This window comes from Gossypium arboreum, chromosome 7 (genome assembly GCF_025698485.1).
Source record: "Gossypium arboreum isolate Shixiya-1 chromosome 7, ASM2569848v2, whole genome shotgun sequence".
Classification (NCBI taxonomy): domain Eukaryota; kingdom Viridiplantae; phylum Streptophyta; class Magnoliopsida; order Malvales; family Malvaceae; genus Gossypium; species Gossypium arboreum.
Window position 1 is genome coordinate 80,651,669 of NC_069076.1, and position 72,089 is coordinate 80,723,757.

A 72,089-nucleotide genomic window follows, 5' to 3' on the forward strand; every position below is an offset into this window, starting at 1 on the left:
ATTCAATTCATCATACTCAATTTTTAATTTCTTTGCGATTTAATCCATATATCACCTTTTTGTACCAAATTGCAACAATTCAAATTAGAAAAGATGTAAACAATAAAAGTCTCTGAAAGGTATGTGCTAACAAGTGTTTAACTCTTTCAATAAATTGAAATGAGAATGATAAAAAAGATCTAACAATGAGTACTTAAAAGATATGTACAAAAGAAAATGAAGAATAAATAATTTGATGCTTTTCTCTTGATTTCTATGTTTGGATATTCTTCTTTTCTATCTTCAAGTGTTCTTGACTTGAATATATACCCTTTAATTGATTTTTGGATGTTTGGAGTCATTGGAGGGAATTTTTAGCCGTTGAGAGCATTTATTTCGAGCATTTAATGAATCCCTGCAACAGTGTGTTTCGAGATATAAATCCCTTATCTTGAGATAAGAAGAACAAAATATGACCGTTGGAGTTAGACTGTAACGCCCCCACGCCCGAAACCGTCACCGGAGTCAAGCTTGAGGTGTTACTAAACTTATCTTACCTTTTAAACAACTCTAAATCACTTATTTTAATTTTCGGAATAAACTGTTTTTCTGCATCATGGTTACTTAAAAATTCATTTCTCGAGTTTCAAAACTCAAATTAAGATCCGTAAATTTTTCATGAAACTAGACTCATATATATATCTACTAATTTTTTCTAGAATTTTGACTTAGCCAATTAGTACAGTTTATTAGTTAAATTTTTCCCTGTTTCAAAACTCGACTGCACTGACCTCTTCTTATTACGAACCATTTTTCTTCCTGTACAAAATTCATATGACTAAGTCGTTTGTTTCTCTCAAAACTAGATTCAACAAGCATTCTAACCATATAAATTATACCTTCTAATTAGTTTTGTACAATTTATGGTGAATTTCCAAAGTTGAAACAGGGATCCAGAAATCGCTCTGACCCTATTTCACTAAAACTCGATATATCATAAAATATAATACTTTTACCTGTTTTTCTTATTCCATAAGAAAATATACATAATAAGCTTTAATTTCTTATATTATTCATCTTCAAACTATGTTTTTACAATTTTAGTGATTTTTCAAAGTTACATCATTTCATTACTTGAATCTGCTTTTAGGTTACTTTCACATTTTTCATAATTTTCATGTGATAATCATCATTCAATCATACATATTAATAAACATGTATATCATCAGCTATTTTCTTAGCTAATCACTAGCAAGTATTTACACATCATTCATTATTCATATTATACCAAAAGTAGCTAAGTTTCTATACATGCCATACCCAAAACAAAACGACTAGTTATACCGAGTTATTTCTTTGATAGTGTGATCGGCCTCCGACATTTCCTTCGATCCCGAGTGACTAGATAAGTACTATAAGAAGAAGAAAATAAAGAGATTAAGCACTAGGCTTAGTAAGCTTACAAGCAAATAAATCACAACATTCAACATAATGGATAATTATGCATAATATCATCTAACATCATAAATTTCTTTACTTCTCAATTTCTATCTTATTCTTTATTCCCTTACCTTCTTTCTTACCCGACCTTTCCTTTTCATAAGTATAATCTACTTTTCCTTTGCTGTTAATTCACTGTAATTTAACTCGTATCCCAATTCGTTGAACCACTCGGAATACTAAGGATACTAGGTCGCTCCTCGCTCTATCAATATCTCGCCAATGCCATGTCTTTGACATGGACTTACATGAATTATTCCTGTCTCCAATGCCATATATAATATGGACTTACATGGCTCAATCTCGTCTCCAAAGCCATATTTCTAATATGGACTTACATGGCTTATTTCGTTTCGTCTCACAACCCTAATATCTTAACATTCCTAGGGTTCAACCGGCTTTCTAACACTTTTCCTCTGTCACTTCACCTTAAATTCGACTTTAAATATTTTCATAACATAATATATAAATGCTGAAATTGACAATAATAATGTAAAATAAAAGAATATTGCATTTATTTATCAGTAAACTTACCTTGATACAAAATGTGACTAAACCTTACACTTTAGTCCTTTACTTTTTCTTTTCCTCGTTCTTCTTGGATTCTTGATCTATAATATAAAATATTTCTACCCATTAGCATTTATTTGATTTCTATTTCACTTCACAATTTATGCTGTTCAAAATTTGAAATTGCACTTTTACCCCAAAATTTACAGCTTTTACATCCCTACTCAATTCACCCATCAATTAAACTAATTTTTCTAAATTAACACTTTTATTTTATCATTATAAACTATTTCACAGCCTTTGATATTCTGAATTTCAACACCAACATCTAATTCACAATTTTGCTCACAATTAGGTCCTAAATACCATTTTCTATCAAAATGACTTAATAAAACAATCTTAATATGAAATTAGAACTTCAATTTCATAATAATTCATCATAAACTACCCTTACTCAGCCAGGGTAACTTCCAATTTCACCCACCAAATCAAAAACTAATGAATTAGATGATTGGACCTAATTGTAAAAGTCACAAAACATAAAATTACTAAGAAATAGTAAAAATTGAACTTACATGGTGCAAAAATATGAAAAACCAGCATAGGAGACCTATTACGGTGTTTCTGGCTGAGAAAGATGAAGAAATGTCTAGATTTTCAATCACATCATTTTTTTAACTATTAACTTTTATGCTAATTCCAATTTTGTCCCTTGTTCACATTGTTTTCTTGCTTATTTCATACCCAAACCGTCCAGCCATTAACCTTTGGGTCTAATTGCTCTTTAAATCCATCTTTTTAAATACTTAAGCTATTTACTCACAATTTAATAAATTTTGAGTTATTTTCATTTAGTCCTTTTAATTAATTAGCTATCCAAACATCAAAATTTTCTAACTAAACTTTAATACTAACTCAATGACACTTCATAAATATTTATAAAAATATTTATAGCTCGATTTTCAAATTCGAGGTCTCGATACCTCGCTTTTTGACCCGTCGACCTAATAAATTATTTTAATTCACTAATTTCACCATTTCACAAATTCTTCTAAATTCTTACTTGACTCATAAATATTAAGTTACTATCTTGTTCAATCTTATTTGTCCGATTTAGTGATCTGAAATCACCATTTTTGACACCACTGAAAATTAGGCCGTTACATTCTACCTCGGATTTGTGGTTTCGCAACCACTGTTCCATTTAGGCCCTATTTCGGGATGTTACATAGACGTCTCAAGACAATCTATCGTATGTCTTGAGACAAGGCTCCCTTGAAGCTTACCTTTGCTTCAATGTTGGTAGGTCTTCAAGAAACAAGATTAATTCGAAGCATTTTTAGCTTTGATGTTAGTTTGTCTCGAGTTAGACATGCTTATGTCTCGAGACAAGATTGAAAATCTTAAAAAATGTGGCTTAAAAACATTTTAAAGTATTTGGGGGTTCTAAATTTTTTTTGTAGAAAAATTAAGTCATTTAAGAACTTTATTTTGAGTTTGTAACACTTAAAATATATCTGGATAAGATTAAAATAATTTATGCAAATTTAAATAAAATATTTTATAATAAAATTTGTTACATCAAAACAATTGAAAATAAAAGCTAACAATAATTAATATAAATCAAGGACAAAATTATAATAGACACCCAAATTGGTTTTCGAAAAGTCAAAATTTTTAGTTTAATTTAAAAAGATAATTTGACAAAAATATTTAAATACTCGATAATAATAATAATTGAGACTTAAATCTTAAATTAAATTTTTTAAAAATATTCTTTACAATATTTTTAATAAATTAGGCGTAGAATAAAATGAGATAATAGTTAGAATAGAGGCGCAAAGCTGAATGAGGATAAGGGAATTCCAATTCACAACACTTGCCTTAAATTAATTGAGTTGTAGCCCACAATGTAGGAAGTCATCATTTATTGGAAATCAAGGCTGTAGGCTTTTGGCTGCCTGTAATGGGCTCTTTCTAGCCACTCAGAATTGGAAAATTTCCCTTCTTCTCACTCTATTTCTTATTTCCTTCAAATTCCAGATTTTGACCATCAAGTTTTTCTCCAAGTTTCTCCCAGGTTTATGAGAAAGCATTTAAATTACTTGTCATAAATATTTTTATTTTCAAAAATTTAATTATTTTACTTTATAAAATTTAAAATTTAGATTCAGTTATTAAAATTATTAAAATTCTTTTGTTAAATTTATTAATGTGATAATTTAAAATAAAAAATGACCTAATAATCATATAATTAAAAATAATATTATAATAAATATGAATTTAATAAAATAATTTTAACAATTTTAACCGTTAAACTTAAATAAATAGAAGGATTAATTTCTAAAAATAAAATACAACATATCTTAACAGAATAAAAATTACAGACAATTTGATATAAGTTTGTAAGAATATTAACTATTTCTAAATGTTTTTGGGTAAAAGATTAGAAAAAAAAGAGGTTATTTTTTGTAGGCCGGGAAAAACGCTTGCTTTTACTGCGGCCAATAAAATTAGTATATGACTGTAAATGTGTAGTAACCCATTTCACACTAAAATCTTCTTTGCTTAGCGTATAGCACTACTCTCAGAACACACAAAAAGAGAGAAGACAAAAAGAAAAATCGTAAATCATTGAGTGGGAGTGGGAGTGGGAATGGCGAAGAGGAAGCAAGGGTTGGGTTGGATCGAATGGTTGAGAGGATGGATGTACGTGATCTACGAGATGCTTTTCCAGAGAATAACGGCGAGTCACCTGCACAACCCATTAGAGTTGCCGCCCTTGAGCGACCTCACCTGCATCGTAACTGGCTCCACAAGCGGCATCGGGAGGGAAATTGCTAGGCAATTGGCTGAAGCTGGGGCACATATTGTAATGGCTGTCAGGAATCCTAAGGCAGCTCATGAGTTGATTAATCAATGGTCTGCCTCTTGGCATGGGCTCCCTTTGAACATTGAGGTCATGCAACTTGATCTTCTATCCTTGGATTCTGTAGTCACTTTTGCTAATGCCTGGAATGCTCGTCTCGCACCATTACATGTTCTTATTAATAATGCCGGAATTTTTTCAATCGGAGGTTCGTCATTTTTTTTGGATTTCATTAGCTTTTGGAACCCAAAAAATGGAGATTTATATTTCAACTTGCTATATGCAGAACCCCAGAAGTTTTCAAAGGATGGGTTTGAGGAACATATGCAAGTCAATCATCTGGCTCCTGCACTGCTCTCAATATTGCTTTTGCCATCCCTTATTAGAGGATCTCCAAGTCGAATCATTAATGTCAATTCTGTTGTAAGTTCCACTCAGCTCATAACCCTTACTAGACTTTTACTCCCTCTTCTAGAAGAGGGAAAATGAGGAGACTGGCGGCAAAGATTCCGCTGCCCTGCTATCTTGATGCTAACCATTGCTTTCTTGTATCACTTCATGTGCAATTACTTTTGCTGGTGAAATGCACTCCCCATTTTGTTGGCTTATTGGAATGGGTATGTAGGAGGTGGTAAGTGATGCAGTAGTATTAGGGAATTCACTAAACATTATGCACTTTGTTCATTGCATTTGGTATGAGAAGAATCAAAGATGAAACTTCTGTAAGGGTCTGCAATTACATATGCGGTTGCTAAACCTCATGTTTTTTAGATTGGTTTTGTAACTTTGTTCCAATGACTGTGATTTTGTTGAGCATTGTGTTCTTGAAATTGTGTTTTGTTTTGGTCAATGCTTGATTTGGCTCTTGCTGGAAGTTTGAATTTGACCATTTCTGTTGCTTTTATTTTCATGTGCAGTTTTCTTCTAAGCTTTCTTTGTATGGTAGAGTGCCTTATACTAATAATACTACTGATAGTTATCATAATCTTCATCGCCAGTATTGTGTGGAAGTTATTTCTTTCATGAAGTATTTGATGTTTCTCTTCTGTAGATGCATTATGTTGGCTTCGTTGATACAGAAGACATGAATGCTGTTTCTGGGAAAAGAAAATACTCAAGCCTGTTGGGATATACTAGCAGCAAGCTAGCACAGGTATAATCAGAAGTCACTTCAATTCCTTCTAACAGCCAGCTGGCTTTAAATTTTCATTGAATTATGATTTTTAACATCACATCTTCGGCTTCACCTGTGGACACAAAATAGGCAGCTTACCTTGTAGTGCTTTTCACATGATTAAACTTGGGTTACATGGGTAAGTTTAGCTGTCAAGCTAACCCCTTTCCTTCATTCTTTAGCAGGCTTTAAGTATACTTATTTTACAGCTTTGGCCCTTAACAATAAAATATCTAGAATTGTACATTCTTAAAACTGAAATTGCATAGAAAGAGTAAATAAGTCTTCAATGATTTCCTTGTCAAACATGTTCTTGTTCCCTGCCCTTGGTTCTTGCATCCCAGTCCCTCTTTCTGTAAACCTCATTCAGCTTTCCACTAGTTGAAATTGAGACCCCCGAATAAATGTTTCAATAGCAAATGATTGGGATGTTTCTTGGGGACAAAATCATTACAGTTAGGTCTGTAAATGATCCAATCCCAGCTGAGTTGAGTATAACTTGCTTACACTCAGCTCGACTAAATTTAGACAGGCCTGAACATGAATGAGCTCAAGCCAAATTGTTTGGACTGAGCTTGGTTGAGTTAACTGAGCATTTAACTAAACATTAGCTCATATCAAGCTCTCAATTGAAGCCACATTATAAAAACTTTTAACTCAAAAACAGACTCCAAAAATGTCATTTGCTAAAGATAGCTTCTAAAAAATAATATGGTTCCTATATGTGAAGCCATTTATGATTCCCTTGGAATAAAGGTGAGTGCATTAAGTCTAAGGATGGATTTATATCGCAGCACCACTTGCTCCTTCACGTTGCCAGTTGAATTTGACAACTCCATTTAAGGAGTGGATTTCTTCTCTTGCTCATGTTTCCAGATTTATCTTTTGTGTGTGTGTTTTTTGTGCCTAAAAAAAATAACTCTGCAATAATGTTTCACAAAATTTACAAATGAATTTCAATCTTTTTTATCCTACTTTCCAATAACATAAATGTTAAATCATAATTTGTTTGTGAAGAAGATATGGAATGATGAATGATAAGTTATTGTCAGACCTTTTACTTTGCTTGTTCACAAACACTTTATCAAGCTTGTTCGTGAACATAAACCAGTTAAGCTTACCCATGTTCACGTGTTGTCTTTCAAGCATGCCTAAAAAGGTTTTTTTGAACTTGTTTGTTAAGCTTTATAAATGAACATAAACAAGCTCTAACTGATCATGATCATGATCTGTTTTGTCAAGGTAATGGTACACTTACACTCCTTATTACAATTTTATTCTTAACTTCAATTCAGCGTAAAATTAAATTGGGAGGTCACTTTGTATAACAAATCCAAGGAGAGGTAATCCTCTCTCATTCGCAAACCCCTTTCTTCTTCTATTGAATTTGAGACCTCCTAGTTAAAATTTTCAATTGCTAACAATTGGGATGTCTCCTTGCAACAATACAATTACAATTTTTTTCTCCCTTCTAAATTTAAATATGGAGAGAGATCACTTAGTTTAACAAGTAAGTTGGTCTTTCAACTCAATGCAACCTCTAGTGTTTTCTACAGCATACATTATTTTTCATCCTGTTGTAGTAACTGATCATCTAGAAATAAAAAGTTGGATATAAGCAAGATGTAAAGTAAAATATATTACATCGACAATGGCTTATGAAAGTGGTGCCTCTGCTTGCAGGTCATGTTTAGCAGTGTCCTCCACAAACGGCTACCTGTTGAAGCTGGTGTTAACGTTGTGTGTGTATCACCTGGAATTGTGCACACAAATGTTGTAAGTCTATTAGAGCATTTCAGTCATTAGAAAGGTCATCACTTGAATGTTTGTTATATTTAATTTATTTACCAACATGTCATCTATGTAGACCACATGGTATATGTCATTCTCTGTGAGTTTTCCTGTGGTTTGGAAAGTCGAACTATTCATTGTGTTAAGGTAAATTGAAGGGTACATGCAACAGAGCCATAAAATACTGGGAGAGTACTATCTGCTTTCGGAAAGATTGATTGGACAACATCTTGATGGCTGCAGACCATGGTTATTGTTAACAACATGACCCTTGTCCTGTATAAAGTTGGACATGGAATCTTTTACTGATGTGCACTCAATTAGCTATTAGGCTCGAAGTATGAATGTGTTATTCTCATGGTTCCTCATGCATTTACATGCCCTATTTTTCTAACAAAAACCATTCTTGGAGAGAATATGTGTAAAGACAACAGGCTTTCTTGTCTATGTCTTGTAATAATAAAAGTGAAAAATTTATTATTCAAAACTTATGTTTTTGAACTACGGTAACCTATGTTGCTCGAACTCGGTGGCGATTGTCGGATATATGTAGTGTCCCACACGAATATGTTCAATGTTTTCAAAGTTTCTCCTTATATTTTGAGTATCTTACCCCTATACACATGTTTGAGTTAGGGAAAATGAAAAGTCCTTACATAGATGGTAACTATTTTATTTATTTATTTTTGAAAAATTTGTTTGCTAAGGTAATCTAAATTATTTGATGCATGTGCCTCCATTTATTACAAACAATCTTTTGTTTTTCGTCATATCTCACTCAGCTGTGAGTTCTTATTTTCTGATTAATCATCCTTATCACATAATTGACAGTCTTTATGTTTCTGTCATTGACAATGTTGAACTTATTTTACTGTATCTTCTGTGTTTGAATGCAGGCTCGGGATCTTCCCAGAATTGTTCAAGCTGCATATCATTTAATACCCTATTTTATCTTCAGTGCTCAAGAGGGTAAGTATTCACCAATGTTAGTTCAGTTGTGTTTTCTTAATTTTTTTCTGTTAATGCATGTAGCACATTTCTTTTGGGAAGCATATCTATCGTTTGCCATATCTATCATCATCATATAAATAATTGTCACATCAAGGTAATATTTTAGGGTCGTTTTCAGAACTTTTTCCTTTCCTTTTTATTTTGTTAAAAATTTAAACTTTGTAAAACCTTTTTGCAATTTATATTCTTTTTGGCATGCCAAATGAATTCTTGGTCTATGATGTCATGCATCTTTAAGAAACTAAGATGAATCGTCATGTGCTAGTGGATTTACAGATCATCTAGAGAGGGATTGGTTAAGTTTTCTCCTTATCCGTACAAGCCTTTACTCCTAGCTACAAGTTTCATCCATGAAATCAATACCAACTGTTTAAGCAAGTTAATAGAAGGGAACCGACTCCACACACAAGAAATTGAAAATTTTCCCCATCAATAAATTCAGCTGAAGTAATCCATTCACTTTCCAAAAGCTATTTACAGTCAAAACCACTTTCAACACAAAATAATACAAGAAAGCTGTATCTCAAGCTTGCTAATCACATGCTTGTTACCCATCTTCAAGAAATTTTTTTATGATCGCATATGCTACTATGAACATACCAAGAACTTTCCTTTCCCTAGAAACATTTTGGAAGGACCCATACTCCCATAGTGGTGCCTGGTTTTTTAATCTCTTTGCTTAAAGAATACACATTAAATTTATGCACATTACTGACTAGGTTGACTGCTTTAAACTATTTTATATAGACAGTCCTAGACATTTTAGGAATAAAGGCTATTGGATAAATTGAAAATTCAACACTAAATAATTAATAATCATTTTCTTTTACAGCAGTATTGAAATAGTGCTCTACTAAAATAAAATATGAAACAGTTTTTTTTGTTGAGGTTTTTGAAGTATTGTACAGTTAAAAGTTAAAAGTTAAAAATGTAAAATAAATAGTTAAAAATAGAGTATAATGTTAATGTAATTAGATCACAAATTTTCCTTAAATAAGAATGATTAAATTTATTACATTACATATGACTTTCAACACTTTTTTCTATATATGATTATCTCAAAAGTATATTATATTTTTAATGACGCTTGTTTCTTAGTTTACATAGCATATGTATGTGTGAGTCTTTGGATAATAATAGCTGGTGCATAGACTTCTTGGTATTCATATTACTATTTAGCATGTTTTAAACCATACTTAATGTTATGATTGAGTTTAAATCTTCAAAGTTATATATCTCAATCTTAAAAAGGTTGAAAAATACATTTATAATTGTATAATGAATGAGAAATACCTTTCCAAAATTTAACTTCCGAATAAAGAGGAAAAACAAGTTTATCATTGGAATTTTTTCTTACACAAGTCATTTAATTACAAGTCTTATTTTTTAAGTTTCAGTTCAGGCCTTTATGAGTGTGTATCAGATGGTCGTGGGTTGGCTTGTTTTAGATTCAGGTTATTTTGGGTTTGAGATACTCAAGTGTAGGTTCTCTCTAGTTCGGTTAGTTTCAAGTATAGGTTTATTTTGGTTTGACTGTTTAACTTTTCTGGTAATTTGGTATAGATCAAGTTGGATATCATCATTCCAGTTTTTAGGTTCAGGTATAATTTGCCACCTTTAGAAAGGAGACATTCTCTCCTTTTGGCTCCACAAGCTATTCATAGAAACTACAAATAGCCTCTTCCAAATGCAACATTGTAGATCACCTTGCTTTGAATAGCATTTAGATATCTATGAGCATGAGCCATCAAACAATGTGTTTTTCTATCCCTATGAGCCAAATTCCTTCTAACTCGTGTCTTTAAATGAGTTCTCTCCTACAGTCACATTTAAGATATCATTTGCAAGTGTCAGTATTTTGTTTCGTTCTTTGAAAGATAAGTCCCCTCATTATATGCTATCACATTCATTTTGCTTTAATGTCTTCTACCTTCGTTTTACACCTGTAAAATTCTGTTATTTTTGAGCCACAATAAGACTAGTGAAGCCAAACAACTTCCTTGAGAAGATCCATGTTAACCATTCTTAATTCGTTGGAACAGTTTTTCTTGATTGTGAGTGAGCGGAGGAGCTTTTGAAAATTTCTGAGTACTTTAGTTCATTCTTGCTCTAAATTTTTAGTGAGTGGGTGGAAGGTAAGGCTCCAAAAGGGAAGAGAGAAGTTTTTTTTTCTTCAAAAGATCAATAAAAGTACGACTAATAAACTCAAATAACGATTTGGCCAAAAACACTCAAATAATGAAAAGAAAGAGAAGAAAAGGAAAGAAATGACGGGAGAAAGAGAAGAAATTTTAATTATGACGGGATAAAAGAGAAGAAATTTTAATTATTTTTAATAATGGTAAAAATAAGACATGATTTTAGTTGAAATGATAAAGTTAAGGTTTTGAAGACTAATTTCTTATGTTCACATCTTGTCATACGTGGTATTTTTCTAGATATATTTTAGGTTTTACTTAAATTTATAGGTTTTATATAAAATATAAAAAGACAAAACTACCTTCATAGTAATATTTTTTTCTTTGTAAAAAGAATATGTTTTTAGTCATTTACCTACTAAATTGGTGTCTTGTTGACTTGCGAAAGAAAAAGTTAATACAAACTAGATTGTCACTCCCACAATATGGGTGAAAGAAAAAGTTAATATTAAAATTATATTTGTAAAAGGATTTTCAATAATTAAATCATAGGTGTAGTGATAAAGTAATTGCATATATGTATTCTTCAAGCATGGATTCAATCCTTAGAAATTGCGTTTTAGATTGTTTTATTTAAGCATTTCATATAAAAAGAAGAAGATGAAAACACGATTATAATAATATTCGATCCTTTACTAAAAATGGCTTTTAAGTAATTTTCCGACATTATTTAAGTATAAATTATATAACTATACTAAAAGGCATTAGGACCCTTATAAGAATTCTTTTTAATTGTTTTAAAATTTAACTTTTTAATCTTTTTTTTAATTGAGCTGGTGTCACTTGACTCTGACATCAAACTTAGTCGAGAGATATATTAGAAAATTACCAAAATAGGAGTTGATCTTCAAGGCAATTGAACTTCTAATCCATTGTGCCAAAAGAATTTACTACTAAACTGTTATGGCTTTTTCTCTTTCCGTCTTAAATGTTCGCTTGATTTTCACTTTTCATCTTGAAGGTTTAATAGATTTTAGTTATTATGAAATTGATGAATAAATATAAAAAAGTTAATATTTATGAATGAAAGAGATTTGAGCATAATTTAACGGGTTTACATTAGCAATATTTATTTGAATTAATCTTTTAATTTTTAGTTGGTTCATTTATGATCTTTTTATTTATAATAATTGAATCATATTTAATGTGTTTGTTAAACAGTTTTTTAAAATTAAATTTCTTTAACAGCCATTTTGTATATTTTGGTTATACCCTGTTGTTAAATTAATTTCGCAACTTGAGGATTGCTAGAAATTAACATTCACGTGAAATATAATTACTTTTTTTTTTTTTGTGGAAGAAATATAAATACTTCTAAGTATCATAAAATATGTATAATTTTCGATGCTTTGATACTAACATGCAAAATATAAAAAACTGTAACATTAATATTGAAATATATGAAATCTTCTTATTAAAGAAGAAAACCGTTTACTTTAGCATTGCTAGGTAATTTTCTTGCATGTTCTTAAAACAAAATGGTACGAGGCTTGACCTTGTACCAGCCACGACAAGCAAAATATGTTGGTGAATTGCTGGTGGACATGACAAAATACTTTAAATGACTTTTGAAAAATGCTCCTTCCTATCTATTGGCACAATGTCAAATTGACCCTTATGGAGGGGTGTTTGATGTCTAAGGGTGGACATGGAAAAATACTTTGAATAACTTTCGGAAAATTCTCCTTCCAATCTATTGACACAATATCTATTGATCCCTATAAAAAGGTGTTTGATGTAAGACCTATGTTACTTGAATTCGGGTACAAATGTCATACAAATATGTCTATCGTGGGTATATTTAATTTTTTTTCTAATTCTTTTTTAACTATTTAGAGGGTCTATAAAGGGTCATATTCCCGCATCCCTATCTAGATATGCATCTGACATTGGTGTCAAACAGAGGCATTTCTAGTAATGAAGAGTTGGAGCAACATATTGTAAGACAGCATTGAGGTTAGGGTTGATGGTGATTTTCTGCTATGATTTCTTGAGAAAACAAGGAGAAAGTTTGATAAGTTAAGAGAAAAGCTTCAAAGCTTTTTTAAGATTCATACCTAAGTTTGATTGCATAAGATAGATTACGGAAACAACAACACTAGAAATTTTCTGTGAATATTTTCTCATTAGAAAGAGTGCATTTATTTATAGAAAATCTGAACCTAAAAGAAATTCAAACTTGATTAGAAGTAGTATTTTTATTAAGCTTCTAATAAATAATTAGATTCTATAAAGAAAGTTCACAACTTAATATTATAACCCAATAAGATAATGAAAAACCTAAGTAAGATTCTAAAAATAAAATCTGCAATCTCCATTAAACCAGGAAATTATGACCATACTATTGACACTTAAACATCAAGAAGAAGAAGAAAAAAAAAAAAAGATTTTAGCTTTCATTTTAGGGGTACAAGAACAACCTATGACTTTATTTTATTATTTCCATATACCTACTGATTAGTCCCTTGATTAGCTTAGGTTATAAAAGGTTCTACCATTGTGAAGAAAATAACCTAGGGTGTTACTTTAGCAAAGTTCAAAGCATTGTTCATACTTACATTCTCCGTGTCTGTGGAACTCTTTCATTGTATACACACTAGAGCATTTGGCTCAACAGTAAGTGCATTAGTTCCTTTCTTAAGCCTGGGTTCAAAGCTCCTTTCCCTCTCTAGAAAAAAAGCTCTTTTCGTATAGAGAATCCGGGGAACTAAATCTCCTCTTAACGACATAGAATTCAAGGACCCTCCCATAAAGTCTTCTAATAGATTAGCTAAAGGGGTACCTCTCTTTTCTCTTATCTATAAACTCTAATAAAAAACCATTCAAGGTCCTCCATGAAAAGAGCCTCCCATGAATGTCTAATTATCCATCTATCACCATCTATCAATTTCTTCCATCTTCCTCCCTTGCAGACAAATTACTGTTGCTTAAAAAAAGTCTATTATAATCTTTTGGAAGGATCATTCAAACTCCCAAACATTCTATTTCTAACTCAAAACTAAGAATGTAACCACTTATTGTAAACTGAAAAGGCTGAAAAGAAGTGCTAGAAATTGAAAAGAGAATTTCTGAATTTTTGTCTTATATTTTATGAGAAAAGTATGTACATTATAGTACATAATCTAGGTTACTTAGGAAATAAATTAAATACATAATCAATAAAATATATTTAAAAAATTTGCTATATCTCCTAAAAATATGCTTCTAATCTCTCCTAAATCCAATCCATGATTACAAGGAATAAATTAGAGAGTAAATCCTTGAATTAAATCCTTGCTTTTAAATCGATTCAAGTTGTCAAGTAATAATCGGATACCAATTTCGGATTCGATTAATAATATGGTGGACAATATCTATTCTCAACTTGGAAATGAAGGTGGTACAAGCGGTCTTAGTTCAGTTGATAGGAAATTGGAAGCTAATATTGCTGGTCGACAGTGAAGGTCGGTAAACCTTGGCCTTTTATTTATTTATGGATCTGAATTTATCTGTTTTTTCTTGGAACTGTTAGGGGTCCGCGAGCAAAAAATTTCATCGTATTTTTCGGGAATATAATTCAGAATTTAGACCGGACATTGTTAGTCTTTTGGAGACGAGGGTTAGTGGTTTTAAAGCAGATGCTATTATTGATAATCTAGGGTTTCAATAGTCTTATCGGGTAGAAGCAGATGGTTTTTATGGTGTTATTTGGGTTGGTTGGAAAGAATCGGTTAGGGTGGAGGTAGTCTGTAACCATCCATAGGTTATTTTGGTTCAAGTTTGTAGCAGCTCTCAAGATCACTATATTTTTATAACTTTTGTTTATGCCAGTCCGGATAGAATGAAAAGGAAAATGCTTTGGAGAGAATTGAAGTCTGTCGTCCCTTTTGAGCCACATTCATGGATGGCAATTGAGGACTTTTATGCAATCCTTTCCACTAGCGAAAAACAAGGGGGGAGGGCACAAGGTAGGAGATGTCTCTCTTTTGGTGAGTTTGTTGAGTCAATTGCTTTGCAAGATTTGGGATTTAGAGGACCATCTTTTACTTGGCACAGAGGAGGAATTTTTGAAAGACTTATAGAGCTCTTGGAAATGATGCTTGGGTAAAAGCATTTCCGAACTGTTTGGTTACTAATCTTCCAAGACTTAAATCGGATCATAGGCCTCTTTGTCTTTCTTTAAGGCCAAAGATTAATTTTCCAAGAGGTCGGTCTTTTCTTTTCCTTGCTGGGTGGACTGAACATTCAAATTTTTTTGAGTTTGTCAAAGAGAAGTGAAAATTTAATGGTAGTATGTTTGATTCCCTTGCTCAGTTCTCTGCCAATATCAAATATTGGAACAAATCGATCTATGAGCACATTGGCACTCATAAAAGAAAATTGATTAGTACTTTATTTAGTATTAAAAAAAAGATGGAATATTTGGATTCTGATCACTTACTTTAATAGGAGATGGAGTTAAGAGAGGAATTAGAGTTTGTACTCATCAAGAAGAATTATTGTTGTAACAAGATGAAAGATTTCAAGAGAGCTTTGAATAAAATTGTACTTCTCTTATTAACTAAAGAATTGAACTTAAATAGAGAAAAAAGTCCTAATCCTAATTGGGAAAATAGTTCCTTATTCTAATAAACTACTAAAACATAAAAAGAAAATAGTTCCTTATTCTAGTAAACTACTAAAAGATAAAATAAAAATATTTCTAGAATATGAATAAAACTTTTCTATCCAAATAAGATTTATCTGCCTAATTAAATTTAAAATATATACATATTTCAACACCTTCCCTCAAGTTGGTGCATATATATCAATCATGCCCAACTTGCTTACAAGAAAATCAAAGCTTGTCTTAGAGAGTCCTTTGGTGAGTATGTCGTTAATCTGTTGTTTTGAAGGAACAAACGGCATGCACACTTGGCCTTCTTCAATCTTTTCCTTGATAAAGTGTCTATCAATCTCAACATGTTTAGTTCTCACATGTTAGATGGGTTGTGAGCAATGCTAATGGCGCTTTGCTATCACAAAGACAACTTCATTGGTGAAGTTATTGGTTTCTTCACTCTTCCATAATTCTTTTAACCAAACCATTTCACAAATTCCTTGAGCCATTGATCTAAACTCACTCTGCATTACTTCTTGCTACAACAGTTTGTTTTTGCTTCGCCAAGTCACAAGGTTTCCCAAACAAATGTAGAGTATCCCGATGTAGATCTTCCATGCATTATTGAGCTCGCCTAATCAGATCTCAGATAAGTCGCAATTCCTCTTTGTTCGGATTTCTTGAAGAATAAGCCCTTTCCCGGTGAACTCTTCAAGTATCTTAGAATTCGAAACACTACTTCATGTTCCTCCATTGGGGAGTGCATAAATTGACTCACTAAGCTTACTGCAAAAGCTATGTCTGGCCTTATATGTGATAAGTAAATTAACTTACCAACTAATCTTTGGTACTGCCCTTTATCAACTAATCGACCTTTTTTATTTTCAAATTTTATATTTGGATCAATTGGTGTGTCAGCTGGGCGGCAACCACTCATCCCAGCCTCTTTTAAAAGATCAATCACATATTTTTTCTGAGAGACCACAAGACCCTTCTTTATCGAGCAACTTCCATTCCAAGAAAGTATTTCAAATGACCCAAGTCTTTGATCTTAAACTCCAATGCTAGATGCTCCTTGAGACGTCTTATTTCATCCACATCATCTCCTGTAAGAATGATATCATCGACATAAACTATAATAACAGCTATTCTACCTTTTTGTGAATGTCGATAGAACATTGTGTGATCAGCTTGCCCTTGTGAGTAACCTTGTTTTTTAACAACTTGAGTGAATCGTTCAAACCAAGCTCGAAGAGACTGCTTCAAACCGTATAAAGATTTCTTGAGTTTACATATTCGAGTTCCAAATTTTTCTTCAAAACCTGGAGGAGGATCCATGTAAACTTCTTCTTCAAGTTTTCCATTTAGGAAAGCATTCTTCACATCTAGTTGCTGTAAAGACCAATCAAGATTAACAGCAATTGATAAAAGAACTCTGACGGAATTTAATTTGGCCACTGGAGTAAATGTTTCAAGATAATCTATCTCGTATGTTTGAGTGTACCCTTTTGCTACTAACCGGGCTTTGTATCTATTTAAAGATCCATCTGGTTTGAATTTGGTTGTGAGCACCCATTTACATTTAATTTTTTTTTCCCTACAGTAATTCCATTGTTTCCCATGTACTGTTTTTCAAGAGCACGATCTCCTCTAAAATAGCCTCCTTCCACTCGAGAACTCAGTAAAGCATCTTTCACATTTTTGGTATTTGGACAAGATGTCGAGACACGAAACAAAGGTTGAGAATGTCAAGATAAGGCTTTATAGGATACAAAGTTAGACATGGATATTTGACAATATTTCTAACACCTTTTCTTTTGGCAATTGGAATATCTAAATCGAAAAATTCATTGGTGAATTATGAGCTTTACTTGGGCTTTTGACAGGGATCTTGCGGGTCGGATTCTTGGTGATGAATCGGTGGATTCCACTTTCTTGATTTCGATTTCTTTTGAGTAAACAATTAACTCCTTTGTTTGTTCTTTATTTTCATGATCGGACTCTACACCTTCATCCTCCTTTTCATTAACATTAACATCATTAATTTTTGTGTTAATTATAAATTCGCCTTCCCATTATTAGAATCCCTATGTTGTATATTCCTAGTCTCTTCTTGATCAATTATAGAATCTTCTTTAGTATAATTCCTCCACAAGATTAGAATGAAAATAAGATTTTGTTTCAACAAATGTGACATCCATGGTAACTATAATCTTCCTATCAATTGGATCATAACATTTGTAACCCTTTTTATTAGAAGCATAACCAACAAAGACACATTTTTTTGCTCTAGGATCTAGTTTATCTTGGTTGTGAAGATGAACAAAAACATTACACCCAAAAACTCGGAGGGATAAATCTGTAATCAATTTAGAGTTAGGAAAGTTATCTTTAAAGAGACTAAAAGGAGTTTTATAATTTAGAATTTTATTGGGCATTCTATTAATAAGATATGTAGCTGTTAACAAGGCTTCGCCCCAAAGATAACGTGGTACTTGACTAGTGAACATCAAGGCTCTAGTTACTTCCAAAAGATGTCGGTTTTTTCTTTCTGCAATCTCATTTTGTTGTGGTGTATTTGTACAAGAACTTTGGTGGACTATTCCATGTTTGGTTAAGAAAATACTTAATTGGTCGCTAAAAAATTCCCCACCATTGTCGGGTTCAAAATACTTCTATTTTCACACCAAATTGTGTTTTCACCATAGCATAAAAAGATGAAACACATTTTTAACTTCGGACTTATCTTTTAATAAAACACCCAACAAAGTCGAGTATGATCATCAATAAATGTGACAAACCAACGCTTTTCTGAAAAAGTCGAGACTCTTGAAGGTCCCCAAACATCACTATGAATTAACGAAAAAGGTTTGGAGGCTTTATATTTTTGAGGTGGAAAGAATGACCGATGATGTTTAGTCAATTCACAAAATTCACAATGATATGAAGAAGGACTTTTATTTTTAAATAGATTAGGTAACAAATATCTTAAATAATAAAAATTAGGATGTCCAAGCCTATAATGCCAAATCATAACCTTATCAAAATCGAAATAGAATTTAAACATAAAGTAGTTGTTGGTTGACTTAGATGGTCGTCTTCAAGAAAGTAAATTCTACCAAATTCTTTAGCATTGCCAATCATCCTCCCCGAGACCATGTCCCTAAACTTACACATAGAGGAGTCAAATATAACATGACAATTTGAGGATGGATAATTCTTGATCGATATGAGATTACAAACTAGATTTGGCACATGTAAAACATCATGTAAAACCAAGGAAGATGAAATTTTAATGATTGCCTTTCCGGCTATTGCCGAGAAGGACCCATCTGCTACTTTGATCTTTTTGTTTCTGCGCAAGGTGTGTAAGTTGAAAAAGAAAATGACCTGCTAGTCATGTAATCACTAGCTCGAATCAACGATCCATATGTTTGTTTTACAATGCTTGACACTTTGAAAAATGTAAAATCAAGACTGATTGGGCAAAGAGGAAGAAGGATTATTGGATGAGTTAGGAATAGAAGAATTCATCCGAAATTGTGGTGATTGAAAAAACTTGTGTAGATGCTCTAATTGTTCCTTAGTGAATGGAGACCCTTTCAGAGAACTTTGGCCCTCATAATTTCTATTAGTTGTTTGGAAAGCTCTGCTATCCCCTGATTGTGAACCACGACCATTGCCATTCTTTTTCCTTCCATTTATCGGTTTCCCATGGAGCTTCCAACACGTTTCACGAGTGTGCCAATATTTTTTGCAGTGATCGCACCAAGGTTTTTTCTTTTTTTCACTATCATCATTATTTTTAATAGTTACAAGAGCAGAATTATCATCATTAGCTTCAAATAAACGATCATTTATGGATGCTTAATATGGGGATTAGTTGGTCTTGCTTAATTGGATTGATTGTTTGGCGTCTTTGGAAAAATAAAAACTTATTCATTTTTCAAGGAATATCTTGGAATTCTAGTGACATTGTAAAAGTTTTTGTTAGTTGGGCGAAACAATATGTCTTGGTTAATATGAAGAACTCATTTGGACAACATGTAACTGAAGTAGGCCATCCTTCTATAGGAAATTGGTGTCACTTACATACTGATGGTGTGGTTGAGCCGAGTGCAGGTTTTGCTTCGGCAGGGAGAGTGGTGCGTGATCATAATGGAAGGTGGATCCTTGGATATAATCATTATTTGAGGGAGTGTTCAGTGTTAAAAGCTGAACTGTGGGGGATTTAGGAGGGTCAATTGCTCATTCATGGGCGAGGCCTTGATAAAGTGATAGTATGCACTGATAGCCTAGAGGCGGTCAAAGTTATTCAAGATGGGAATTGACTGTTTCGAATTCTTCCTTGGTGAGGAGAATGGAAGTTTTAGAGCATAGTTAGCTTACAAAGTTTGTTATCGTCTTGTAATGATATCGTTGGCTTAGTTTTTCGATTTAAGCGTTTGTTTCATTTTATTCACCAAAAAAAAAAAATAACTCTATAAAGAGCACCAAAAAATTCAGTGAATAAATGTCACAGGAAGCCAATTTGGCTCTAATACCATGTTGTGAACTGAAATGGATTAAGAAGATGTGTCACAAACTGAAAAGAGAAATTCTAATTCTGTCTTGTATGTACGGAGTTAAAAGAATGTACATATGCATTTTACAAAACCTAGGCTAATTAGGGAAACAAACTAAATACAGGATCAATAGTTTATCTCGAAAATATCTGCTGCTTATCTCTACTAAAGTCTCGCCTATATCCAATCCTTGATTACAAGGAATGAATCAGAGAATAAATTCCTGAATTTAATTCCTGCATTCTTTTTACAGTTTTCCCACACCACACCACTCCATACATTATTTTGGTCCTTTTCATCCCTCTATCCCCTTTTTCACGTCATAACTAATTGTCAACTGGAGCTTTTTAGATACTTAAATATCTAAAAACTTAAGTATACTCCACAACATTTTCAGATACTTAAGTTTTGCACTGGAGGCCTTTATGTTCCATAAAAGCACTCGTCAATCCACCTAAGAAAACCATAAGAGTTTTTTTCAAACAATGATGTAGAGAACAACATCCTCTCTCTCAATCAAACAGTAAAATCTAACAGGCAATGCTAGCTTGATGAATGCCAGGATTTCTGGTTTTAAAATGTTAAGCGAGTTTGATCACAGAACATTGTGAAACATGATTGTATATTTGTATTACATGGCTTAACACATAGGAGTCAATGAAATGATAACAATTTTACAGATTAGGGTAATAATGTAATCTTAGGATTTAAAATATTCAAATAAAGTTGTTATTATCTTTTATCCTAGTTTTGAATTGTTTTAAATTGTTTTAAATTATTGTTTTATCTTATTTATATTTTAAATGTAATTTATGCTTACCTCTATAAGTATAGGTTTCTATTAATAAATCAAGTGGAGGCACTCCATAAGCATCCCATTACTTCCATTACTTCCATTACTTCCATTACTTCCATATGGTATCTGAGCCTTTTGTCTAATGACATGGTTTCGATCTTGGCCTATATGCCTTTTTTTAATCCTTTTGCTCGACGAGCATATGCTTGCATTTTCATATAGCTCCAACTATTTACTTTTTTCGGCAGAAACAACACCAACTCTTATTCACCAAAACCAACCAATCAAGCCTTGCCTAATGGATGTCAAAATACATCTTAAATTCAGTTCTATGTTGTCGTAACTCACAACAAGAGTTCGTCATTTCAACGTCCTCAATTAAAAAATCCACCTTTTTTTACCATCAATCTTGCGGGGGCATAATAATGCAATCTTAGGATTTATTGTCATCACCAATCCAAGATTGTTACTCTACCGACCATCAATCTTGCGGGGTATAATCATCTATGCCTACCTCTATAAATAAAGGTTTCTGTTAATAAATCTGTTAATAAATCAAGTTGAGTCATTCCATAAGCCTTCCAAGTAATATACGGGTGTGAACTTCAATGTTCAGTATACATTTTCGCTGTTGTGCAGTAATTGGATTATTTGTTCTTGTCAATGGCCTTCGCAGTCTTTTGTATAACGAGAATTATTAGCTACTATATATGGTTTATTCATTGTATGCAATTCAAGCTTGCTTTACATGTTCACTAATTGTTTCAACTTCTTCACCACCTGAATGATTGCAAAGATTATCACCATATATCAAGTCCCCTTGTGTTGGCCTTAATTCATAATGGTAAAATGATATAAATGATTTTTTTTCCCCACTAGCAAGGCTTGCTATCAATAGGGTGTGTAACTGCCCAGCCTTTTAGGACGAGACACTTGCCATTGTACTGACAATATTTGATCAAATATTTCCCTTTGTCCATCTAGGCTTAAGAAGCATTGATGCACCTGAAATTAGTTTGTGGTATTAGCTGCTCCTTCAAATATTGAATCTTCTAAAACACTAACAATTTCACAAATCACCATGGGAACTGTTCTATAGGTTTCTTTCAAGTAGAACAACTACTTACTCTTGCAATGAATGTGGTGATATGCACAAGCCTTATAATTTATAAAGCTGAAGAAAACTGAATTGACTTGATCTTTAGACTGAAACTTGAGGCTTGACTGCACACCTGACACCATCAAGAGTTTATGTTTCCTTCAGTTTAAGATGTTGGCACAAACATTTTTCTATTGCACTAATAATAAATTTCTTTGCAATTTTCCTTCATAACAGTGAATAAGGTTTAGTTTTTATGTGAAACTTGCAATGTTCTATTTAAAAGTGATTAAAAAATGGTCAAAGTGGATAGATCGGAATGCAGTGGTTGAATAAATAACAAAACAGCATTCATTTGGAATAGTATCTATATACGATTTAATCATGCATTGTTCAACCTTGAAAATTGGCATAATTTTTTTTCGTGCCTATTTTAATTGTAAGTTCAAACTTTTTCAAGTTATTTAAAAATTTGGATTCCCAATTTATTGAAGATTTTTCTTGTATTAAAGGATTTTGCTGTGAGGCAAAGAAAATAGTTTCTGATAACATATTACTAGAATAGAGAAACTTTAATGGAAACACGAATAAGGGGAATTGGGAGCTAATTTTTCCGTCACTCAATATCAATGTAGGTTCTAGGAGTGCCCTTTTCTCGGCTACAGATCCCCAGATTCCAGAGTACTGTGAGTTGCTGAAAGCCGATGAGTGGCCCGTTTGTGCATTCATTTCCCAAGACTGTCGTCCTACAAATCCTTCTGAAGAAGCACACAGTGTCGAGACTTCATTCGAAGTGTGGGAGAAGACATTGGAGATGATTGGCCTTCCTTCAGATGCTGTGGAAAGACTCATCGAAGGTAAGGAAGTCAAATGTCGATACGGCACTCAAAATGACTAATTTCCACAGAAGAAAAAGTAGGTTTGCTACAGATCTTGGATGTTCATTTTTCTATATGAAGCCATTCTATTGGTGGCGAAAGGTTAGAGCTTACATCATATCATTTGGTTCCATTTTCGGGTACTATTATTGTTGTTATCATTATCAGGCTTGTCCTCATGAGGGTATGCTCCCCTAACGTATTCGATACACAGTGGACTGTTTGAGAATTATATGGGATTCAGTTGAACCTTGGATGTAACATTTTACACCAAGTTGTATTCTCCTAATAGACTAATTTATAAATGTAGACAAGATATCTGCAGCTGTTTCTGAATCTAACTCTTCACATGCTTCAGCTAGACCTGTCAATTTGTCTGCATGTTTCCTATGTTATTTTATTTTGTCAGTCTTATGCTTAAGAATTGTGGTAGTCTAATTAGTGGAGTTGGAAACTCTATATAATTTCTTTTAAATCTAAATCTAAATATATGCCAATTTTTAAAATAGAAATCCGATACCTGCATTGAATATATTATGTTCATTGTGTTTAAACAACTCATTTGGTGGTTACTCTATATACAAGAAAATGTTTATTTTTCTTAATATCTTTATTTTTATAAGTGTATTATTTTTTAAAATAAAGTACATGCTAAACTTTTATAAAGCTCTTTGATGTTTATGAAATAAAGTAATTTAAAAATATTTTATAAAATAAAAGTATTCTCATAAAAATAAAACCAAATAAAATTGGGATTAAAATAATATATTTGAAAAAAATTAAAATTTGGGGTTTTTCTTAAAATATATGTATCATTGAGATTTGAAAAAAAAGAAGATATTAGTTGAAAACAATGCTTATCATAATTGTAATTTTATTTTTGAGTAAGACCCAAAATAATTTGGTGGCTAATTAATTATACAAAATAATATTAAAAGTTGAATTCGGATGTATTAATAATAATGGCCGATACATTAATTAGCTGTGTAAGCGTTACATCGTAAACTGTCCCACGTTTTATATTAAATTAAAAAAGGTAGAGCAAATTCGTTCCCATTGTCACAAGACAAAACAGGTAAGCAAAAGAGCAAGGCATGATTGAAGGATTTCAATGAATAGTAGTAGTAAACCAAGAAAAAAACAGAAGCATCCTGGAAATCTTTTGAACAAAAGATGGGTATGTCTCAAGACAATCTAAGAGGGTTTATTTTGGCATTGTTGTCCAGTGTGTTTATTGGAGCAAGTTTTATCATTAAAAAGAAAGGTCTTAGAAGAGCTGCTGCTGTTTCTGGTGTTAGAGCTGGTTTGTCCTCCCTTTTTCTTTTTTGGGGGTTCAATCCTTTTCGTCTTAATTTGGGTTTTTCGTGTATGCGTTTGATTCTTTGGAGTTTTGCAGGTTATGGTGGATATGCATATCTTGTGGAGCCTTTATGGTGGTTGGGCATGGTCACAAGTATGTTGGGATCTTGTTTTCGTCTTTCTCTCTCTTTTTCTTGTTCTGAGTTATGATTTAAATGCCTGATATGTAATTTAATTTTCAAAGTACCTTTCTTTTTTGCTTTGTCGCTATCAAAATTTCTCATCCTTTTTGTTGATTATGTAAAATTTTCATGCCAAAGGTGAATGAATTTGTGTTGTTATAACTTTGTTGAATATTATTGCTTTGTATAATTTGATGTTTTAGGTCCTCGGATAATTATTTCGGTTGCATAAAATGACAAATTATATATATACAGAGGTTGTTAGGTGGGATTTTGGGGTTAAAATTGTAGCAACAGATGCAATAATGCAGGAAATATCATGAAATTGGACAATTGTTCTGGTGATAAATAAATTGGTTGCGTTTTGTCCTTAAACTGATTCTTTGTAGAATACCCTTTTTTTGTGTATAATATTTTGATGCAGTGATTGTTGGAGAGGTTGCAAACTTTGTTGCTTATGCATTTGCTCCAGCAATTCTTGTTACTCCTCTTGGTGCATTAAGCATTATTGTAAGGTAATATCTTATATTGGTTAATGTTTTCTTTTCTTTTTCTTCATCCCTTGACTTTCAGAACTTTGAATTGTGTGCCTCAGTGCTATCTTGGCTCACTTCATGTTGAAGGAGAAGTTACATCAGCTAGGGGTTTTAGGTTGCATTATGTGTATCTCAGGTTCAGTCATAATAGTTATCCACGCACCACAAGAGAGCCCTATCACTTCTGTTCAGGAGATATGGGCTATGGCTACACAACCAGGTTAGTTGTCACTATCAACCATCTTTCTCGGTTCTCTTTTTCGTGTTAAATCATCAAATAATGCTTTTTCCTTTCCATTACAGCATTTTTACTCTATCTGGGCTCAGTTATTGTATTGGTCGTCCTTTTGATCTTATATTTTGCACCAAGATGTGGGCATACAAATGTGTTGGTTTTCACAGGCATTTGTTCATTAATGGGATCTCTCTCGGTATGTTATTTCAACTACTAATTGTTTCAAATTTATTTTGCTTCCGAAAAGAGAATTAATTACTTTTTTCCTGGCATAGCCAACTATGAATTGAGTAAAACTATAACTTCAAAAGCTGCCTGATTTATCTAAATTCAAAATAGGTGACATATAATCATTTTTTGGAATTTAAAAAGTTTTCAATAATGTGAAATATCTAAATCTTAAAATTTTGAATGTCCCCGAAATATTTCAGTTTCATAAGGCTTTGATCCTTCTATCAAGGTAAAGCCATCAGTTAATGTGATCATCCAAGAGTCAAGATATTCACTTTTCTATGACTAAAGAAGGGAGTTTTATAGCCGAATCTACCCTTTTAATAAATATATAGGACACCATGACTAAATTTGAGCTTCTGAGCTTTTCATTTACTGGTCTTCTTGATAATATCTTCTTCAAAAACCGAAACTAGGTCTTTATATTATTTTCTTTTTCAAAAAGTTATCAATGTGTTGTCTTATTTTTATGAATACAAATGCAGGTGATGAGTGTCAAAGCCCTTGGAACCGCACTCAAACTAACCTTTGAGGGAAAGAACCAACTAGTCTACCTGGAGACATGGTTCTTTATGTTCATTGTCGCTACATGTGTCATTATACAAATGAATTATCTCAACAAGGTAGAAATTTTGTTGTGTTTCGGGTAAAATATTTTCTTCCAAGTCATCTAGAATCCTTTCCACCACATTCACAGTTGAACACATTTGAGATAAGGTTATAAAGTTAAAAAATAATATCTAGAACCATTTGTGTCCCTTGGCTTTCCGTCTTTATGCATTGAGGAGATTTCCTTAAGGATATCTGGCTGGGGGAAGGTTTCAAGTATCTGGTTTTGCATATGTTTCTCTTGTTATCTAAAAGAAGGATATTTTTTTATGAAAAACTTTTTTGATATCTAACACCTAGTTGTTTAATTTGCCTTGGTCATGGCAGTCTTTCCATGTTCAGTATGGTGCTTTTAATATTTAACATATGCTAGCAGTAAACTATCATGTACAAGGAGGTTTTGGTTTCAAAAGCTGGCTCAAATAAGTCACGGATATGACTTTATGCCATCAACTCTTTTTAAATTTTCTGTAAATAGTTTCTGATCTGAAAAGTATTCTGATGTTTCAGGCCCTTGATACGTTCAACACTGCAGTTGTGTCCCCTATTTATTATGTCATGTTCACATCGCTTACAATCATTGCCAGTGTCATTATGTTCAAGGTATTGCATCATCAATTACTGATTACATCTTGCCAAAACTATTATCATCTTTGCCTTGTGAAGTTTCAGATGTGAGAAATTAAGGTCAAAGTGTCATGACTTAATGAATAGGCTGCAGCTGGCTTGGATAAAAAATAAACATATATTTTAGGTGCTCCAGTCCTCCCTCTGGAAGTCCTAGCCCATAAATTGAAGTTCGGCTGGACTGAGTTCAGAAGTAAAACTCATTTACTTTGCCCGAAAAAGAAATTAAAGATAAACTAAGGAAACTCTTCTAAACTCTTATGGAATACTGAAGTAGTTTCTGCAGCTTACCTATTTAAGCTGTTCCAAATTTAGGACAGCCTAGTACTGTATATCCTCTTTTGAACCAATATTCATATAAACATATTTTCATTCGAAGATCTTCTGCTTCAGGTAAATTATGAATCCAAAGTGTGTATAACACATAGATTCTATACATATTTCAGGATTGGGACGGTCAAAACACAGGAAGCATCATATCTGAACTATGTGGCTTCATTGCTGTGCTTTGTGGTACCATTCTGTTAAACTCAGCCAAAGACTCTGATAGAGGTTCTTCCTTCAGAGGTGTGTAAAAAACTTGTTTTCTGTTATCTCCAGTCTATCTGTCTTGGGGTTAAATACTTCAATCTCTCTATTGGAATATTATGTTATTTAAATAATTGCAGGTGAGCATGCACCTCTATCCCCTACATTGTCTACCGGACTCTTCAGTGGTAACCGTGAAACTCTGAAACATGATGAAGAAAATGAGCTATTGCCTGATGATATTTGTTTGAGGAAGCAAGAACCGTACTAAGATGGCTAAATTAGTAAATTGGGAGTATAAACACATCTAACATTTTGTGTGCTATAAGTGCCAAGGTGAAATCCAAGTTTCAAGAATCCTTAGACGGTAACAGAGATGATTTTGCAAGCATGAGTCCTGGTTGCACTAGACAAGAAACAAAGTGACTGAAACTACTTAAACAGCTGGGCTTGGATTTCATTGTTAATCATGTGCAGTACCGGGATGCTACAAGCTTGGAGAGTGAATTGGTGGGTGATGGTGCTTGAAAGGGTGACATTTTCAACTGAAAAGCTCAGCAGATTTGGGTGCTGAAGGAGACCTCAGACCTGGATTTTGGCAAGGGAAGGTGGGTTTCTGTGATTGATAATGTTGAAAATTTGGGGTGCTTTTAATTAGGTAGGACAGCAGGAAGAAAGGTATGCTTGTAGAGTAAGATATGGATAAATCGAAGGTAGTGTCTAAGATTAATTGGATTTAAATTGTGGTTGCTGACTTGATTTAGTTGCAATGCAAACATAATGGATGTTATGTGGTAATTTTGTTGTTCATTTTACATCCTTCTTAAAATATATTTGTTGCAAGTATAATTATGAATTTATGGTTTGTTTTGATGGTTGAGTCAAGATCTTCCCATCAAATTTAATAATTAACCAAACCCCTGCACTTCTTCTATTAAGTAATGCGAAATAGATTTCAACATTGGATTTTAAACATTACTTTCAAGTGAGGTAATTTCAGTATCATCTATTTTTAGATAATTTGACATTTTAATGATTTTTATTCATCTTGTTTAAATCAAGATAAAACATTTATGTATTTATTATAAGCTGAAAAATTAATATTTAACCTATTATGTTACATTTAATTTATTACATTTTACTTCAAATATTACTTTTATTAAATTTTATCATTACTTTTCTCGTTTTTTCCATTTTGGTTAAATTTATCTGTAAATCTTAATAAATATCATGTTTTAATAATAATAAAGCAATTTTTTCACTTTAATTAAAAGAGAGTTCAATTTCAAGTTTATTTATTTGAGAAAAGAGATTAATTTAATAGAGAAATACATTCATTGATTAGAAAAATAAAATATTAAAAGCCTTAATAAACAAATTCTATGAGAATAATTTAATAAAATATGGTTTTAGATAAATTAGATTTGATTAAGCTAAAAATTGAAAACAACAAAAGGTAAGATGAGGTGACCATAGGCTAAAGTCATTCAAGTTTTGCATTGGCGCAATATATGAATTCACTCCACCTTTTCACCACTGAGTGAGTGAAGTGAAAGGTCATAAATATTTATTCTCCACTAATCAACATCCATACTCCCTCCCTCTTCCATTCCTGACGTGCCACTCTTAAAAACCAAGTTTTCCTCTTTCAGATTTTTCTCTTTTTATTAAAATTAATTCTAAAAAAAAAATAAAAAGATTCATGTAAAAATCCAAAAATTTCCCTATAAAAGATAAAGAGTATGATAATATTGCCTAACCCTCTTTTTATGAAACCTCAACTTCCTTTTCTGTCTGCTTTACATAACTATCATTTCCAGTTATCTAAAATGGATGGGATGTTTTATTCAAATTCAGAAATGCAAAAGAGAGCTTTCCCTTATATACTTTGAACTGTTTTAACGTGACTGACTGCCAGAATATAAGATTACTGCTACTAAGTACGCAGTTTGTTTTTATTTTTTAAAGATTTTGTATAGATTGCTATACATTGTACATTTTAAAGAACAGCCCATGTTCCCCTTTTCTTGTAAATAGAATTATAATTATAGGTATTCTCTTTAATTATCGTATCTTGGAAGCATCAGCGGTTACCCGGCACAGTGCAACGGCAGTCTTGGAACCAGATTGCCGACCCAGATGGTTGCTGATGAATTCACCCGCCAACATGAGCTTTGCCAGATCCACATTCGTCTTCACACCAAGGCCGTTCAGCATATACACCACATCTTCCGTGGCAACATTCCCTGAAGCTCCCTTTGCATATGGACAACCACCCAACCCAGCAACTGATGAATCCACTGTGCTAATCCCCATCTGTTCATATAAACAACATTTTAATAATTTTTTTTTTATATGCTCATCTAGCAATAAATCTCAATGAAGCCTTGAAATCAATATTTTTTCACTTTTAGCCGATTATAGCAGTACTAACTACTTGAAACATGGACAGCTTCGGTATTTGAGCCAAAACCACCCCAGCAAGGATGGAAGAAATTCTGACCGCACTGTCAATCTTCTTGTCAGTGGCGGCAGGGGTCCAAAATCAGTGGCATGGAATGATGTGAGACAGTAACTATTTTAAAGGATCCCAGTCTCATCATCTTACTTTCAACTATCCATTACAGGTTTCTGAACCGTGTGCTACTCAATACCGTAAAGGAACTAATGACTCATTTGGTTACTAGTATAATAACATGAGTAAAAAACATATTTAACAGGTGTTCTAAAATAATTAAGACATAACATGCAATTAGAAAGATGAGTAAAAACTCTTGTAAAAAATAAAACCTCTTCAACATAAGCGGAAAATTTTCTTCTCTTTGCTACAAACAAATAATGTGAGTGGCTAAAAATTACCAATTGTGATTAGCTTATAGTTAACCAATGACTATTAACATGTGTAAAAAATAATACTCCAACCAAAAGTACCATTAGTGTATTAATACAAGAAAAAGAGTGATTATTACAAAAGTATTAAACAATTTGCCATAACATAAAAATAATTAGTACAATTTTAAACTTGAAATTAGAACTCTAGTAAAAATTTTCAAAATAAGTAAAAAAAATTCCTCCCCGTGTTTAAAACAAGTTATGTGAGTGATAAAAAATTACCAAGTGAAATTAGTTTATTGATAACTCATGTACTAGAACGTCTTGAAAAAATAATACTCCTACCAAAAGAAGCATAATTATTATGTAATGATTTTATTTATCGCTAGACTTTGTTTGTTCTAAGGCTTACTTGGAGAGAAATTAAAATATTTGGAAGAGATTGTCCATAAGTGTCGTGGAAGTGGACAGCAAGCTTTTCAGCAGGAACAACGGCCATTACTGCTTCAAGCATGGGAATCACAGCACCTGTTCCAAAGAGAAATGGCTAAGAATTCCCAATGGCCAATGTTTGACTCACATATAATCCAAGAACAAGAACTTCAGAGAATTCTACATGCTTATTGCATTGGGGTTACAGATAACCATCAATTCTTCGAGAGCGATGTTAATCCCAAAATAAAACAGCAACTCCTATTTGGTTTTTACATTTTTTTTCATTGAAATGAAATCATAAATAATTATAAAGTATGCATGTATGGAAGAATATGTGCCAACAAGGATGGACGGATGGATGTGTATAGGCATGCATGTTTGTATAAATGGGGTGCATGCATACATGTTAATGTGATTGATGGCTGTATGCATGCATGGGATAGATGCAAGTATGAATGCATGCAGATGCGAACTTGTAAAACATATGAAATATAGAATAGGAAAAAAAGAATATAAAATAATAATTTGCAATATTCTATTTTCTAATTTATTTTGAATTGGAATAATGGGATATTGCAATTAGCTTTTTCATTTCATTTTTATTGCAATATTCATGGTTTCCAGTCCTCTTTTTTTCCCCTTTCTTTTTGTATTTTACCGCCACATGAACTAAAGTAATGCATAATTTTAAAGTTCTAAATGAGGAAAACAAAATAAAAAGCAGAAAATATTAACAAAAGAAAGCAAATGCAACAACAAAAAAACCTAATAGTGATTGCTTCCTACTCAACCAAGATACTTTAGTTTCTAGAAGGTGACAGTCTAGACTAGAGCATTACCAGGGGTCCCAACTCCAATTGTATCACCAAGGGATATCTCAAAACAACCCATATCGTAAAGTTCCTTTGCCACATAGGCCACTTTCGACGGAGGAATTGCTCCTTCCACTGGACATCCAACCACGCACGAAACATATCTGTAAGCATTTTTTAGCATCATGCAATTTAAGCACCGTACCAGCCAAAATGAATAAAGCACAAACAAAATACTCCAACTAGAGTTATATTGCATTTATTCTTTTTGATACATAGAATTATATTGCATTTGATTTTTTATAGAACAACGATTCAGATTTAGAAAGGCAGAAAAGATACTTGAATATTTTTAACTACAAACCAAATTCCAAAAATCTATTAACAATCTATAATTCAAATATCCACTCTGAAAAAATTATTATACCAGCCAAACAAGCTGAGGTAATTATCAAGCCTTCTCATGGGAACAACTAGAAACGGAAAGGAAAAGATAAACAAAGAACAAAGTTTCAAAGGCAATAGACCTAAAATTTGCAAATTGACATTTTTAATGATTCATTACTAAGACAAAGTATATCACTACACATCTGAAAAATCTGCATTTCTGCCAAAGCATTTGCTACAGCATTCCTGATATGTGTGTGTGTTTGTGTAAAATTGACAGGAGAGCAAAATATAGGAGATATTACTCAGGGAACAAGATTCATTTTATTAATCCAAGTATAGAGAAGAAAACAGCAATAGTAGCTATCAGTCATGAAAATAATGACAATAAGGTTATAGAAGACATACCCACGTACAGGAACTGAATGCTCCTTAGCAGCAAGACAAACAGCACGGTAACGGGCAAGGCTTTCTTCAATGCTACAATTAATGTTTGACTTTGAAAAGGACTCGGAAGCAGATGCAAAGATTGCTACTTCTTTTGCACCTGCTGCAACAGCAGCTTCAAAGCCCTTGAATAATATGAACAGCAGATTAGGAAATTTATATGGCATCAACATGATGTTGATAACTCTTTTTAATTCGAAGGAAAGTTTCCAACCTTCACATTAGGAGTTAGAACAGGCAGTCTGGCATCCTCTATGTCGCAAACTGCTTTCATTACATCTTTTGCATCTGCTAGCTATATAAAAAGGTGAAGAATAAATCAAAAGCAGATTATCCAAATATTAGCACACGATAAGTAAAGTATCTCATTCATACTCAACAATAAGTGTCTTCCATGGGATAAATTTGTAAGCATGTATGGTTCTGAACTAAAATCAAATGCGTAGATAAATAAGCATACAAAATATATATATACATTTGTGTATATCATTGTTTTCTATAGAATAATTATGTCTCTTGCATGTATCTTGTGACCATACACACACAAATTTATGCAATTGCTAGCGAAATAAAAAAGGTAAAGAATGAATATAATGCAGGTTATCTCAAATATCAGCAAGAGACAAATCACATATCTCACTTGAATCCAACAATAACTGTTTCCCATGGAATAAATTTGTAAGCATGTAAGGTTCTGAATTGAAATACACACAAATGAAGTGCTAATATATGAATGCAAGATAAATACATACATTATGCAAACCCAACAAAGACAGCACAAAGAGGATAAAAACCTATCTGGCTACAAATGATAATCGAGAGAAGAACCTATGGCAGAAAGAATACACTAAGTCACCAGGAAAAAAAATTAGCATCAAACAATTCTACTTTGGTTATCAAGCCATGATACCTGAGGAACCCATTTAGGAGATACAAAACTTGTAGCTTCAACAACAGGCAACCCCGAAGACACCAATCTCCGAATCAATTCAACTTTCACAGACGTAGGTACAATATTCTTCTCATTCTGTAATCCATCCCTCGGACCAACTTCTACTATCTTCACAAACTTTGGAATCCCATTTAAAAACTGCATCACATGAATAAAAAGTATTAGACGAAGCAAGTCAAGAGCTTAAAAAATATTAGATAATGAATAATTAGAAGAAAAAACACATTCCACTAATAATCCAGGAGACAAATATTACAGAAAATCCTGATAGTCTCAAGGGAATGAAAAGTATACAATACTGTTCAGGTTACTTATTACCTTATTTGTTATGCCCCTTATGCCTCTTTCAGTGCACTTGGAGCTATAGTGCTGATCTGGCAAGTTCCTTGATTTACAAACATGTCCAAATTTCATCCTATTCTTGCTTAAGCTTTTAGGCCTTCGGTTGAAGGCTTCACCTTCAGATGCATCCCTTACATGTCTTCTCCATGGGAATGCCTCCCCTTTATATTCTTCATAATCCTCACTGGAAAATATACTTTTCAATAATTTCAATAAATTGATAACTGATATGTGCAGAATACAAACCATGCACATATTATGGTATAAAAAGCAACAGAAGAAGTGGAAGCATTGACAATTAACCATATAGATTATACACTAAATTTCATAGGCAAAACTAAAAGCACGCATTTCTGTTCTTTTGACATCCTAAAATTGATAACTGATATGTGCAGAATACAAACCATGCACATATTATGGTATAAAAAGCATCAGAAGAAGTGGAAGCATTGACAATTAACCATATAGATTATACACTAAATTTCATAGGCAAAACTAAAAGCACGCATTTCTGTTCTTTTGACATCCTAAAATCGATTTTAAAGAAAAAAGAGCTAATGCCCATCAAATGTTTTGAAGTTCCACCAAAGACAAAAGGAACCCAAAAGAAAAAGGTCCCAAGTACTTGATGAGTAAATAGAAAAGAAATCATTATCCCTGAGAACCGGGATGTATCCGATGTTTAGGTGCAGGTGTGACCAGGGAAGTGAATGACTCAAGTTTCCTGTAAACTACTCAACCTCAGCTCATTATAACTCAAGTTTTACTTATTCACTATTAACCAAAAATGAAGTTAAGTACTCAAGCAATAAGACAAGTTATAGTCTAGTTTAATGCTTGAATAAAGTGGTCCTAAAAACCTTTTTGAACCTTTTAACATTTCTAAATATAAAATAAAAATATAAATCAAGCATTGGTTTACATATTTAGAAATTTTATTTGAGTTTCATATTCAAGACTGAGTCCGTGAGAGAGTCAAGTTTCAAAACCAAATTAAGTTGAGCTTGAGTAGCTAGATTGTGATTTTGAGCTGTGCTTGAGTATAAGAATAAAGCTGGATCTTATTTTATCAATGGACAAACTGCCCAGGCAATAGTTAGGTTTTAAATTCTATTACTAAATTGACCCATTTAGCCTTTGACAGAAAGATCTACTTGAGTCAACCAAGACTGGTATAAAGTAACATCTTCAATTATGAGGTATAAACACAGATGTAAACAACAGATACTGTAAAATATAAGAAAGAGAGGAAATTGTCCCAAAATTGATACCATCACTTCTAAATTTTATTATTAACTTCTGCGAAACAAAAAGGAGAATATAAGTGCCCTTAGGAGACCACTCCTTCAGATAATAGTATCTGACTTACTCGCAGCTATTGGATGTGCTGCAACCCCTCCCTTCGATCCAGCAGTTTCCCATGCCCATATCATCTACCGTGGGCCGGCAAGCACCAGCTGAGAACCTCTGAATCCTATCTATAGTACTCATGCTAGGAAGCTTGTCAAAACCGAGTGGTTCCTCCAAACTTGACATAGTGAACAAAACCCAAAGGAGATACTGAAAAGTAAGCAGAACACAAATTAGAGCTTAACTGCAACAGTAAAATAAGGCCTTCCCACAAGAAGAGGAGATCAATGACAGAGAAAGTAAGGATCATTTGATTCATTTAAACATGTCATTCTTTAAGATATTTCAGCAGGTTAACAATTGCTTAATGACGTATACGCATAGGCACTTCCCACATCTGACTAAATTTTTGTCAAATTATCAGGAAATAAGAGGAAAATATTCTGCAGCACATGTGAAGAATCAATTCAAAAAGAAAAAGCCCCAACCAACATGATATAAACAACAAAAGCTAATAAAACAGCAGTAAGAACAAAATTATAGCTAAAGTATGAGATGTTGCTGCCCACTAATCATAATAAATAAATAGAGAGTTTCAAAATCCCATAAGGTAAACTAGGTATGACACTAAACAATTTTTAAGAGATCACGAACTGAAAAGTCAAAAAACTAATACTGTTTGATTTACCCTTTTTTTGCCTTACCAAAGTGCTTAAAAGGTGCAAAAATCTTCTACCATGAGAAAACATAGGAAGTTTTAGTTTTTCTTAAATAAAACTATTAAGAAATAGGGAGATTGGGTTGAATAGTTAGACAAGAATCCAACTCATCAGAAAAGTTTATATGAGAAGAGACAGAAAAGGAAGATATGTCCTTAATAGACTAGTATAGATAAATCAACAGAGCCAGTTTCAACCAAGCAACCATGCTTTACTTTGATTCTCCAGTTTCTTCTCTCCTATTTCATAGCTTCTACAATAAAGGTTGGTGTCAGCTATTTCTCCAGCACACCACCTTGTTTTATTATTCTCTACTTCTATGGAAATTGCTGCTATTGTCACAGTAGCTGGCATAAATCTTTCCACCCATTATAACAGATATATATATTCTTTCAGAATCACAAGCATTCTTATTTCCTGTTCATATTAGTCCAAGTTGACTATAACCTGCACTTCAAACTGACTCATTCAAGGGAAAATAAGCATTTTAAAGTGGACAGGTAATATCCCAAATGTGAACTAAAGAACTTTCCTTAACTGAATAATTAGTTGCTAGCAGGTGAAGGTTTGTTTTGTCCTTCAAGAAGCAAAGGAAAATATGCTGATAAATCACACTTGTAACAAATTGCATTTAGTTTATTCAAACATAAAAGCAAGTCAGATCATATTTATGGCAAAAAACTAAGACTAAAGTTGTGTATCAAATACTTTATCTCATAACAGGTTAATCTAAAGTTTAGGTCCTATCAAATAGACACTAATCTATACACCCAGCTATGGTTTGATTTTATAGATCATCATACAGTAAAAACTTATCAAACTGAAACAAAACATCAAAGCAATTAGTTTTCTGTTGTTCCAACATAGAGATCAGACAACTACAACATAACATCAAAGTACTAGATTTCATCTGATAGTCTCACTCAACAGCAATTATCAACATTTTCTTCTCTACATTCTTCAAGCAAAAACACAGATGGACATCTCTAAAGCTTCAAAAAAAGTTTTTCATTTTCCAGGACACACGTCCTGATAAATACCCTAGGCAGTACAACTGCACTGCACCTGAAGTAAAAAGCTCTAGTCTAGATAATTGAACTCTTGGAGTCTTCCAGGTCTCAGCCATAAAATTGAGAAATAGTTGCCTAATTTCAAAGAGAAAAAAAATGCCGGCATTTACTCTCAGAAAGAAGAAAAGTTTCAAAATGAAGATATTTCAAATTCCCAAGCAATAAATGTAAGCTATTCTATGCCCTTATTATTTGCAGAGGATGCAATGTAATATCTAACTATGGATTTTACATTGAACTCTGAATTTTTACATTCTTCTTTTTTAGTCCTTTAAGATGACATCTATATGCTTCGATAAGCCTTCTAAACAGTTAGCGTTCCTTTAAATTTTCTAGGCAACCAAACAGCAGAACAACCTGAGATAAAATCTTCCACCAGAATCCAACCCTCTCAAAATCCTAAACTCTCTGTTTCAATTTCTAAGGGAAAGAGAAATGATTTTGTTTCTAAGCTCGGACATTTTCCTGCTGGCTTTTTCCTTTTCCATATAAAAACAAAAAAAAAAAAGATAAAAATAAAAAACAATTGAACCACTCCATAGAACTTTCCAACCAAAACAGAACACGCAACATTCAAATTCTCATTTCTTTTCCTTACTCGTTTAGCTACTAGATTTCTCAGCGTAAAAAAAACAATTAATGAAGAAATCAAAGAGAAAGAATAAAAGAACCTGAATGAAGAGGGAAAAAAAAGTAGAGGGAGAGAATTACCGAAATAGGATTTCGGATAAAAGAGAAAAGAAAGAGAAACCCTAGAATTTGGGGGTTTAGAAGAATCTGGAGAGGTTTTATTCTTTTTTTTCCTTCTTCCAAAAGGAGGGGGAATTAAATAAAAGAAGAGGAAGAAGAAGAAGAAGAAGAAGAGCAGGTAACGCAACGTGCAGGACGGAGTTGTTCACAATGCATTTCTTGTTCGAGTTTGGTGGGACAATTTTAAATTCATTTAATTAATTAATTTCAACCTTCACTTTTTTTCTAAAAAAATATCTTTGGGTATAAATTTATCAAAATATTAAATACACGTTTATTATTATCTGTCTGAACAAAAGAAATTAAAACTATACAAAGACATAAATATCCTTATAATTTCAAAAATAAAAATTACATAAATATCCTTATAACTATTTTTTTGTATAATTTTTTGTCGGTGATATCAAATTCAAAAATATATATAATTTTATAATGCTTTTTATTAATATTTTTGTATAGAAATTAACATTTTTAAAAAAACCAATAAAATGGGTGTGTCGGCTTGCAGTTTAATTTGATATTTTAAGTAAAATAAAATACACTTAATTAATTACAAAAATAAAATTATGATGTTTTTTAGGAAAAACTGCTTATTGTTAAACTAACAATTCCACGTTAAAAACAAAAACAACACACTTTTCACCGACCAAAAAACCTTCCAAAGGGTAATTTTTTAATTTTTTTCTATTGAATTATATAGATTACACTTGTTAATGAGACACCGACTTAATTAAAATTTTTTAAAATTAACAAATATTATTTTATAAATAATTTTAATTATAAATTATATATATATTTTCACTAATATTGTGAATGATGCACTTATGAGTTATAAATATATATATTTTTCATTTTATATTTTATCACAGCAAAACAATTTTTTATATATTTATCGATAGTGCATCAAATATTAATTATAAATTGTATAATTAAATTTAATTTTATGAATAAATCATTTTAATAATAAATAATTCATATATTTCAATTTTTTATAATAAACATTTTAAAAGAATAACTACCTATTTTAAGAAGAAACTATAAATTTAAAAATATAATATTATTTTTCCTCTTTCAACTATTTTCTTTCCACATAAAATATGTTTATTCAAATAATAAATGTGAAATTATTCTGTGTATAAATTGGAGTAAAAGTGAAGGATGGCGAATGGTGGTAGGCAGTTTTCAGTTGGAAGTTAGGTCATTTTCTTGTCAGTATATATTTCTTCTTTTTTTATTTAAGGGTAAATTATCAAAATTCTTACTTTTTTTGCCTCATGTTATATTTTAATTACTCATTCTTGAAATGTTACGTTTTAGTCACCTACGTTATTATATTGTAACATTTTAGTTACTAAACCATTAATTATTGTTAACAGTGTAACGATAAGCTGATGTGGCATGTTAAAGCATCATTTCAAACAAAAATTTTAGGTTAAATTTTACAATTGATCCTATTTTTTTTATTTTAAGCAATTTAATTTTTTCTTTTATATTCTTTTAACTTTTCTTTTTTTCTTTTTTTTTTCATTCTCTTCAGCTTCTCCCTTTGTTTTCCTCCCTTCTTCATTTCTTTTAACATAGTTTTTTTATGGTTTTTAGTTGTTAAAACTAATCCACAAGCTCGTCTCACTTAAAAAAATTAAATTGTTCAAAAAATAAAAGTATAGGGATTAGTTTTAACAAATAGAAAATATAAAAAAACTATGTTAAAAGAAATGGAGAAAGGAGGAAAACAGAAAAAAGAAAAGAATGAAAAATAAAGAAAAAAAAGTTAAAATAACATAAAAGAAAAAATTAAATTGCACAAAACAAAAAATATGAAGACCTATTGTATAAATTAACCTAAATTTTTGTTTGAAATAATAATTTAAAGTGTCATGTCACTAACATTATATAGTTAATAGTAATTAATGGTTCATTGACTAAAATGTTACAAATGTAATAACATAAGTAATTAAAACGTAACATTTTAAATATAAATAACTAAAATATAATATGAAATAAATAAAATGACTATTTTCATTATTTATCCTTTCTTTAATAATAGCGGCCTAATTACATCATCACCGTCCATTGTCTTCATCAAATTTGCTTCTTCTTTTTTTAAATTAGCAATGCAATTAAAGTAGTTGACAGAAACAGTTTTATGTTCCACGACTTATTCATGTTTCAAAAACTTGAAAATGTCAACACTAAAATCAAAACTTGAAAAATTGTCAATGTCCCTAAAATCAATATAACTACACTACATACTCCCATTAAGTTGGGCGTTCAAGTAATTAATTAAAATAAAGTTTTAATTATAAAATATCTTTTTAAATTGTCAGAAATAAATTAGCAAAATCTGAAATAATTTGAGAGTAAAAATATGATGTGATGAAATTAAAAATATGTCACGTTGTTCAATGTACGAACTAATCACTTCATAATATAATTAAAAATAAAATAATAAATAAAGTGGTAAAATATATTTATCTATATGCAATTACTATATAAATTGGATCATGACAAATTATACAAAAAAATATAGATAAACTGATAAACTGATGCAAAAATATTTTATGAGTTATAAAATGACATAAACAAATAAAATATTTTCTGAATAAAGTCATAATAAGAAAGATAAACTACATCGTAGATTACTCTAGAATAGTGTCGTCTCTATTTTGGTCACTCTAAATATATTTTTTTAATTTAGTCACTCTAATTAAGATAATTACTCGAATGGGTCAATACTATTAAAAATTCATTAATCTGCTAACAGATTGCTGATGTGGATTTTTTTACTTTTGACTAAAGTTGGCTACTTCTTTGTAATTAGACCAAAACTTTTTTTTTTTTTTGGTTTATTTGCAACATAATACTAAAGCTTGTAAGTTTTCTCTTTTTCCTTCTTGTTGTTTGTTTCCTAGAAAAGTAATAAAAGAAAATGAGAATAGTTTTAACTTATCTAAAATACCCCATGTTTTAGTTTCTTATTTAGATAACCTTATCACTTTTTTTTGTTTCTTTAACTGATTTTTTCTTGACATTTTTAACAGAAAATATGCACAAGAAAAAATAAAGAAAAATCTCAAAAATTCCTTTAAAAACCTTAAAATCTTCTCTCAAGTACCCTCAAATCATCATTTCATTATTAACGTTCAATACCCAGTAACAATAACATAATTACTATGAAAAAGAAAATGACAATAAATATTTATATAAGAAAAAGAAAACATTGTTTGGGGAATCATTGTTTTTCATTAGAAAAGTTGACCACCCAACAAAACCAAGCAAACACACAAAGAAATAGATCACAATCCAATTCTGGAAATTTAAGAATTAAGGGGAAAAATCTAAACTTTTCTTTAAAAGATAAAAAGAAAAATTTATCGTACTAAGATCAAATCTTGAAGAAATTGCAAAGGATCTCCGAGAAGCAAATAGCCATATCCAAGCACAAATTAAATGTGTACAAATAAACACTATGAACATAGTAATCACTGTAAAACCTATAAGTCAAAACTATTCTCATTTTTCTCTGTTACTTTTCCTAGGAAACAAACAAGAAGAAGAAAAAAAAAGAACTTATAAGCTTTAGTCATATGTTGCAAATAAACTAAAAGAAAGTGTTTTGAACTAATTACAGAGAGGTCCTTAACTTTAATCAAAAGTCTAAAAAATGTCACGTCAACAATCCGTTAGTGGAGGGTATTTTACTAATATGAGTTTAAAAATTTTATTATATACCAAAATAGGTTGTCAGATAGATTATTTACGAAAATAAGTTTTTTTTTTAGTCGCGCTTGTCAGAGAGGCGCGACATAATATTTTAATAATAAAATTTTTTAATATTATTATTATTATTATTATTATTATATTTAAAAAAATTCAGGTAAAAAATAGGTCGTGCTCGACCAGAGCCCCATATGTGGCACTTCTTTGCAGGCGCTACACCCTGCAGTCCCATCACACTCCAGGAGCAAAGAGAGAAGAAGAAAAAGAAAAAAGAAGAAGAAGAAGAAAAAGAAAGAAGAAGAAAAAAATTAGTAATTTTTATAATTATTTTAAAATTAAATTGTTAGTAATTTAGAATTATTTGATAAATTTTTGTGTTTGTAATTATTTTAAAATTAATTTATTAGTAATTTAAGATTATATATTCTAAATTATTTTGTTTAGTTTAATAATGTTAAATTTATTTTGTTAAATATTTTGTTATAAATAATTTGCAATCAGTAAAGAAAATAATTTAGAAATTTTTAGAAGTCTAGAGACTAAAAAATCGAAAGTAAAAGAGATTGAGAATAAAAATTAGAAAAGACGGACAAAATTGAATGGAAAAAGATGATATGGTGAAAGGTTTATATAGTATTAGAGTTTGAGGGCAATAAAATTTGTAAATGTTGGTGCAATAAAATTAATTTCTAAAATGGTTGTGCAATAAAATTATTTTTTAGTAATGTATTAGTGTATTGTGATTTTTGATAATGTATTTTAAAAATTATTTTTATTGCTATTTTATTAGTAATTTATGATTTGGTTATATAAATTGTTAGTGTTTAGTGGTTTTACGGGTATTTTACCTATTTCGTATAAAAAAATTTATTACATACAAAAATACGATAAAATATGGGTTGAGCCTCCTGAGTAGGCACGACATGTCGCGCCTACCTGACAGGCTCAACATGTCGCGCCTGTCAAGTAGGGACAACATGTGGTGCCTCCTCGTTAGGCGCAACCCATTTCCCCTATATATACCCCCTCCCTGGAAACCCTAGTAAAAAAAATTAGCAGAAGGAAAAAGAGTGAAAGAAGAAGGGAAGAAAGGAAAAGAAGAAGAAGAAAAATAAGGTATTTTAATTTATTTATTTTTAAATAGAATGTAAAAACTTGTTAAAAATTTTATTATTTAATATTATTTTGTTGGATAAATAATTTTGTTTGTTAGGTTCTGGATGAAAAAGTTTTGCATCAAAAATTTTGAAATTTTTGAGAATTTTGAACTTTTTTTAACAGATCTAGTATTGAAGATGGAGAACAAATTTTTCGTATGCGTTTATTTTAATGGAGAAATTTTGACAACAAGCGTCGGATGTATTTTTGAATGCCGCAAACAAGTTGCAATGAGATTTAATAGAAATATCTCGTTTGATGATATGAAAGAAAAAATTAGTGAAAAAATTTATAGACGTTGTGGGAAAAGGATCTCGAAAATTTTCTACAAGTTTCCAGTTTCGATGGATCCCATAAAATTCACCGAAATGGAACTTGTAGACGATGAAGATGTGGAAACAATGGTCGCTCTTTACTGCCATAGCAACCAAAATGCACCGATTCACTTATTTGCTAAGTTAGCTGTTGTGGAGTCAACAGAAGATCCAACTCCATTAGGTGAAGAAGATGGACCTCAAGAGCCGTGTATGGTGGTTCCGATATCATACGTTGGTAGTCAATCAACTACACATGGGATCGACATTGATCTTAATGCTACACCCGAGATTGATGTGGGTGGTGATGATGTATACCAAAGTAGTGATCCTTCTGATTATGAAGTCAATATTGATAGTGATCCCGACGTGGATGGTGTCCCAGATGATATTGACGATGAAGGCGTGAACGAGGATAGAAATATTAATGCGTCTTTAGTCGGGAACCAGATCCGTCGTATTGTGATACACAATAGTCCTGAGGCACACATGTCTCGGATAGACCCCGATGCGGCACATGCAGCCGAGTTCCCGGAGTACCCTGAGATACTACCTGCTCACCAGATGACCATATATTCTGATCCTGAGGAGTTGTTCGTGGGCCAGAGATTCGAAAGTAAGGAAGAGTGCGTATTTGCCATTAAGCGGTATAGTATGAATATATCAGTAGACTACAAAGTCGTCGAGTCTAAACTGACATTATATATTGGAGAGTGTTGAAAGTCGGCAGAAGGCTGCAATTGGAGGATACGAGCTGCATTTATCCAGAAGTCTCAGATGTGGGAGATACGAAAATTTGTTGGGCCTCACACATGTACTTCAACACGAATGACAGAAGATCATCGAAAACTTGATTCGAAAACTATCTGTACATGCATCATGCCAATGGTTGAAGACATGCCGACCATTAAAGTTTCGGTATTAATTGCCAAAATGCAGGTACGATTCCAGTATCGAGTATCATACCGAAAGGCATGGATAGCTAAACAGATGGCAATGGAGCAATTGTACGGAAATTTCGATGCATCGTACAATGAGTTACAGGGATGGATTGCAGCAATGAGGGAGTACGTACCGAGGACTGTCATTGAGTTGCAGACACGACCTTATTATGGCCCGGATGAGCAATGACAATCTGGTAAAAGAATATTCCAACGGATGTTTTGGACATTTGATCCATGTGTGCGTGCATTTCCCCACTGTAAGCCATTTGTGCAAGTAGGTGGGACATGGCTATATGGTAAATATACACAAATCTTACTTATTGCGATTGCTCAAGACGGAAACAGGAACGTGCTACCGATAAGAAAACATAGAGTCGTGAGTCTTACAAATCTGCGGAGGTATGTAATTAGTAATAATAATATTTGCATCATCTTCGATAGAGGGAAAGGATTAATTGCCGCCATTAGGCGTTCTGGTGCGCCATGGAGATCAGTTTACTGCATACGATACATTGCGACTAACTTTCATCGAGATTATAAGAATGCAGATTGGAAGAGACAATTTGTGAAAATGGGTAAAGAATAACCTTATCATTTCAATATATAACATACATTTTTTTTGTGGCGAGACTGTAACTTAACTTATATCTTCTTAATATATACACAGCTTACGAGCTAGAACCACACATTTTTTGGCAGAGGATGACTCGACTTGAGAGTGACATGGAAGGTCAGACGAACACATCTTTCCGACAATGGTTGGGTAGCATGGAGCCATGGCAATGGGCTCAAAGTTTTGACGAGAGCTTTCGTTACGGTCAAATGACCACAAACTTGGTTGAGGGGATCAGCGCTGTGTTGTTCAAAACGCGACATCTTCTGACTTCATCTGTATTCGCAGCTACATTTTACAGGTTGGCTACCTTGATCCCAAGAATGGGTCAGCAACAAGTCAACCAGATGGAGGCAAGACACGTTTTTGTCGAACATGTTAGAGATACAATGGTTGCAAACCTTCGGATGGCGAGGTCGATGAATGTAGAAGTATATTCACGATGTAATGAAACGTTTCGCGTAATAGAGACCATCGGCCGTCGACCCAGTATACCACCTAGGTCCTACGGAGTTGATCTCTGAAATAGATGTTGCGATTGCAGGAGGTTCCAGACACTTCATTATCCTTGTGCCCATGTCGTGGCAGCTTGTGCTAAAGTCTCACTTAATGTAGATCAATTTATCGATGAAGTGTACACCCTTGAACGCACGTTGCGTGTATGGGAGAATGAATTTCCTGTGCTTCCTGACTTATCTACTTGGGAGGTTCCTCGGATGAACTTTGAGCTTATCCCAGACAAAGGGTTGCGTAGGAACCCGAAAGGTCGTCTGCAATCATCCAGAATCCGTAACGAAATAGACATTAGAGAGAAATCTGACGGGAAGCTGTGTGGATTATACAGAGTAGCCGGTCATAATCGGAGTAAATGCCCGCTCCGAAACTACCATACTGGACAATCATCGCGATCGGATAGAAATTGAGATATTGTTCATTACAAGTTGTTCATTGCATAATGAAAGAAAAAGTCTTGTCTCTTTAATTTTTAAGTATTTTATAATTAATTACTTTTTAATATTACTATTTTTTTTCTTATTATATACTTTAACCAAGTAATTCCAAAATTCACCCTCAAATTCATAAATAAAATGCCAAATAAAATTCATTACATAAATATGAAGTTATTTATATTACAAAACCCCTTAAAATTGATGGTTTGATGGTGTCGTTCTAGGGGTATATCTTTGTGAAGCTCGACATTCACGTTGCAGACGATTACTACAATCAACGTTCTCTTCATCCATATCAAATGCAATCGATGAACTCGAGTTGGGAGGAATAGAGAACGACGGTAGATACGACTCTGGAGGAGTAGAGTATGGTGGTGGGTACAAGCTGGGAGGAGTAGAGAATGTCGATAGATACGAGCCAGAAGGAGCGGAGTACGGTGGTGGATACGAGCTAGAAGGAGCGGAGTATGGTGGTGGATACGAGCTGGAATAAGCAGAGTACTGTGGTGGATACGAGCCGGAAGGAGCGGAGTACGATGGTGGGCTGAAGATATCAAACTCTGAATGATATCTGTGGGATAAAGAGCCCGGGAAATAGTTATCGCCTCCTAAATCTGGATGATAAGAACTATTCCCAAAGTGTAGTTCCGGCTCTGGCTCTGGCTCCGACTCCGACTCCGGCTCCGGCTCCGGCCCTAGTGCATGATGCGGATGTGGTAAATGCACGAGTTCCCGAGTACCACGAGATACTACCGCTCACCGGATGACCATATATTCGATCCCGAGGAGTTGTTCGTGGGCGTAGATTCAAAGTAAGGAAGAGTGCGATTTGCCATTAAGCGGTATAGTATGAATATATCAAGAGACTACAAAGTCGTCGAGTCTAAACCGACATTATATATTGGAGAGTGTTGAAAGTCGGCAGAAGGCTGCAATTGGAGGATACGAGCTGCATTTATCCAGAAGTCTCAGATGTGGGAGATACGAAAATTTGTTGGGCCTCACACATGTACTTCAACACGAATGACAGAAGATCATTGAAAACTTGATTCGAAAACTATCTGTACATGCATCATGCCAATGGTTGAAGACATGCCGACCATTAAAGTTTCGGTATTAATTGCCAAAATGCAGTACGATTCCAGTATCGAGTATCATACCGAAAGGCATGGATAGCTAAACAGATGGCAATGGAGCAATTGTACGGAAATTTCGATGCATCGTACAATGAGTTACAGGGATGGATTGCAGCAATGAGGGAGTACGTACCGAGGACTGTCATTGAGTTGCAGACACGACCTTATTATGGCCCGGATGAGCAATGACAATCTGGTAAAAGAATATTCCAACGGATGTTTTGGACATTTGATCCATGTGTGCGTGCATTTCCCCACTGTAAGCCATTTGTGCAAGTAGGTGGGACATGGCTATATGGTAAATGCGCCATGCTAGAACCACACATTTTCGAGATTATAAGAATGCAGAGGATGACTCGACTTGATAGTGACATAGAAGGTCAGACAAACACATCTTTCCGACAATGGTTGGGTAGCATAAAGCCATGGCAATGGGCTCAAAGTTTTGACGAGGGCTTTCGTTACGGTCAAATGACCACAAACTTGGTTGAGGGGATAACGTTGTGTTGTTCAAAACGCGACATCTTCCAATTTCATCTGTATTTGCAGCTACATTCTACAAGTTGGTTACCTTGATGCCAAGAATGGGTCAGCAACAAGTCAACCAAGTAGAGGCAGGACACGTTTTTGTCGAACATGTTAGGGATGCAATGGTTGCAAACCGTCTGATGGCGAGGTCGATGAATGTAGAAGTATATTCATGACGTAATGAAATGTTTCGCGTTATAGAGACCATCGGCCGTCGACCCGGTATACCACCTAGGTCCTACGGAGTTGATCTCCGAAATAGACGCTGCGATTGCAGGAGGTTCCAGACACTTCATTATCCTTGTGCACATGTTGTGGCAGCTTGTGCTAAAGTCTCGCTTAATGTAGATCAATTTATCGATGAAGTGTACACCCTTGAACGCACGTTACGTGTATGGAAGAATGAATTTCCCGTGCTTCCTGACTTATCTACTTGGGAGGTTCCTCGAATGAACTTTGAGCTTATCCAAAACAAAGGGTTGCGTAGGAACCCGAAAGGTCGTCCGCAATCATTCAGAATCAATAACGAAATGGACATTAGAGAGAAATCTGACGAGAAGCTGTGTGGATTATGCAGAGTAGCCGGTCATAATCGGAGTAAATGCCCGCTCCGAAACTACCACACTAGACAATCATCGCGATCGGATAGAAATTGAGATATTGTTCATTACAAGTTGTTCATTGCATAATGAAAGAAAAAGTCTTGTCTTTTTAATTTTTAAGTATTTTAAAATTGATTACTTTTTAATACTACTCTTTTTTTTCTCATTATATACTTTAACCAAGTAATTCCAAAATTTACCCTCAAATTCATAAATAAAATGCCAAATAAAATTACTTACATAAATATGAAGTTATTTATATTACAAAACCCCTTAAAATTGATGGTTTGATGGTGTCGTTCTAGGGGTATATCTTTGTGGAGCTCGACGTTCACGTTGTGACGATTACGACAATCAACGTTCTCTTCATCCATATCAAATGCAATCGATGAACTCGAGTTGGGGGGAGTAGAGAACGACGGTAGATACGACTCTGGAGGAGTAGAGTATGGTGGTGGATACAAGCCGGGACGAGTAGAGAATGTCGATGGATACGAGCCAGAAGGAGCGGAGTACGGTGGTGGATACGAGCTAGAAGAAGCGGAGTATGGTGGTAGATAGGAGCTGGAAGGAGCAAAGTACTGTAATGGATACGAGCCGGAAGGAACGGAGTACGATGGTGGGCTGAAGATATCAAACTCTGAATGATATCCGTGGGATGAAGAGCCCGGGAAATAGTTATCACCTCCCAGATCTAGATGATAAGAACTATTCCCGGAGTGTAGTTCCGGCTCTAGCTTCGACTCCGGCTCCGGCTCTAGTGCATGATGCGGATGTGGTAAATGCTGCCCAATTCGTGTCGTATGCGGGGGGACTACCATCGACCGCCCACCAAATAAAAATGGTTTCCCCTTCTCATAGTACCACTGTAGGTACTGTGGCGATGGCTGCAGATCCAAACAACGATCTATCTGAGGTACCCTACTAAACCGGTTGTTCCACACCGTAATATATTGTTCATGCTCATCTCCCCAATCAGTTCCATGCCTCCCCCTCCTAGTCATGTCATGTAGCTGTGCGTCCAATCGTACTGGCTGTGTCAGGATATATTGTATACAACCGAACTGTCGGAGTACCCAATCTCCATGATACCACTCCACCGTCTAAAAATAGATAAGGGGTGCGCTAATGCACCATAAGTGTGAGTGGACCTGAGCATACGATGGAATAACAGCTGTAACTTCAAGAACAGAATATGGCATCCAAATGAACTGCACAGTTCATAACATTTTTATATTAACATGGGTCAAGTGAGATAAAATAATAAAATAAAATTAATATTAAAAAAACTAACTCCCTCTCCAGAATGATTCTCAATCATCAGACGGTATATCGGAACCGTGTATGACCTCCCGATACCTGGATTCGTGCTCCATCTATGAAAACAAATTGTTAGAACAATATAATCTGAAAAAAGTAGAACAATATAATCTGAAAAAAGAGACAATTAATTGCTGTAACGCGTAAAGATTCATCACCTATTAACGAGTAGAAATGTATATGATTGGTGACTAATGGATGCCAAGAATGGCATCCGATAAAGCGTCCACGACTGCAGCAGTATGAGACATTCACCTATGTCTACCGTAGAGGGATCTGTCGTCCGACAAAGTTCGCTGTACAAAATGGCTAACACTGCGAACCCATAACTGTATAAACGCGTGTTATGCAAATCGGATAGTAGCGGTAAGTACATCAAGTGGACGTCACTGCCGTGTGTATCCGTCATGAGTACACCTTCTATAAAGTGCATAATATAAGCTCGAGCGGCCTACATAACCTCTAATTCAGTGCCAGTACTCGGCAAATGCTCAAAATTAGCCTTTAGCCATGAAAACCGCAAAGTGGCAAATTTTCCCTCACTTGGCGAGTGTCCAAGTAAGTCATAGCAAAGGCGAGTCGGCTTGGAGATCAAACTTACGCTCGTGACGGCGTTCCCATCGATGGGGAGCCCCAGCTGTAATGCAACGTCCTCTAGCGTGATGGTGCACTCCCCGCACGGCAAATGAAATGTGTGGGTCTCTGGACGCCATCGCTCTACTAAGGCAGAAATCAAGTCATGTCGTAGATTAAAAGTCCGGATCAATGCTGCTGATCCAAACCCGGCTAACTCTAAGAACGGTATTAGGTGTTCATCCGGCTGAAACCCTACACTATGAATACGGCCCTTCAATACGCGGTACTCGACCTGACATTATTATATTAACGAAATAGTTAATACAATATAATTTCATTCAACAAATAATGTGACTATCAAATAAAAATTTCATTACCATCTCATTAATGTTACTTGATATGTGATTATTATTATCGATCAATGAATCCATTTGTCGCAAATCGCAATTAAAAAATTAAATTTATTTAATTTATTTCAAAATTTTCAATAAATTATTTCAAAATTTTAAAAAAAAAATACGATAAATATCTCATAATTCCCCATCATTTACATACAATAAAAAATAAATATAAATTATCTAAAGATTAAAAACATATGAATTAAAAATAATTGAAATTGAAACATACCTAAGTAGTTTCTTTCACACAACCTATAAAATTATATAACAACAAATTTAATTAAAATTTTGATCAATCAATAAAATTATCAAATAAATAAATAATAATATAAATTTACATTATATAGAAATTACATTAAAATTCATAAAACACTAAACTATAAACACTAACAACTTATAATCATTAATTACTAACACAAAATAACTATAAAATTATTTTCTTAAAAAATACATTTCTAAAAAATTATAATACAGTAAAATCACTAAACACTAACAATTTATATAACCTAATCATTTTTTAAAATACATTATCAAAAAATCACAATACATTAATACACTACTAAAAAATAATTTTATTGCACAACTATTTTCGTAAATAATGTATCGACAATCTATTTTTGTATATAATAAATTCTTTTATACCAAATAGGTAAAAAACCGTGTTTTTTCCTTCAAAATCAATCTCTCTATTAGTCAATAATCATCTCATTAGAATTTTTTTAAAAAATTCTTTTCTTTGCTAAATTCAGTTTTTTACTAATATGGGTTTAAAAATTTATTATATATGAAAATAGATTATCGATACATTATTTACTAAAATAGATTATTTATAACAAAATATTTAACAAAATAAATTTAACATTATTAAACTAAACAAAATAATTTAGAATATATAATCTTAAATTACTAATAAATTAATTTTAAAATAATTACAAACACAAAAATTTATCAAATAATTCTAAATTACTAACAATTTAATTTTAAAATAATTATAAAAATTACTAACCTTTTTTATTCTTCTTCTTCCCCAATTTTTGTCCTATACAAATTACTTTCATCCCTTCCCATATTGACATAATAATACACTGGGGAGGGTTAAGGGCTAATGACAGTGCATGGTAAGGCTGCAGGGTGTGGCGCCCCTGCAACATGCGCCACATGTGGCGCCTACGGGTAAGGCGCGACCCGTTTTTTACTCAATTTTTTTAAAATATAATAATAATAATATTAATATTAAAAAATTTATTATTAAAATATTATGTCGCGCCTCTCTGATAGGCGCGACTAAAAAAAATAACCTATTTTTGTAAATAATCTATCGACAACCTATTCGATATATAATAAAATTTTTAAACCCATATTAATAAAAACCACAATTAACACGTTATGTTCCACCACCCACCCTACTCTACTATGGATATATAATCTTGAAAACTACAACCACCTTTATAGATACTAGATACATCTATCCCTACCCTATCCCGCTCTATCTCAGTCTAATTTTTGCTATTTATATTTAATATTTTTAAAGTCAAGTAAATATTTAAACATAATTATTCAAAAAATATTTAAACATAAAATATATGGTTTTTCTATAATACATGTACCCTTTTAATATTTATATATATATATATATATATAAGGATAAAATAATAATTTCTTATAGTGGAGCAAGGTGGGGCGGGACAAGCAATTACTATACCTACTTCATATTCACTATCCAAAAGAAAAAATCTACTCCATTAAAAGAGAGTCGATTCAAAATCCATCAGGTGATTCGAGTTTTGTTATATTCAAGGGTGTTATTCAAGTAAAACCCTCTCAAAAATTTGAACTCGATCCAAATACTTAAGAAAAAATCCACTATATTTTTCCAACTATTTATTGATGAAATGCATTAATATTTGACATAGATAGAACATGAATAAAATATATATATATATATATATAACATAACAAGAATAGTAACATGAGTACAACATTAATACATGAAAAATAAAAATATATATACAAACATATAAAAATTGTCTAAATGAGATCAATTTTAACATATTATTTAAATTATATAACAAAGAAAGTATGAAAATATAACTGAAAAGGCAACCTTTTCATTTTAGTTACTACTCCCAAAACAGAGAGAATTTCTGAAAATATGATTTTCGTGACTTCCTGTATATGGTTTAAAGAAATAAAATATAATAAGTCAAGTTTTATTTTCAAATAATTTATCAAACACATCTTTAATTTCTTTCAATTATTTTTTGGTATTATTCAATTTAGATTCATTTTTTTACATTTTCAAGACATTTTTAATAATAGGTTTAAATTTCATATTTATACAAACTTTTTTTTTAATATTTACTTAGGTTGTCTCCTTTATTGTTATTCTTCCAAAATACTGATCCCAATATTTCTTTTCCCAAACCATGTACTAATTAATAGTTTTTTTATAGGTTGTATTAATTAATGGTTAAAAATTTTATGCAAAGCCATCTTAATTAATTAAACTTGTTATGTAACTCAGCTCTAAGAAATCAAAGGTGTAATCCTTTTATACTAAAAAATTCCAAATTATTGTTTATCAAATACAAAAATTATATTAATATCATATAAATAAATGTCAACTCAAACATATTCAGAATAAAAATTTAAATTCGGTTCCAAACAATTTATCTCTCATCCTCAATTATAGAAAATTTTATTAAACTCATATTTAAACATTTATACAACTTAATAGTTGTACACTCCTGACCAGAATTGCATTCACATATTCTTCCTTGGTTTGACTTCTACAAGTCAACAACTTTTATTTAATTTTACTTTCTTTAAATAAAGGGGAAAAAATAAAATTATGCTTGTTACAATGGTTAATGATTTGTGTATATTGATTGTTATAAAAATAATTGTGTTTTTTTTTTCTCAAGCAAAATAGAGTTTTTAACTTAGTTTTTCACTATTTTCGTATTTTTATATTTTTTGGGTAATAAGTGAAAATCTCTCATTTTTGTCTAATTTTTTACCCGAATTGGCCGATAGTGCCATTGGGAGGTCTAACAAGTGTTTGAGTGATGTAAGGGCGTGTCGGAGTTCAAAAACGAGCAAGAATGACATCTAGGGCAAGGGTATTGCAATATCCAACCCCTGGAATCGCGATACCTTTGGCAATATAGAAGACCAAGGACACCTTTTAGTGGTATTGCGACATCCTTCTTAGGTATCACAATATTCACCTCTCAAGGAAGACCCCCAAGTTCAATAGTGCCCAAGATGTCGCGATATCGCCTTCGTCAGAAGGACGAACTTGGACAAAAAGGGCAACCATTGTCTACCAGAGCCACCAATCATACAAGACTCGTGTAGGGGCAATTTTGGCATCAAAAAATCATTAAAACACCCTTCAAAACAACCAAAAATTGCTAAGGAGGAGAGAGACACATTTTAGCTTAGTTTTAGGTTTAGTTTTCTCTAAGTTTTCTTTAGTTTTTCTCTGCACTTTTCTAGGATTTTTATTTTTCTCTTCTTCTACCTTAGATTAGAGTTTATTTTCCTGTATTTACGTCTTGTTCTTGATGTTCTTTATGTTAGTTAAGTTAGTTAACATTATAGCTAAGATTTTTTTTACATTTCCAGTCCCTAGACCTTGTTTTCAAGACTCTTTAAGCTTTAGTTTAATGTATTTCAGTTTATTTCATTTCAAATCTATTAAAGCTTGTTCCTTTTATGTTTCTTGCTTTAGATTTCCTTATTGAGTGCTTTTGGTTTCATGTTGTTTAAGTTTTCTTACATCAAAATCTCAACTTTCACATTTTTCTTAAGTTTTACTTTTATGGCTACTTTGTTTTTTATTATTATGTTTATTTTCTTGACTTTGAGTATGTGTAGCTAAATCCTTAAGGAGGTTGGTTGATGGAGATGTGGATAAACTAAAATCTTTAGATAAAGGACTAAAACGTAACAAATTGAACTAATTTGAATAGAATTAAGAACTTAGGTAGTGACGCCCCTAAAGAAATATTAAGATAAAGTGAGACCGGAAGGTAATATTGTCATGCACCTGTTCATTAGTCTCGAATTAATCAACGAGATCAAAAGATAAGTCGGAGCTAATTTGTCTAAATCAATAAAATTAAGATCGGAAGATAAAAGGGAGTCACCTGGTAATTTATGCGATTTATGTCCCTAGTCAGAGATTTGGTGAACCACATCGAAGTCAACCAACCCCCATTAGTCATTTGCTAGATAGTCCCTCTAGTTTACATTTCTTGCAAGTTAGTCCCTAGAGTAGAATATTTAATATTCTTGCAAACTTATCTTTTATGAATCGTCATAATATAAAATCGTATTAGCTGCCACTTAGCCTCTATTGTGTATGCTAGTTATTGCTCAATCGCCTCTTCCTTTAGGTTCGATCCTTGGAATACTTCGGTGTTTCATTGTAACATTATAAATATTACAATTGATCTGTATTCTTGCAATACGCGTGCATACCGGTCACTAAGACTCAATCGGAAAATTTATATATATTTTTGACATGTAAATAATTTGTTTCATAAATTAGTTGTTTTAATGCATACTCGTGCAACCGATCACTAAGACTCAATCGGCAAATTTATATATTTTTTTGACATGTAAATAATTTGTTTCAGGTATGTATTAGTATCGTTTTCATGTTATATTTTGGTTCTGTCATAGTTGCATAGGTTTTTGCATAGTTGTTCAATTTAGAAAATAGTTTGTACATTTATACCATGTTGGGGTTATACTTAGTCCATTTATATTTTATATTATTTATCATGGTGGATTGATTTAAAGAAAAAATATATTTTTTCATATCATGCTTGTATTATTTTTGTGTGTTGGAAGCTTTCTACAAATTTTATGTGTATTTTATCACCTTAATGTATTGCATTATTTATATTATTTAAAATAATTTAAAAATAAATTAAATCCTTAATTAAAAGTCAATAATCAATTGAACTTTTAAAATATAGTTTTCTGTTAAAGCTCTTAGTGAGCTATTAATCGTTGATTTGGAAATTGATGTGAAAAATAATGATGTGGTGGTTGAAGTAGCATTATCATGGAAAAATGTTATTTTACATTAGCTTAATTGATTTTTTCTAATTATTTAAACTTATAAAATATTATTAAAAATATAAAATTATAGAAAAACTATAAATTGATTACAAATGATTAAAATATTAGAGAATTTTAGAAAAATTATAAAAACTATTATTAGGAACAAAGAAAATAAAATATAGGAGAATATAATGGAGAGAAATTACTTGTATTAAAACCCTAAAATCAATCCTAAGAATCTGTAACACTCCCCCTCAAGTTGGAGCATAGATATTGATCATACTCAACTAGTTACATAGATAGGCAATCTCATTCTCATTAAGTGCCTTTGTGAACAGATCAACAAGTTATTCTCCTGTCTTTACATAACCCTTGAAAATTGACTTATCCAAAATTTTCTCCCGAATAAAGTGACTATCAACCTCAATGTGTTTGGTTCTTTCATGATAAATCGGATTTGAAAGGATATGAAGAGTTGTTTGATTATTGCATAACAGCTTTACTGGTGATGAATGCTCCAACCCAATTTTAGTTAACAGATGTCGTATCCACATGATTTCACATGTAGGTTGTGTCATAATCCTATACTTCAATTTCGCACTAAACCGAGATACAACATTTTGCTTCTTACTTCTCCATGATATTAAGTTTCCACCAACAAAAACAAAATACCTAGTAGTAGATATTCTATCTATCTTAGATCCGACCTAGACTGTGACACCCCATACACGACTCGATTGCCAGGTTCGAGTTGATGTGCAACATTCGTTGTCGGAGAAACTACGATCACACTATGTTCAATTTATACTACTAATGATAAATTTTAACTAATACAGTCATACAATACGATATAAAGTCATTTCTGAGTCTTATATGAGCTTACAAAAGTTCTAAAGCTAATCCAAGGTCAAATTAAAACCAAATTCTAAAGTTTCCAAAAATACAGGGTTGACGTCATGATGCAACATACTGAGTAGGTCTCGTTGTGACCTTGAATACACGTCGTCGCAACGTGAATCTAGGGCTTCTCCTCATCACGATGTTGGGAATATGTCATCGTAGCATGACTCACTGTTCCCAAAAGGACCAATTTGAAATAAGTTGGAAAGACCTAAAACGATACTTAAACATCCCAATTACAACCAATTCAACAATATACCAATTGCATTCAAGCCAAAATGGTACTTCAAGATAATATTAAACAACCAAATTCTAATTCGACCATTTTCGATATAAAATCGGCTTAAACCTTGGGTACATGTCATATACTAATTAAAAGAGAACTTTACAACTTTGATGAGGTGGACAATTGTTTCTTGGATGCTAAAACTACTTCTTGAATTCCCAAATATTACCTAAACCTGCCCACGAAGAAAGCAAATTGTACGCTGAGTAATAAAATTCAGTGGTACATTTATAAATCAAAGTAATATAACATGACATTAGTAACTTGTCATATTACATATATGTATAGAACTATTCAAATTATGTCCTATAATTCCAAGTAATTCTATTGACACATACACATATGAGTATACATCTTCAATTGGTAGAATCAATTCATTCAACATAGAAAGAGAGTTAACCAATTCAAGTTGCTTGGCAAACACCAACTTTAAACCATACATGAAATTCACATTTATACCCTTCACATTATACTATATAAATCCAAGTTCATTCAACAACAATGACCTAACTTATAATTGGGTTTAATCCTAAAGTCTATCAACTCATTCATATTCACACTGGCCCATAGGACTCGATTCCAACCAAATCATATAGTAGATTACATATTTTCTCTATTATAATTCACAATACACAATATGTCAATTTCATCATCATGCATTATTCTTATCTACTCTAGTCATCCTCAGTGACTCGACTACAATGGTTTATACCATTCAATATATTACTATCAGGGATGGCCCAATTACAATGGTTTATACCCTTTAATATACTACCATCCTAGATAGCCAAACTATGATAGCTTATAATCTAATAACATATTGGACGACCTGACAATGATGGTTCACATTATTTCTACATTCTACCATCCTGAATGGCCTGACATGTAAAGCCCCGAATTTTGGGGCTAAAAGTTTTGAGTTTTTGTGGTTAGGGTCAATTAGGAGATTGTGCTATTGCGTTTAGTGGCACATTTAAGTGTCAGAATGCGCCTGCTGGTCTGGTGGTTGAGTGAGTGTTAGTGAACCTTTGGGTTTTAGGTTTGAGTTTTTGGATGTGCATTTTAACTAATATATATTTTAAGTTTCAATTAATAATTGGTTTTATAAATTATTTTATTCTTATTTTTTTATATTTTTGACTGTACGTTCTTTTTTATTTCCTTTCTATTGTTCTTCTTTATTATTATTCTCCTTGGAAAAACGATTTTTGCTTGAGGAACTTTGAAAAGCCTCATTTCCTCATTGTCAAGTCAGTGTTTGAGCATCTTCGATCGTAAAATAGGTGTGGGTTTCATATCTTTTTTTGTTCTATTTGTGAATATAAGTTTGAATTTACGAAAATTCGACATCATGTATGTGGATGTTCGTAAACCTGTTAATTTTGATATTATATTATTGTCTTATGCATGGAAATTGGGTGTTTTAGTATATTTTTGAACTATCGAGGGCTGGAGAGGGCTTCGTGGCTGAAAGCACATTTTTTGGGTTATTTTTAGGGTGGTTTTATGACCACACGGGTGGCCACAAGGGCGTGTGTCGATACACATAGCCGTGTGCTTTTGGGAATTAGGGTTTTGGGGCTAATTTGGGCGTCACACAGCCTGGCCACATGGCCGTGTGGCTGATTTGAGAATTTTTGTCGATTTTCACACCGTCCATTGGGCACACGGGCTTATGTGTTTGGGAATTAGGGTTTGAGTGATTTGGTGCCACACAGCCATGTGGCTAATTTAGGGATTTAGGGATCCCATACGAGCGTATGTTTTGGACACACTGTCGTATCTGATGGGCACACGGGCATGTGAGACCCTCACATGATCGTTTTTACCCTGTACTCTAATTTAGTATAAATAGACAGAGAGTTACACGGCCTGTTCCCACGGCCATATCCCTAGTCCACACGGGCGTGTGCTCTCTTCACAAGAGTGTGTGCCTCAGCCACAAGGCCGTGTGTCCCTCTTCACACGGACTTTTGACCCCCCATACTGTCTAGGCTTTTCCACACGTCCAGAGCACACGGGCATGTGGTCTTAAAGCACTTGTTTGGTTCTAAGTATGTGAATTTGATCTAAAGATGTGTCTGTGTGTTTCAACCCTTGGCTAAGCCTTAGAAAGGGTAATTAAAACTTTGATTTAGGTTGTGGCTTGTGTGAAATTTGTATTTGTTAGGTGAGATGTCTGACTCTGAACCCGGTTAGCTTGGTGTGCGTGTATATCTATTTCTGTCTGATTGTCTATGGATGTGCTCTTTGTTTTCTGTGTTAATGTATACATATATACACTTGCATAAAGTAAATTTTTAGGAGGGATTGCGAAAAGAAGGGAGACTGATTCTGATCTGATCAAATAGTTTAACTGCAAGCCTATTTGTACAGTAGCTTACCACATTGTATGGTACGTACATCAGCTTTGCTGTGTACCGGTATATGATTTGACAGTGTAACTGCATGTTGATAGGCCACCATTACCGGGCAACCCAGGGTGGTAGGTCATTGTTGTCAAGCAACTCGGAATGACTTTACATGGTGTGTAGGGTTGGATGGGCCTTCGAGGTCTTATGTGGTTTATTTTGGTTGGATGAGCTTAATTAGCTCTTATGGGGTGTGATCAGGAGACGGAGAGGTGTGTTAGCTGCATGGGTGTGCTTTATTGCTTGACTACTTTTAATACGCATTTGTTTGAGCATTCTGGGTGCTTGATTATCTAACTGTATTTTGTCTGACTGAAAACACATATGACTGAGTGTTCTGGGTGTGATGTGGTGTATGTTTGAAATGTTACAATCCATTGGGACGATGATCTCGAAATTACCTTCTGTTTCAGTATATATCTGTAGTTGATCGATATTGAATTGGGTACTGTATTTCTATTCTTAGTCTTGATTCAAACTCATATTGAGCTCATGTAGCTCACTTCCTCTTAGTATTTCCCTTTCAGGTACTTATTTTGAATTCTAACACTCGGCTCGGTATGCGGAGGTTTCGGACAGTCTTAGAGAAAAATAAATTATCAGTTTGTTTCTATTTGTTATCTGGTTTTTAGACTATAAGATTTTATTAAAACTGTGGTACAGACTTCGTTTCAAATTTTCATTCGATCATTTAATTCAAGTTTTAGTATAAACTTAATTGTGTTTTTACTGAATAAATTTAAGTGCTTAGATGACTCGGTTTGTTGGGATAACGTATTTTGTAAAAATTTACCTACGATTATTTCGGTGATCAATGTAACATCCGAGATTCGGTCTAAACTTCTAGGCTGGGTTTAGGGTGTTATATGACAACAATGGATTTCAATCTAAGACATGCCAACTAGATCGATGGTACTCAAGACTGCTATTAGTGTAATATCAGATTTATTCATATTGTAACCATGTAACATATTTCAATCTCATCATCAATTCGTTATTCAAACACATACATTCATTTCATACACATTTCCTATACAATTTTCACAACTCATCACATTTCAAGGTAATGTCTATCTTTTCTCATTGTATTCATTTTAGTCCTCTATTTCGATATCTGCTAACACATTCAACATTTCAATACACTTTAGCATAGTATACTTACCTTGACATTCTATATACAGCTAGTGATTGTGTGTAAACAAATCAAACGATAAGAATTGTAAGGATACAAACCAGGGTCTCGTGTCATTTGCCGACAATCCTTATTTTTCCTTTCCCACTTGATGGCCCAACGTCAACGTTAGTTACGAATAGTCATAAAACATAAAATGCTATCATATTCCAGAAAATTCACAAGCAATTATTAATTCATGTAAAATTTATAATTTATTCAATTTAGTCCCTATAACTAGGACTAGCATAACTTTTAATCTAAACTTCGGATTAAAATTCGATTTCACTTATATCTATTAGGGACCCTCTATTTCCTATTCCTACCAAACTTTCATAACACTTCTTTATTTTATTCAATTTGGCCCCTAATGTACTAAATTAACAATTTAGCTTTACAATTAAGTCATTTTCTTAATCTAGGCTAAATTTCTAACAATTTCACACCATTTTCATTTAAATATCAACAATACAAACTTTAAAAAATTAACAGTTTTACAAATTAATATATGAGTTAGCTAATTCAAGCACTCATGACCTCAAATCTATAAAAAAAAATACAATGAAAGGACTTAATTGCACTTATAATTTTATAGTCAAAAGCTTGAGAGCACAAAAATGGTGTTTTCTCTTTTGTTTTTTTTTCTTTGGTAGCTTCGAGAAGATGAATCTTTCATCTTTCGTTCCACCAATTTCTATTTATATTATGTTTTACTTTAATTAAAGTTAATCTTAATTATTTAATTTTAATCACTAATTAAGTTAAGTAAATAGTATCATCCATCACCATTCACTAACCTATATCTAAAATAGGTCTATTTGCTATTTTAGACTTATGGTTAATTGCTATTTAAGCCCATATGCCTTAATCTAATTAAAAAACTATAGCGACTAAACTTTTACAATTTAGTCATTGGGCCTTAACTAACTATAATTTTGGCTAAATTACTTAACTAATTTTTAATTAATTAATACATCAACTCCGTAAACATCCCTATTTAATATTTATGGACTCGATTTATAGAAACGAAGTCTCAAAACTGTTTTTTTGACACCATTAGAAAGCAGGTTGTTACGCAGACAACATCCACAAAACACTCAATACGAGTATGCCCATGATTATTATATAATATGTCATGCCAATAAGCCCCTTTTAAGTAATATAAGATTTTCTATAACACTACCCAATGTTTGGCTATGGGTGTAGACATAAACTAACTAACAATACTCATAACAAACACAATATCCTTAAAGTTACAGTGAGGTAGTTTAATTTCTCAACTATCTTCCTATATCTCTCAAGATCATTAAAAGTATCACCATCCTCTTTTGTAAGGTGTACATTAGGAACCATTGGAGTACTACAATATTTAGTCGTTAATTTTTCAATTTCTTTAAGTAGATCAAGGACATGCTTTTTTTTTTGAGACAGGAAAATTCCCTTTTTGTTTCTTGTTACTTCTACCCTTAAAAAAACACTTCAACTGACCCAAATCTTTTGTATGAAATATGGTATGCAAGAAAAACTTGAGAGAAGAGATACCTTCATCATCATTTCTTGTAATAACGAAATGAATAGTTAAGCAGATGTGAGTTGACCCATAAGAGAAAAAGTTTCTGAATAATCCACCCCATAAGCCTAAGCATAGCCTTTTGCAACTAATCTCGCTTTTATTCTATCTACTGAGTCATTTAAATTAACCTTAATGGTGAACAACCATTTGCTACCAACAATCATTTTACCAATAGGTAAATCCAATAGGTTCCAAGTATCATTCTCATTTAATGCACGTATTTCCTCTAACATTGCATCACGCCATCCAGGATGACTTAAAGCTTCATGAACTGTCTTAGGAATAGAAACAATATGTAGGGACACAATGAAAGAATAATAGGAATGAGACAGATGGTTATATAAACCAAAATGAAAAGTATGATAGGTATAATGGCATTTACCTATACGTAGAGAAATAGGAAGAGCAAAGTCACTTGAGGTTCGATCAAAAGATAAAGACATTGGTAAAGGGATTAGAACTGATGACGAAGACACCGATATAGGACATGTATTATAAGTCTTTTTATGTTTGGAATAAACTTACGTAATCGGTGGATTTGTTAGAGTAATTTTCGAAGAATTACAATTCTATGATTGACTTGTGATAGTGTAAATTAACCAATAATCTTCCTCCCCCTGTTTTGGAATATTCAAAGGCATTTCTTTTAAAAAGAATGGCATCTTGTTTTGAGAACGCGACATCGATAGAACCAAATACCTGTTGAGATCTATACTATAACACTTGTACCCGTTTTAAAGGTGAGATTACCCTAGAAACACACACTTTAAATATTTTGGATCCAACTTAATGATATGAGGTTGAACATTGCGAACAAAATAGGTAGTCCCGAAAATTCTTGGTTCCACCAGAAATAATGGTTTGGATGGAAATAGAACATTGTATGGGCTATCACCATCAAGTACGAAAGAATGCATACTTTTGATTAAAAAAAAAAGCTGTCGAAATAGCATCAGCCTAAAATTCTTTAGGAATTTTCATTTGAAATAAAAGAGTTGTAGCTATTTCCAAAAGATGTTTGTTCTTCTGTTCAGTGAAACCATTGAGACGACATATCAACACAAGAGGATTGATGATGTAACAGCCCGTTTTTAGTCAAATAGGAACAGTGGTTTTGGGACCACAAATCTGAGGTAAAAATATTTATTTTATTATTATTTTAATGTCTACAGTATGAAAATATGTTTGTGTGAAAGTTTCGTTTAAAAAATTTATCGTTTGATTGGTCAATTTGATAAAAAAGACTAAATTGCGTAAAGTGCAAAAGTGCTATTCTATTAGCTAAATGTATCTAATAGCTATGGAATCATAAATTAGAGGTCCTTAAGTGGTAATTAGACAATTAATAAGATAGTGGATGATATTGGCATGGTATTTGGTGTAATTAATAAGTTTTTTAAAGGTTAATTTTGACATTAAGTAATTAAAGTTAAAATAAGTAAAATAAAACAAAAAATTCATCCATTATCATCTTTGTTAACCAAAATTGAAGAAGAAAAAGAAGACATTAAGGTTCTTCATTTGGCCAAGTTTAATCCAAGCAATCAGGTATGTGCTTTGTCCCGTTTTTAATGATTTCTATGTTTTTGAGATCATTGCAGCTTATTCTAGCTAGCCCAAAGACTAATTTGCAAAAATGTTAAAGATTTTAAATGTTTCCATTGATGAAATAGCACGTGTTTTGAAGTTTATTTATTGATTATGAATGCTTGTTGATAGATATACAAGTTTTGTTAAGTGATTTTTAATGAAAATGCAAAATAAAGATTAAATTGTGAAATATGGAAATTTAGTGGTTAAAATGTGAAATAAATAAAAATTATGGGCTGCTAGGGTTATAATAGTAATTCGGCTAGGCTTGGGTTATGATGAAATTAAATGAATTTTGTTTTACAAGCCTAGTGACTAAATTGTAAAAGTTGTGAAATTCTAGGGGTAAAAGTGTAAATGTGCTTAAATGTGTGTTTTGGATTAAATTGAATAGAGAGATTATTAAATAATTTAATTTTGAATGTACTTAGATCAAGAAAGGCAAAATTCGGATCTAGATCAGGGGGAAACTAAAGTTATCGACTAATCGACCTATTTCGTCGTTTTCGCATCCAAGGTAAGTTTGTATGTAATAAGCATTGATATAGTTACGTTTTAAATGCTTTGATATTGTATGAATTGTGAATTCGACTCTACGCATATGTTCGACGAAGATTCAATATTGAAAATTTGGGTTGAACCTTAGGAATAAATTAGGATACTAGTGACATTTTATTAGGAAATTCATTGATTTGGCTTTGGGCCATGATATTAGCACTTCGGGTGTGAGCTTTACCAATTTGGCTTCAGGCCATGATGTCGGCACTTCGAGTGCAAGCTTTATTGATTTGGCTTCGGGCTATTAAATTAGCACCTTGGGTACGAAACACATTGAGTTGGCTTCGGGCCATGATATGAGCAGTTAGTGTGCGTGACTCCTAAGTATCCATCTTCTATTTTGAATGGTTCAATGGGTATATTGAAGATGTGAGTTGATGAGAAATAGATACATATCGGTACAGGTAAAACTATTCGAACAAAGAGATAATGGAAGTTCAGAGTATATGATCATTTATGTGGTTAAATTCTATGTTAACTTGATGATTAATGTTTAAATACAAGATATTTTATTCATTTAGAAATGTGATTGAATGATGATATTTATTTCTTATTTTCATACGAGCTTTTTAAGCTATAAAACTTATATTGTTTATTTTTTCCGTATTTTATAGTGAACTCAAAGCTAGCTCAGATTCGGGGATCTCGGAGACTCTATCACACTATCCAATTATCAATTTGGTACTTTTGAGTTTATGTTTTGAGTATATGGCATGTATAGGTATTTTGAGTCATTTTGATTATGGGTTGATAATGATTTTGGTCATTTGAAATGACTTATAAATGTATATGTTTTGGTTTGTAAATATAGCCATGAGAGTTGGCTTAATTTGGTTGTTTTGGCTATGTGTATATATATGTGCATATATGGTTGTGTGATGCTTGATAGCTATAAGTATTATGAATGTCAAATGGTTAAGTTGTGGATAATGGTATGCTTGTGAAATTAGGCAAAATAATACATATTTGAGTTTAGCCATTTTGATGTTTAAGTAAGTAAAGTTTGGTATGAATTTGGATGCCATATTGTGGCAGTTATGTTTTGGTTTGGTTGGTGTTGGAAATGGTTTGTAATATACTTGAGTACATATGTTGGAATACCTTTTATATAATATGTTTGTTGCCAATTGTTTTGATGTAGGTGTGCACAAATTTGGGTGGCAAATTGTCTTGGTAAATAGTCTATTTTTGCCCACACGGACAGAGACACGGGTGTGTGTCTCAACCGTGTGTGACACACGGTAATGTTACACTGTCATGTGCCCCCTGGTGTTGATTTTGAAATTAAGTCAGTATGCTCCATACAGCCTCACACACGGGCGTGTGACTTGGTCGTATAGCAAAAGTCAGTATACCCTATAGGTTTGGCACGGCCTAGCACACGGTCTGGCACAAGGGCCTGTATGGCCATTTCGAAGGGTACACGAGTTAGAGACATGGGCGTTTGGTTAGCCATATGACCCAAGTCAGTAAGCTCACTTGTTTGTACATGGGGTCGAACATGGGCTGGGACACGACCATGTGCTCCCATTTCGAATGTCCACATGGCCTGTGACACGAGCGTGTCTATTGGCCTTGTGAGACACACAATCAGGCTACACAGGCGTGTATCCCTTGTTTTATACAAAAATTTTCTAAGTGTGGAAAAATTTCTTGAGTTATCGGTTTAGTCCCGAACCACCCTGAATGCATGTTTAGGGCCTCGTAGGCTCGTATTAGGGGCACAATCATTGGTTGTGAATGAAATGTATATGATTTGATTAATTGTGTAAGAAATGTAAGTTTGAAATGTGATATAAGTCCGACAATACTCTGTAACCCTATTCCAGCGTTGATTACGGGTGAGGAGTGTTACAGATGAAGAATCTCATTTTAGGTCATAAAAGCCTCACAATAGTTAGAAAAGTATTCTTTAGCATTATCGCTATGTAGAATTTGGAAAGGTACCCCAAACTGAATTCTTATCTTGGCACAAAAAGCACGAAAATGAGAAAACAACTTTGACCAATTTTTCATAAAATATATCCATGTCATTTGAGAATAATCATCCACAAATGTGATAAAGTATCAAAATCCAAGTTTGGATACTACTGAACAAGGTCCACAAACATCCAAGTGTATTAACTCAAAAGCGGAACTAACTCGTTTGTTAGATCCCAGTTTCAAAGGGCTCCATCAATTCTTTGCAAAGTGACATGCTTCACATTCCAACGAAGGTAGGTCTTGAAATTGTGGACAAAACTTCTTCAAAAAATAAAGAAAATGATGTTCCAACCGACAATGTGCTTCGATCGGAGAGAGAACGGTAGGACAAGCCACGAATCGAGGAACCCATGAGTTGAAAATATAAAGACCATCAAATACATGTCCTTTAACAATAGTGCTCTTCGTCACAAGATCCTGTAAAATGAAATGATCGAAAAAAAATGAGATGGTGCAATTTAGGTTATGAGTAAGTTTATTGACATATATTAAATTAAAGGCGAGGTTAGGTAAATTTAATACTGGTAATAAGGTGATGGATTAAGTTAGATTAATAATTCCAGAACTAACAACTTTATAGGTGGATCCATCAACAATAGTAACAGTAGGTGAATTTTGTGACTGAAAGATAGAAAAAAGGTTGGGATTACATGTCATATGATCTGTAGCTTCTAAATCAATAACCCATTTGGATGAAGAGGAAATAAAACATGCATTAGATTTACCTGAATCTGTAAATAAAGCAAAGTAAGCCATGATATGACGAAAGGCAGCGAGACTAGCAAAAAAAATCCCAAAATAGTACTCAAACAATGTTGAACAGTACCCAAATAATACTCACGAATAGTACCCAAACAATGTCAACAGTATCTAAACAATGACAAGAAAAATAAAACACCCTTGAACCACCTCCGATCGATAACTCGACCACTGTTTTTGGTCGAAACTCTGAATCGACATTGGAGTCAAAGTTAGGTAACAAGAAGACCACTTATGCGCCCCCATGCTTCAATGCGTGCAAGAAAGGTGTTGTTGTTTGAGTGGTGCATAAGCTCCAGGCGCGGCGGTTCAGGCCACCAAAAAATATAGATCATTTGTTGACGTGGTGGCACTCTTTTTCGTATTGGCGGTGTAAACTAACCCTCCCTTTAAGAATAACCCACGAAAAAATACCTAATCCTTTCAAAATTTAAGTAAAACATTGAACACATAAACACAAATCGAAAAGCTTTGATATCATGCTATCGAGAATAGAGAAAAGAAAATATATGATAATAGAATAGAGAAAAATTATTGGTATTTCATCTCTTTAGTTAGTGTGTTTATATACTAGTATATATAGTCTAAATAAGGAAAGAACAAATTAAAACTCTAAAATAGATACTAAGAATATGTAACAATTATTAACATATTATGGAAAATATGAAATATTGTAAATATATATAGAAAAAATATTAAAATATTAAAATGATAAAAAATACAACATTATTAAAGAATTATTAAACTTATTAAAGTTTTTAAAAGTTATTAAAAATTATTAAAAATATAAAAGGCCATAGATTTTTTTTAAGGTTTGGAGTACTTGATTTCAATAATAAGGAAATGAAGAACGTGAAGTGTGTTCGTGATGAGATTTGTATAGGGTGTTGAGAGAGGGGTTTGAGTGGCATTGAATTTAGTGTTTGGTGTGCTTAAGGTAAGTGATTAGTAATGGTTTTGGCTATTAAGAGGCGATACAAAAGAAGTTAATAAGGATGGAGTGAAGTACAATGTAGGACACTACATGAAGGAAAACAAAGAAGAGTAATAAGTTTTTGCAATTATTGGAAATTATTAACTCATTATAAAATTTTAGAAAATTATAAAAAATTATATAAATTATTAGAAAATTAAATAATATAAAATTTTAAAAATTATTACTTTTTTTTTTAATTTTAGTTATCATGTCATCATTTAATTGTTGCATCATCATTTAATTGCACACCAACTGTTTTGGCGTAAAACCATATTTTGGGAGTTTGATTTAAGGGTGTTCAATCAGTTAACTGACTTGAACTGGCATTAATTGAATTAACATAACTTTTTAAACCCTTAAATGTTAACCGAATTGCAATTTTTTCAAAAAAAATTAATTGAACCAAATTTTTTTGGTTAATTCGATCGGTTAATCAAATTAACCGAAATTTATTTGTTTTTGTTTTTGTTAAAACAAGTATAAAGCATACAAAAATTAGCCGAAATTAATATATGTAAAATGTATATAAAAATATAAATTTTCAGTTAATTCAGTTAATTAACCGGTTTCGAGCCGAATTAACCGTTAACCGAACTTTTTAAAAATTATTAACCGACCTCGACTGAATTAATTCAGTTAATCAACCGATTAACTGAATTAATTCGGTTCGGTCGGTTAAATTAGTTTTACTCGAAATTTACACACCCCTAACTTAATTGATAACTTTTGATGAGGGCTCAATTAATTGTAGTTTTCGGTTAAAGATTTAATTACTTTTTTAAATTATTTTATGAAAGCTTTCTTGAAATATAATTTTATTTTGTAATTATTTTCATTTTTAATGTCATGATTTTTTAATAAATGGTATAGTTTTATCCTTGATTTGGACTCTTCTTTTTTATTTTTAAAAATTATATAAATACATCATTTATACAAAGACATTAATATAAGTATTATGTTAAATTAAAGAGTAAATTACACCAAATGTTATTAAATCATCATCGCTTTACGTTTTGGTCACTTAATTTCAAAAAGTTACAAAATAATCATTGAACTATTCAAAAGTTTTCATTTAAGGCACTGTATTGTTACAATCGTTATTGTATAGCTTCCTCTAATTGCACAGTCTGTATTAATCAAAAGCTTTGCTTCCCTTTCTCCCTTATAATTCATTGTTTTTTCATGAAACAACTTTTAACGTCACAAATCTGCAAATTGAAATCCAAACGATTTTCTTCTCTGATTTTCAATACTAACAGTTAGATTGGTTTGAATCTAATGCATGTTTTTCTACTCGTCAGTAGGTATTAATCTACTATACTAATCACCGAATTGTCACTTGAAGCTTGCTAACTAAATTAAAAAAAAATCATTAACAACTTAGTGACTTCAATTAAAAACTTTCAAATTGAACAATAATTTAAATAAAAATTTTTAAATTATTCTATAATAATTTTATAATTTTTTGAGATTATGGGACAGGAAAATATTTTAGTGAAGTCAGTCCTAAACTAAAAGTTTAATAAGATTTGCGAGAACACTGATTTAAAAGAAAAAGAATAAAAACAAGAAAAGACAAAAAAGAAAGTCAAATTGGAGACGGAAGCAGAAAAGAAGGAAAATATGAGAAATGGCGACTGGAGGTCAAGAATGCCAGGCTGGCTTTAACCGCGTAGCATGCTTCTAGAAGCTGCGGCGCCAAATCCTAGGAGTGGTGGGATTTAAGAGAGATGAAAAGGAGGCACCATTAAAATGGCGCCACGTGTAGGAATGAGAACCAATTTATAAAGTTGTCCAACTCCTACTTACTCTTCTTATATGATAGTGGTTGGTTCCAAAACTCAAACCTAACCCGTTGTTGGTGTTAAGCCCTTTTAGAAAGTGATTTTTCACATTCCTATTTTACATATTTAATTTTATTTTACAACGGATTGAATTTCTAAATCTACTATATATATTGTCCCAATCTGTTTCATCTTAAACAGATACTTATAAGTTGGTCTAGCTTGGCTGGAATTCATCTAATTCATTTTTTAAGATTAGTTCGGCTCAAAATGAGTTTAAAATTTTGTTCAAGCTCTAACCCATATAAAAATATTAACCTCGAACTCAATTCAATCCGCTGTATTAACATTTTTATATAAAAATAATTTTAAAAATATAATACATCAAATACATTAAAAATATTAAAATAAATATTTCTCAAAAAATTAAAAATACATTAAAAAAATATACTTAAATAACAAGAATATAGTTGCAACATAGCAAACAAATGCCTCTAAAATAGTAGTAAATATAACAATAAAATAAGAGTTATATAATATCCAAATAATAACAATAAAATAACAACAATATAATAACAAAAAATTTAAGCAAATTCAGGCTGAGCTCGAGCCAAAAAGCCTTACTCAAGGCCTAACCCGTTTAGAAAATGTACCTTATTTTTTGTCTAAGCATATTTTTTGGCATTATATTTTTGCCCCAGTCCTCCCACTTTTCGAGTAGACCTGAGTGAGTAGCCCGACTCATGATTAGATCTATTTCTTAGCTTAGCTGTTATATATATATATATATTTCAAAAATGTGTTCAATTGATTCAATTATCTACTAAAACTCGAACTTTCAACTCGTATAAAAATTTAGTCCCTTTATTATAGATAAAATAAAGAAATTTTTTTAACTTTAATTTCATTATTTTTATAATATTATTAGTAAATCCAAATTAATAACATATTTAAATAATAATATTAAAGCGACGATGTGGATTTTTAAATCGTTAACTAGTCACACTATTAAACTATATGGAAATCAAACTATAGCTCTATGTTAACACCTTTAAGGTTCAAGCTTTGACAATGACTTCTCCTCAAGCCCCTAATTTGTAATGTATTAAAAAATAATAAATTTAAACATCAACTGAATGCTTTTTAGATAATCTTTTAAAAAAAAAATCACATCAACTTTAATGGTGTTATCAATTTGAGCATATTAATAATATTATAAAATTAGGGACTAAATTATGCCAAATTAAATTAGAGCATCCCAAATTCCAACATGACAAAGGGATTGAAATCAGAATTACTATAATCAATTATTTTCTTAACTTTTACGGTTTAACCAAACAAATATTATAAATATTTTTTACTTTGCTAATTTTATCTATCCAAACAAAATAAATATAATTAACTTTTTTCCTTTTATAATTATTTATCTAAACTTAAAAGGTAAAGTTTTACTTATACTACTTCTTGTCATAGTAGGGTGAGTTGAAAATCTTGGAAATAAATACTGAAAGTAATGAAAGAAAGCAAAGATTGAAGGAGAAAGAAAGAAGTATTGGAGCATGTGATGTGTAGGTAGGAATGTGATGGGCCAAGTTGTGGTTGTTGAATTGTGTGAGGTGAAGGAAATCAAACGAAGGAGATTGACCATACAGTTTGTGATGAAGGGAGAGAACCGTTGGTGGGGGTTTGTGGATGAGATACCAAAGAAGCTTGTGCCAATAGACAATAGTGTAAGGGCTCTCTAGTCTCTACCAGGCCAGGCAATTCTGCTGAGAGGTGGGGGTTAAGAAACCCTATGATGATGACCACAATGGGTGAGATCATTCAATTTGCACTCCTATAATACAGCTGTTGATCTGATTCTCAACTAACATCTGCAAGACATGAAAAGTTGCTAAAGCCTAAATAAGTCAGCCCAACCATTTTTGTTAAACGCATCTACAAAAAGGCATATATTAATGACATTGGTGCAGGCCCTAGAGGTCTGTCCAGTTCTACCAATTCAAAAGGTTATGGCTCTTACTCATGTGACAGGCTACTCACACGCACCAAATTTATATTGATAGACACAACTCTATTACATTTCTTCAGTACTACAGAAGCAAGCAAAAAGATCAGGATTGAAATTCAGAATGTTGAGCATCAACTCTACTACAACCAGCTAGTGTAGTTCACCTGCTACAAATGTTGTACAACTATAAAGCCCGTTGCTTAGAACTCATCATACATCAAATCGAGATAAAATTTTAGGTTCCAATTTAATTTAATTTAAAAAAGTAGAAATTTAAAATTTTATCCAATCTTAATTTAAATTAAAAATATTAAACTTGAGCTCGAGCCCGAGCTCGACTTGGCCCGCGCATATTATTATTTTTTATATAAAACAAATTTAAAAAATACAATATATCAAATACACTAAAAATATTAAAATAAATATTTCTCAACAAATTGAGAATACATTAACAAAAATTTATACTTAAATAACACTAAGATTGTTGCAACTTAGCAAACAAATGTTTCTAAAATAGTGACAAAATTAACAATAAAACAATAGTTATCCAATATCCAAATAATAACAACAAAATAGTAACAATATAATAGCAAAACAATAGTATAAAAAAGGGTAAACTACAGAAATAGTCACGTTTGTTTGCCTCATATACATTTTAGTCACTTACGTTATCGTTTTGTTATGAAGCGGTCACTCTACCATTAAGTTCCGTTACCTCTCTAACGGCGGTTGTATGTGGCAGTCCAAATGGGTTTTAAATGCCAACTTGGTTGTCCTACATGACAGTCCAAATTAAATTTATTTAATTAAAAACCTATTTTCATCTCAGCAACTAAACATCCAAGTTGGTATTTAAAACTCATTTGAACTGCCATGTAGGACTGCCATTAGGGAGGTAATGGAGTTCAACAGTATAGTGACCACTTCGTAATAAAATGATAACGTAAGTGACTAAAATGTAATCTGAGACAAACAAAAGTGATTTTTTTTATAGTTTACCCTGAAAAAAATTTAGGTTGATTCGATCAAGCCCGAGCCAAAAAAATCTTACCTAATGCTTGGCTCGTTTAGAAAATGTGTGCTATTTATATTTTTGCCCAAAAACTCTCAATTTTCGACAGGCCTTTAAGCTTGGGCAGGTGACTTGACCTATGATTAGGTCTACTTCTCCCTTTGTGTTCATATTTGACAACACAATTATGAGAGTAAAACTCAATGAATTTATCACCCATTGTTGCCTTACAGATTCAGATGATATTCGAATTCAAATGCTAAGTTACTACTTGTTATAGATTGGAAGTAAATGTAGATAGATCAGTTCAGATACAAATATTCATTAGAAATACGTGAATATATAGATTATTAAATTTTTACTTCCAACAAGGTTTGAATCTAACTGCACATATATAAAAGAGAGAATATTTTAATGCATAAATCTCATGCACTATCAATTAATA

The 72,089-nt window shown here is 32.4% G+C and overlaps 3 protein-coding genes across 10 annotated transcripts; 2 read left to right on the top strand and 1 right to left on the bottom strand.

The window, feature by feature from the left end:
• The first annotated feature begins 4,490 nt into the window (after positions 1-4,490).
• LOC108485959 (dehydrogenase/reductase SDR family member FEY-like) lies at positions 4,491-23,285 on the top strand. Of its 2 annotated transcripts, none has more exons than XM_017789799.2 (6): positions 4,491-5,066; positions 5,145-5,281; positions 5,910-6,011; positions 7,716-7,808; positions 8,720-8,792; positions 22,707-23,285. In XM_017789799.2, exons 1-6 carry the CDS (start codon positions 4,646-4,648, stop codon positions 22,967-22,969), a joined length of 1,089 nt encoding a protein of 362 aa, XP_017645288.1. In that variant the 5' UTR covers positions 4,491-4,645; the 3' UTR covers positions 22,970-23,285. The 2 variants fall into 2 exon arrangements, with proteins under 2 accessions (XP_017645288.1, XP_052886781.1); XM_053030821.1 differs by lacking the exon at positions 22,707-23,285 and adding an exon at positions 19,734-20,245.
• Positions 23,286-23,897: 612 nt separating this feature from the next.
• Positions 23,898-27,994, top strand: LOC108485970 (probable magnesium transporter NIPA7). Of its 3 annotated transcripts, XM_053030823.1 has the most exons (10): positions 23,898-24,024; positions 24,176-24,252; positions 24,346-24,402; positions 24,855-24,945; positions 25,026-25,186; positions 25,270-25,397; positions 25,918-26,055; positions 26,552-26,644; positions 27,115-27,235; positions 27,337-27,994. In XM_053030823.1, exons 3-10 carry the CDS (start codon positions 24,393-24,395, stop codon positions 27,465-27,467), a joined length of 873 nt encoding a protein of 290 aa, XP_052886783.1. In that variant the 5' UTR covers positions 23,898-24,024; positions 24,176-24,252; positions 24,346-24,392; the 3' UTR covers positions 27,468-27,994. The 3 variants fall into 3 exon arrangements, with proteins under 3 accessions (XP_052886783.1, XP_052886782.1, XP_017645298.1); XM_053030822.1 differs by lacking the exon at positions 24,176-24,252 and having other exon boundaries at positions 23,902-24,126; XM_017789809.2 differs by having other exon boundaries at positions 23,912-24,252.
• A 1,022-nt stretch (positions 27,995-29,016) lies between these two features.
• On the bottom strand, positions 29,017-37,490 carry LOC108485932 (hydroxymethylglutaryl-CoA lyase, mitochondrial). 5 transcript variants are annotated; one of them, XM_053030820.1, is made up of 9 exons: positions 37,214-37,490; positions 34,773-34,963; positions 33,380-33,587; positions 33,020-33,199; positions 32,324-32,404; positions 32,071-32,234; positions 31,303-31,439; positions 30,441-30,556; positions 29,017-29,512 (listed from the first exon to the last, which is right to left on the bottom strand). In XM_053030820.1, the coding sequence occupies exons 2-9, from the start codon at positions 34,937-34,939 to the stop codon at positions 29,261-29,263; spliced, it is 1,305 nt and encodes a 434-aa protein (XP_052886780.1). In that variant the 5' UTR covers positions 34,940-34,963; positions 37,214-37,490; the 3' UTR covers positions 29,017-29,260. The 5 variants fall into 5 exon arrangements, with proteins under 5 accessions (XP_052886780.1, XP_017645264.1, XP_017645277.1 ...); XM_017789775.2 differs by having other exon boundaries at positions 33,380-33,599; XM_017789788.2 differs by having other exon boundaries at positions 37,254-37,489.
• Positions 37,491-72,089: the final 34,599 nt, after the last annotated feature.

Excerpts from the sequence above, each read along its gene's own strand:
- LOC108485959 (XM_017789799.2), top strand. The coding sequence starts at position 4,646 with ATGGCGAAGAGGAAGCAAGGGTTGGGTTGGATCGAATGGTTGAGAGGA. Across the intron at positions 6,012-7,715 it reads CTAGCAGCAAGCTAGCACAG|GTCATGTTTAGCAGTGTCCT; the intron begins GTATAATCAGAA and ends CTCTGCTTGCAG. Across the intron at positions 7,809-8,719 it reads GAATTGTGCACACAAATGTT|GCTCGGGATCTTCCCAGAAT; the intron begins GTAAGTCTATTA and ends GTTTGAATGCAG.
- LOC108485970 (XM_017789809.2), top strand. The coding sequence starts at position 24,123 with ATGGGTATGTCTCAAGACAATCTAAGAGGGTTTATTTTGGCATTGTTG. Across the intron at positions 24,946-25,025 it reads GCATTAAGCATTATTGTAAG|TGCTATCTTGGCTCACTTCA; the intron begins GTAATATCTTAT and ends TGTGTGCCTCAG. Across the intron at positions 25,187-25,269 it reads GGCTATGGCTACACAACCAG|CATTTTTACTCTATCTGGGC; the intron begins GTTAGTTGTCAC and ends TTTCCATTACAG.
- LOC108485932 (XM_017789775.2), bottom strand. The coding sequence starts at position 34,939 with ATGTCAAGTTTGGAGGAACCACTCGGTTTTGACAAGCTTCCTAGCATG. Across the intron at positions 32,235-32,323 it reads TTCTAACTCCTAATGTGAAG|GGCTTTGAAGCTGCTGTTGC; the intron begins GTTGGAAACTTT and ends ATATTATTCAAG. Across the intron at positions 29,513-30,440 it reads ATATTTTAATTTCTCTCCAA|ATGGGGATTAGCACAGTGGA; the intron begins GTAAGCCTTAGA and ends TTATATGAACAG.